The sequence below is a fragment of the Oratosquilla oratoria genome, chromosome 22 (genome assembly GCF_046742065.1).
Source record: "Oratosquilla oratoria isolate Oo_2021 chromosome 22, ASM4674206v1, whole genome shotgun sequence".
NCBI classification, from domain to species: Eukaryota; Metazoa; Arthropoda; class Malacostraca; order Stomatopoda; family Squillidae; genus Oratosquilla; species Oratosquilla oratoria.
In genome coordinates, this window is record NC_134798.1 from 13,916,707 (window position 1) to 13,988,795 (window position 72,089).

At 38.2% G+C, this 72,089-nt stretch overlaps 1 protein-coding gene across 1 annotated transcript; it reads left to right on the plus strand.

Moving 5' to 3' along the window:
• Window positions 1-22,437: 22,437 nt before the first annotated feature.
• Window positions 22,438-45,806, plus strand: ND-13B (NADH dehydrogenase (ubiquinone) subunit ND-13B). The gene is made up of 3 exons (XM_076205661.1): window positions 22,438-22,547; window positions 38,190-38,351; window positions 45,262-45,806. Exons 1-3 carry the CDS (start codon window positions 22,530-22,532, stop codon window positions 45,427-45,429), a joined length of 348 nt encoding a protein of 115 aa, XP_076061776.1. The 5' UTR covers window positions 22,438-22,529; the 3' UTR covers window positions 45,430-45,806.
• The last annotated feature ends 26,283 nt before the right edge of the window (window positions 45,807-72,089 follow it).

Here is a 72,089-nt window from a genome sequence, read left to right on the forward strand (position 1 = left end):
AAGCACCAGTTCTCTCCAGCAAGCCGCCTCGGGACCAGTTCTCTCCAGCAAGCCGCATCGGGACCAGTTCTCCCCATGCATGCCCGCGATGGTAGCATACGGAAATATATGACTCACTATCACAACAGAAATCCCACAAGACAAGACTTAGTTAACAATACCAAAATACTCAAACACTGTAACAATCACAAAAAACTACACATCCTGGAGAAAGTCTACATTTCACAACACACCAATCATCAGCATTCAAACAAACACATTAGGCACCTTACTCCTAAACAAAGAATCCATCACACCGGGACAAAATTCCCCTCGACAATATGACACATAAAGCCTCTTTCAGACGGCGCGGGCAATGTCCGCATCCGCGCTTTAGCGCGGACCCGCTTAAACTAATTACAGATGTTTTCAATGTAATCTTCCACACGGCGCGGGCGATTGTCCGCGCGCGGACGAAATGCAGCGCGGGCGCCCCTTGGGTCGCCCGCGGACCCGCCTCCGCGCGTTGTTGTTATGGGGTGTGTCTAATGCATGTCTTCACACGTCGCGGGCAGCTCCGCGACCTGCGCACTTCTCCGGAGGAAAGTCATTCAGTAGCCGATTGAATTTTCAGATGATTGGTTGTGCGTGACTGTCCCTTTGTATCTAATGGAAGCTCATATTGATACAGAGTAGTTGATATCCCTTGTGCAAGATAGACCAGCTCTATGGGACAAATCACTTGAAGATTATAAATCCAGAACACACACAACAGAATGCTGGAGGGAGGTGTGTATCAAGCTCAACCCAGACTTCGAGAGTTTATCAGAGGCAGATAAAAGCAAGTATGGGAAGTGCACAAATATATTTCTTCCATCCCTTTACTTCATGATATTTACATAATTTTAACAAGGAAACATAGGCCTGTAAGATTTGATACTGCTAACATAGGTGATTATAGGAAAAAAAGCAAAAGGAAAAATTAACAGAAATACACCTCTAAGTTCATACCCCAATATAGTATATTAGTCACTGTTGTTCCTTATCGCAAGCTATATTTTACTCATTTGCCATGGCAATAAACCCTGTTCACTCATGAAGTACTCTGCATACTTCTGACGGATGTTTGTTGCTTGCAAGCCTCCTCGTTGATTTTGGCGTTCTGCATCACAATCTTGAAAGCTTGCCACGGATAGAGTGTCCTCAAATGCGTAACCATCTCTGTCTCTGACAAAATTGTGAAGTACACACCATGCTTGAATGGTTTTTGTTGCAAAGTCCAAAGAAACATTCAATGGCCGATGGAAAATCCTCCATTTGTTTGTAAGAATACCAAAAGTGCACACCACAAACCTCCTTGCTCTGGTTAAACGGTAGTTGAAGACACGTTTTTGAACACTTAGCATTTTTCCTCCGAAAGGGCGCATAAGGTTAGGGTGCAGACCAAAAGCTTCGTCACCGATGAGCACATAAGGCACTGTAACTCCTCCATCATTTGGCAGATGTTTGGGTTCAGGGGGCTTCAGATCTCCATTGACGATTGCCTTCCAAAATTATGAATTAGAGAACACTGTTGGGTCACTGTCTTTGCCATAAGAGCCAATATCAACATAAACAAACTTGTAATGACTGTCAGCTACTGCCATCAAAACGACAAAAAAGTACTCTTTATAGTTAAAGCACAATGAGTCACTGTGCTGTGGTTTGATCACTCGAACAAGTTTCCCGTCAATACTCCCAAAGCAGTTAGGGAAATTTGCATTTTCTCCAAACTTCTCAACAATCTCTATCAGTCTTTCTGTCGTTGGTTGAGAAATGCTTTCATTCCTGAGGACAGTCCAAATGCTCGTGCAAACACTCTGGATTATATCAGATAATGTTGAGACTCCAATTCTGTAGGTGTAGAACAAGTCAGTAAAGGTGTTCCCACTGGTAAGATACCTGAGGAGAGAAAGAAAGACGTGCATAAATAAGTAAGTAGATAAATAAATGACGCAGTGCAGTTATATAGGCTTCCTCTAACATTTACTGTTTATTTGTTTCAGGTTAGCTGATAATAGATAGGTGGAAAAATGTTAAGGATCAGTACATCAAATCGGCCAAGAGGAGGAAAGGGAAGAGTGGCTCAGCAGCAAAGACTGTGAAGAATTACATCTTCCATGAACAGCTTTCTTTCTTAAAGGTAAATATGGACATGAGGGAAACAGGATCAAGCTTTGAAGTCGATTCTGAAAAATCTCCTGGAGGACCGGATGAAGAAAAGGAAGGCAGCGATGTTCTGAAGAAAGCCAGCGAGGCTGGTGAAGTTAGTGCAACAAAAATGTCTGGTAAGACTGCTCCAAAGAAAAAGAAACTTGACATTGAGACAGAAATCCTGGAACATTTAGCAGCAGGAGAAAACCGTCATATTTCCTTTTTTAAAGGGCTTCTTCCCTCTCTCGAAGGATTTACCGATGATGAGATTTTGCAGTTCCAGTCTGGTGTTATTGGTCTGATTCAGAACATTAAAAAGACCCGTTCACCTCAAGCTTATGATTTACCACAGAATCAAACCAACATTCCGCCACACTGGGCCCCCTACACTGCACACCCTCCAACCTTTTGGAAAAATCCATCATCAAGTGGACTACAAAGAACTGAACAAAGCTCACCATATACGCATAGGTCACATGTTCAACCGCCGCCTACATGTAGTACTTCCGTTTCACCAGTATCTTCTGAGGTGTCAGAGCTTGGTTCATCCTGTGATGCAAATTTTGCATATACCTACACTTTGACTTGAACTATTTTGTACCTTATGAGTAACACTTAAGAATGCATTCACTTAAGTGAGTAACTGTGCAAAATTGTTCATTACTTTCTGCAATCATTGTACTACTTTTTTAGAGGAGACATTACTTATCTAACTGTCACTGTGTTGTGATTATAATGAAGTATAATTCCTAAATATCAATTAATGTATTCACTTAAGTGAGTAACTGTGCCAAGTTGTTCATTACTTTCTTGAAATCGTTTGTATTATATTCTTAAAAGGAGACCTTACCTGTCACTGTGTTGTGATTATAATGCAGTATAATTCCTAAGTACCAAATAAAAAGGAAGTTAGAGATATTTGTGTTCATCCTATTGCTGCAAATGATGATAATAATGATGAAGGTAGAAGCAATGGTGGTGGTATTGTGAAAAAAATGAGGTCTTAATTATACTAATCATGTTTTACTGTAGATGTTTTCAAGCATTTTGAAAATGGAATTTATTATCTGGCTTATATTGTATATTATAAACTCATGCCTTACCTTAAGGTAACAGCGAGGCGTTCAGCAGGCTCAATAGAGTCCCTCATTTTAGAGTACTGGCGAAGGTGGTCATGCAGCTTGTGAAGCAATTCGTCAAAGCTTGTGAACATCCTGAAGTAGTTAAAAAACTTTACATTATCCTTTCTCAGTTCAAGGAAAAGCGTGTTAAATGCTCCAGCCATGCTCCTCTCAGCAAAGAAAAAGGATGTATCCATAATCTCCTCCTATGTCTCCTCTTCTTGCGCATATGTAATAGGTAGAGGAGACGAAGGCGATCACGGTCCATTATCAATGCGTGCAGAACACAAACTGGAGGTGCGCGGGAGGCGGGTGGTTTTGACCCGTGCTGTCTGAATACCAATGCGGAAGCGGGCGCATCCGCGCTTAAGCGCGGACGCGGGCATCGCCCGCGCCGTCTGAAAAAGGCTTAACATCAACGGACACCAACCTTGTCCAGCTTCCCCCCGCCCCCCCAGTCATTATGATCTGACTCGAACCTCTCCTAATTCCACGGAGGGCCTAAGCAACACCACTGGACCCAGCATCGACGCCACCTTGATAGGGAGACTATTGTAAAAAATACCGATGTTGTTGTTAAAAGTTATGGGTATTATATAAACGCTTAGAAAAGCACTTAACTGTTTAACTGCAGATTGATACTTAGTAGTATCAAAGAGATCTGATTCATCATAGTCTTTTAAAAGAACATTGCTTACATCACATGGAGTAGATACAGGCTTACAGTCACCAAAGCCAAACTTGTTAAGAACACTCTTAATAAATCCAGATTGATTGATGAAGATTTTACTATTATTTTGTGCAATTTTTACACCTAAAAAGTATTTCAATTCTCCTAAGTCCTTCATCAAGTAACGCTCATTCAACAAATCTTTAATCTCAGCAATAATATCAAAGGACTTACAAGCTAAAATGACATCATCAACATATATGGCAATTATACACAAATCATTATCATACATGCGAGTGTAAACACATGAATCACTAGGACTTTGTTCAAAATGCAAGTCTTTAATAAATTTATCTAAGTTATCATTCCAACATTTAGGACCTTGTTTGAGGCCATAGATGGCCTTTTTAGTTTACATACTAACTCTTATTTTCCAGGTTCATGAAAAGATTCGGGTTGAGTTAAGTAAATCTCTTCACGCAGTTCTCCATTGAGAAACGCAGAAGATACATCCATCTGATGGATCTTTAATCCTTCTCGAGCAGCTAATGATAAGATGGTACATATTGACTCAAACCTAACCACGGGACTGAAGGTCTCATCATAGTCAATACCAGGTCTTTGTGAAAAACCTTGAGCAACTAAGCGAGCTTTGTAAGAGGAAACTGAGCCATCAGGTCCAATTTTCTTTTTAAAAACACACTTTGATTTGACGGGAGTTCGTCCTTCCGGCAACTCTGTCAAATCCCAAACATCATTAGAAGAAAGAGCTGTTATTTCACTCTGTATAGCTGCCATCCAAAGAGATTTTTCAGGTCCATTCAAAGCATCCTCAACACTTTGTGGTTCACCAAGTGATGGCGCATCACAAATATTAACCCATTCACCAAGACGTTCTGGTGGACGTCTATCTCTGTTGGGCCGCCTAACATGCATTTCAGGAGTTTCATTTCCATTTTTCTCTTCTTTATCTACAGGAATGGAAATATCAACTTTTTCAACTGAAACAGAATCAACATTAGTACACTCCTTCTCAAGAAAATACATTTGAGATTAATTGAAAATTACATCCCTGCTGTAAATTATTTTCTTACTAGTTACATCATACAACCTGTAACCTTTAATAGTAGATCCATATCCTAACATAACACAATGCTTAGATTTAGAATCTAATTTAGATCTTTCATCTTTAGGTACATGAATACACATCCATTAAGAGCTTCATATGGTGTCATGTCTGTTAGAGCAGCTGTTGGACACCTATTTCTAATATAGACTGCTGTACTTAGAGCTTCAGCCCAAAATGACTTAGGTAAGTTTGAATCTGATAGCATTGCTCTTACGGTTTCAACCAGGGTACGATTTTTCCTTTCTGCAACACCATTCTGTTCAGGAGTTTTAGGTTCAATAGTTTCATGACGTATTCCCTCCTTCTTAAGATAATTTTGGAACTCATTGGAGGTATACTCTCCCCCGTTATCTGATCTCACAATTTTTATTTTAGCATCATATTGTTTCTCAACCAATGTCTTCCACTCTACAATTTTTTTGAAAACATCACTCTTATTTGTCAAAATGCACACCCATGTATACCTAGAAGCATCATCTATGAAGGTCAGAAAGTAATTACCATTACCCAAAGAAGGGTTAAGCTTCCCACATACATCAGTATGTATTAATTCAAACAATTTTCTATTTCCGTCCTTCAGTGATGATCGAAATGGTTGTCTATGATTCTTACCATCAACACAGCTTTCACAAAAAATAGAGTCACTTCTAAGAGAACTGTTGACACCATTTATCAAATCTTTCCTAACTAATTTACAAAGATTATCAATGCCAAGGTGGCCTAACCTGCGATGCTATAACATCTCTTTTGACTGTGCAACAAGTACAGAATTGGATACAGAGTCAAGTGTTGTTGCAGCTGCAATATCACTAACACATTCTAGAAAATACAAATTCCCTACTAAATTTGCAACAGCCAACAACTAATTTTCTTGGTTGAAAATTTCACATTTACCTTCATGGAAATTTACATTTATATGATTTTTGACCATTTTAGGTACAGACATCAAATTATAAGTTAAATCAGGAATGAAGAGAACATCTTTTACAGTACAATTAGTTATTTCATCATTAGGTAGTTTCAATTTAATGCAAACATCACCTACCCCATAAGCTTTCAATGCTCTACCATCTCCTACTTCAACAAACAAGGGCATTTCTAGTGTCTCATAACTAGAAAAAGTTCCTTTTTATGGGACATATGTTGCGTAGCACCTGAATCAATTACTCAACTACCTGCTTTGAAAACAGAATTTACAGATAAAGCAGTAGCAACCAATGCTATTTCTTTTTCATCCTTTTTATTTCCCACGGCACAATTCACTTTTTCGTTTTTACACTTCTTCAAATAAACCCAACAATTTTTCTTGACGTGCCCCATCTTTTTGGACTCAGAACACTGTGTCTTTATATATGACTTTGTTTTATTAATTAACAACAAGTGCACTGTTATTGTTTGTTGACTTCATAAGGCTACACTTACTTTCTTCGTGTAGAAGACGTTCCGTCACAGTTTCCCACTTTGGAACACTTTCCGAAGCCTCTAGTGCCGTTACAAGTACTGAATAGCTGTCAGGCAATGACGATAATAATATAATTACCTTGTCTTCCTCGTTAACAGCGTCGCCAACCACTGCGAGTTCACCAAATAATTCAACGAACTTCTTCAAATGTTCCTGCATACTGTCTTCCTGACGTAACTTCATGTTGTACAACCGTTTCTTGAGTCGTAGTTTATTTGACCAGGTTTTCTTTTGAAAAGTGTCCTCCAGTAGTTTCCACACAGCACCTGGATCAGTTGGATCCCCAACCAAATAAAGAAGGTTTTGGTCAATAGCCAATACAATATAAGCCAACGCCCTGGCCTTTTTCTTATTGTATTTTTCTAGTTCCCCTTCCTCTGTCGGTACTGTTTCTGAGCCAATTACTATACCGAACATATCCTCTTTAATCAAGTGCATCTTCATCTACAACTTCCACGTACGATAGTTATAGTTCTTATCATTCAACAGTGTGAGGTTGATTGTACTGCGATCCATTTTGTCAGTCTGTGTCACACAAATGAAATGCAACGTAATAAACACTTACGTTCACTCTTGTTCACGTACCTACACCACCATGCTCGATTCAATCACTATTCGCTGTGACGCAGTGTAATTTCTAAGCACACAAAATAACGTGTTCTGGGCCCATAACCTATGTTAAAAGTTATGGGTATTATATAAACGCTTAGAAAAGCACTTAACTGTTTATTATTCTTCAAAGGCACAATGCACATGACACAAATAAGTTTATGTTCAGACAAAAATATACACATCAACCTCTCTACACTGTGGCTTCACCATGACTAACTTGCAGAAGCGTAATGTCTCCCTTAGCGCGGGAAATCTCTCAGGCCTAGCAACTGAACTTTGTTATACATGCAAATTAAGTACAGATTATACAATAAATCAAATGACAAAATTCTTACTATACATTGCATTGTACATTCAATCAAAAACAACACAAGATGCAAAATAACAAATATTTATGTTTCAACAGTTGTCGCAAAAGAAGAGGATCCACAGCGCTTAACTATCTTGGAAGCCATCTGGATAAAGGAGCTGCAACCTGCCATTAATAGGCAAGTAAATGATTTCGCCCTCCTCCCTAGCATGAAACCTGTTCGGAGGAGCCAGATGGGCAATCCCAAGAATTCGGGGTCTCCTCCACAGAGACTTCCCCATTCCCCGCCAAAGAGAAGAACACCCTGCCAGTCGTCGTTCCCAAAGACTGAGAAGCAGATCGGCGCCGAACCCGGGTGTGGCCTCTTCGAGTACTGTTTCCGCCAACCTGTGATCTCTCCTAGTGTTCGTGCTCATACGTGTGACCTCCCCCAGTTTCAACACGGTGACTTCTCCCCGTGCTTTTCACTTCATTTAAAATATGCTCCCTTTTCCATTCTTATTCACATCAACTGAGAATGCAGTAAGATCTGCGAAACGTTTTGAAATTTAATTTGTTCTACTTGTACAAAGAAAAGAAAAGAGAAGTAAAGCAAAAGGTAAAGGAGGCAAAGAGGAGAGCAGATGTGAAATGGGGTAGGAGTATGACAGAAAATTTTGAAAGTAATAAAAAGATGTTTTGGAAAGAAATTAAGAGAGGAAGAGGAGGCGAATCAAGTAGGGAATAAAAGGTACAGATGGAGAGTTGATAATGGAAGAGATGGCAGTGAGGGGAAGATGGGCAGAATATTTTAGGGAGTTGCTAAATGTGAAGGAGGATAGGGAAGGAAAGATAGCTGCAGTGGGAAATACGAAGAAAATGAGAGTGATGAGTGAGGAGAACGGAGGAGAAATAAGGAAGGATGAGGTGAAGGCAGTTGTAAAGATGATGAAAGCAGGTAAGGCACCTGGTCTGGATGGATGTCATGCAGAATGTCTGAAAAAGGGAGGTTCAGTGATGGTGGACTGGTTGGTGAGATTATTTAATGTTTGCTGGAGAGAGGGTAAAGTACCGGAGGACTGGAGTAGTGCCTGTATAGTTCCTCTTTACAAGGGAAAAGGGGACAAGTGTGAATGTAGTAATTTCAGAGGGATTAGCCTGTTGAGTGTAGTAGGGAAGGCTTATGGGAGATTAGGAGAGGAACAGAAGGAGTAATTGGTGAGGAACAGTGTGGATTTAGGACGGGTAGAGGTTGTGTAGATCAGATCTTTGTGGTAAGACAGATATGTGAGAAAGCTATAGGAAAGGGGAAGGATGTTTTTTGGGCTTTTATGGATCTGGAAAAGGCTTATGATAGGGTAGACAGAAAGGCACTGTGGGAGGTTATGCAGATTTATGGGATAGGAGGAAAGCTTTTGGGAGCTGTCAAGAGTTTTTATGTGAGTAGTAGAGCATGTGTTAGGATTGGAAATGGAGAGAGTGAGTGGTTTGAAGTAAAGGTGGGATTTCGTCAAGGATGCGTTATGTCGCCCTGGCTGTTCAACTTATACATGGATGGGGTGGTGCGAGAGGTGAATGCTAGGGTAGTGAGTCAGGGATTGGAGATGGTTAAAGAAAATGGAGAAAAGTGGGAGGTGAGCCAGCTGTTGTTTGCGGACGACACTGCGCTTGTGGCAGGGTCAGAGGAGGGATTGAGGAAGCTGGTGGCAGAGTTTGGGAGAGTATGTGATAGAAGAAAGCTAAAGATAAATGTGGGTAAAAGTAAGGTGATGAGATGTACAAGGGGTGAAAGTGGCAGTAGACTGGAAGTGAACATTAAGGGAGAGCGACTGGAGGAAGTGGATAGTTTTAGATACTTGGGTGCAAGTGTAGCAGGAAAAGGTGGAGTGAAGGTGGAGGTAGAATGTAGATTGAGAGAAGCGAGTAAATGCCTTGGTGGTTTAAAGAGTGTAATGAGAAATAGACATTTGGGAATGGATGCGAAGAGGAGACTGTATGAAGGAGTGATTGTGCCAACAGCACTGTATGGGGCAGAAACGTGGAACATAAGAGAAGAAGAGAGAAGGAGTTTGAATGTGTTTGAGATGAGGTGTCTGAGAAGTATGGTGGGGGTTACTAGGCTAGATAGAGTGAGAAATGAGGAGGTGAGGAGGAGAACAGGGGTGAAAAAGGATTTGGGAGAGAGGGTTGATGAAAGAATATTAGGATGGTTTGGACACATGGAAAGAATGAGTGAAGAAAGACTAGTAAAAGAGGTATGGAAGGCAGATGTGGAGGGAGTGAACATGAGGGGACGTCCTAGGATGAGGTGGATGGATGGGGTGAAGGGGGCTTTGGGGAAGAGGGGAATGTCTGTTGAGGAAGGAAGGGAGAGGACGGAAGACAGAGGTGAGTGGAGAATGGTTGTATATGGATGATGTTGTGACTGCATGAGGAGGAATAGGCGGGGGGGTGGGGGGTGGGGTAGTATGTGTGAGTAAATTTTGACGCAGCCCGAAGGGATTTCTCCCCGTCCTCTCCTTATATGCAAAGGGGGACGGAGAGGGGGGGTCGCCGATTAAATGAAGCGGCCTTGCTGTGGATGTACTGTGTCTTGCGACACTGCTTCTGACCCAGGGCGGTGGGCAGGGTTCAGGGATGACCCGTCATCCAGGAGGTGCTCAGATGAGAGGAAGGGTGGGAGGGGTGTGGAGTGTATTTAGGGATGAAATGGGTGGGAGTGTTTTTATGCCTTTCCTTTTGTGGCTACCTCCCTTGGAAGGGGGAAAAAGCCTTGGTATATGTATGTATGTATGTACTTGTATTTTATTTTTTGCTGTATTCTTTGTACTCTTTTTCTTGTATTTTGTTTACTGTGTGCTGTATTTTTTTGTGTTCATTATAACTTTTGTTTCCTATGAGTTTTGGAAATTTGATTTACTCCCTTTCCCCCTACCAGAAATCTACTTTTCGCAAGCTTGAGAGCTCACGGAAAAAAAAAAATAATAATTCTTTTGCTGTCGTTTTTAACAGAATATGCATCAGAGAGAATCTCTTGCCACACGTCACCAATATACAGTATATATGCATATATATATATATATTCATGATAGTTAAAGGCATTATATATGTATATATATATATATATATATATATATATATATATATATATATATATATATATATATGAAGGTGGAAAAAGAAGTCACGGGTCTAGATACGCACCATTAATTGTAGTTTTTTAAAGAACACCAGAATAAATTTAGTAACATCAGCGGGGAAGAGAATTGGTGAGTTTACCAGAAATACAGAAATTTTGCAAGAAAATAAAAGTGTTGTTTACAGAATTCCTTGTACAGGTTGTGAGAAAGTTTATATCGGTGAGACATGACGCGGCATGGACAGAAGATTAGAAGAACACAAGAGGGATGTGAAACATCACAGAACATCAATTGCCCTAGCTGTTCATATCGATGAAGAAAATAATTTGCCAAACTGGAAGGAAGCCCATGTTCTACATAGGAAAATGGAAAAAAAGAAAAGGAAAGCTTTGGAGGCGGCACACATTGCCACCGAGAAAACAATAAATTCTCGTAAGGGGTTTATGTCCTGGGCTCAAACGTCCGCACAACTGGCGGTCGGCGAGTGTGGGGGGACAACGTGACCGGGGTGAGGTCACGCAGGGTCGTCAGATCACCATGTAAGCTGTTGACGGACTTTGATTCTTGTTCTGTATTCAGTCCACTGAGGAAGGCCCAAGAGGTCGAAACGTCTGGTTCTGAATAAAGCTCCATACTCTAGCCTTAACGTTTCATTTTGCCACCTCACCTCCATATATATATATATATATATATATATATATTGTCACAACTTTGGGTTGTGACACACGGCCCACTTTTTCTTCTCATTTTCTTACGTCTGCTCTCAAACAACAGTTACCAAATACTTTCGCTCAAGGGCCTAGCCGACGCAGGATCCACATTTTTTCGTCTCCTTTCAGCCCTTTTCGGCTATCAATTCCCTCTACTCTTTGGAATTGCCGGAACTCTTAAGGCCTCTAGCAACTACTTCTCGATATTTTCCCTTCTCCTTATCCTCATTAACTGTTGCGCCAATTTGGCAGTCAATTGTAGTGCATTAACGAATTTGAGAGAGACTTCTAATTGCTCAGGAAAACCCTCCCCCTCCCTTTAGTTCCAGGTGTCTACATATGCCTGCGAGCAAAGACACGAATGTTTAAAATTAAGTGTGGGATTCAACAACCTCTCAAGTTTACTGTTCCTTCTTGCAGTTGTAAGTTGCTACTTTATGATTAGAATTGGTATTACATCCAAGAGTTACCGTTCGAATTGGTTCTAACGGTTTCACCCCCCCCCTGCGCGCTTACCATTATTTGTTTAGGCTATTTTTAATTAGACTAGTTAGGATCATATCTTCCACTCTCGTGAGTAGTGACTACCCTCAAGGAACAATTAGAACTGATTCAACTTCCACATAAACGTGCACGGCGCTCCCTACGGAACTATTGATTTGACATTAAAAAAAACGGCAACGGTGTATGCCATACAGTGTATGGGCATAGGCAGTTGACCCGGCGGTGCCGGGCACTGGACAGTCATCCCTCTGGGCTCCCACAGGAAGGTTGGGCTACTCGTATTCTCGGAAGTTCAAATGCGCCTTACCCTCCCATACGATGGCTATCGAGGATTTTCTCCTTAAAGTGACCCGATTACGCACCGTCAGACCCTACACGAGTGATTCATGTGCCAAGCACCCCCCGGAGACTTATCGAATTGTGAACAGTGATGTGAGTGACGCCCGACCCTCGTGGGAACGGGTTTGAACGGTGTCGCGACGAGGTCAGCCTCCAGTGAACTCGACGAATTAGAGTGAACAGTTCTCCCCTTTTCGGGACATCCTGACCGGAAAGTAACTGGCATAATTACGGAGAGACGCCTGCGGAATCGATCTCACCTCCCGCCGTGAAGTGCCACCCCACGAGGACAGTCAGTTCCCGCCGAGCTCAACCACAAAGGCATCCTCACACTCCAGACGCATCCTGCCTGAACGAGGGACCCGCGCCTATTTGAAGACATCCCCGCAACCAGCAGGAGTCACGTAGAGAAGGGAAGAATATATCGACCTAGTGGTAAAGTATTAGTTAGATGTCATAGGCTTTGCGCAGGGGTAAGTTAGTCAGGATACATAAGTGAAATTGGGTTATCTATTAAGGAATCCTACTAAGGATTGGAGTAGCATGCCAATAACGTTTGATTGTAGAAATAATCTTGATCATTAAAACTCACAATAGGATGATCTGTTTGATTAGCCTAGGACGGTTTACTTAATAAGTTGTCCCACCCCCCTTTGAGTTATAAACAAGCGCGCCGAAAAGGGAGCGCGCGTGGTCCTGGTCGGTGACTCAAATCTCCTGGACTTCGGCTTCCCACTGTGGCTTTCCTTCCCCCTTCATCCCTCACTTAAGGTAGGTATTTCCCACGCCCCCACAACCACCACCTTCTCCTTCCACTGTCCAGGGATTTTGTGAAATGTGTATGTGTATATGTATATATACATGTATATATATATCTATATATACATATATATATATATACATGTATATATATATATATACATATATATATATTTCTAGGGCACAGGTTTTCACGTAGACAATTTTGATTAAAATCAACTGCGCTAATAGCTTTGGCTATCTTGAGGTTCAAATTCTTCAGTTTGAAGAATAATCTTTTGTCTTCACAATTCAAAGTATGAACATAATCATTCATGATCCAGGCCCCAAATCAGATCAACAATGAAATTACAATTTACCACCAGAATCACTTTCACAGCCATTATAAGGAAGAGTTTGATGCCATTAAAGGCATTATAAAAAGAGGAGCCTTCCCCACAGACGCAGACGCAACAATCAACATAAGAATTTACTGCAAGCCAAACTTGACTAGGTCCCTAGTCATGAAAAACAACACAACACCAAAAATTCCGAAGGAAGCCTCTACCAATGTAGTCTATAAGTTTTCTTGCCAGGAGGGCCGCTGTGACGGCTCCTTTTCCTACATTGGTAGAACCTCCACCACACTAAGAAGACGCCTCCAATACCACCGAAACCAAGGCTCTATCTTCCAACCCTTTGTTGACCACCACGACATGAAGCCACCACTTAACATTTTAATACACAATACAATTATACTCCACAACGAAACAAATTTCAAAAGACTGCAGATTGCTGAAGCTGTTGCGATTACTACTCAACGGCCCTCCATCAATGTACAGCAAGCTGCAGATTTCATCCTCCCTTCAGCCCGACCCCAGGAACATCATGCCCAACAAAAACAACAAAATCAAGGTGCATCTGAACCCCAACTAGACCAATACCTTCACCAAAACCCTCAGCAGCTTCAAAATTCCCAGCCCACAGGACCCATAACCAGAAGTCGAGCGAGACTTTCCTCCACAAGCTCCGGAACAAGACTAGTGTCCTTGCCTACCTATCCTAGTGACCTCACCCAGGGCCCCCTTCCGACTTCGCCCGCTTCTCCAAGTGTCCTCCCCCAGAGACTCCTGTCATCCTCGCCTTCCACTAGTGACCTCACCCAGAGATTTCACTTGACATCTCCTCCTTCTAGTGACCTCACCCAGAAACTTCTAACCTCCAGTGACCTCTCCCAAAAATTGGGATGACCTCTCCCAATACCCTTACCATCCTGCTTTTTAAGGACTGACAGTCGGCCAGAGACCATTCACATTTCCCTTCATCTTCGACGATAGCAGACCTAGTTAGCCTTGATATTATAGTTCTTCTCACCCTGAAGAAGCCTCCGTGAGAGGCGAAAAGACTTAAGTTTTCGGTGATTGTGTCAACAGCTTTTGTACTGTTACCTTGTGTTATTATAACCATTGGCATTCAGCAGCGCCTTTTACTGCACCCTCTTCTCCATGATTTTGAAATCATGAATGATTATGTTCATACTTTGAATTGTGAAGACGAAAGATTATTCTTCAAACTGAAGAATTTGAACCTCAAGATAGCCAAAGCTATTAGCGCAGTTGATTTTAATCAATATATATCAATATATATATATATATATATATATATACATATATATATATATGTATATATACATATATATGTATATATACACACACACATATAATTATGTATATATATATATGAATATATTTATACATATATATATATATATATACATACATTGAATGAGAATCAGACAAGAAACAATGGTCTCAAACTGTCCGGAAATAGATTCAATTTGGAAGTAGGTAGAAACAACTTTGCCAACCGTGTAGTTAATGAATGGAATAAACTTCCTGCACAGGTAGTGCAATGTAGTTCAGTTCGAAGCTTCAAGAATCATTTAGATAAATACCTAAGTAAGATGCTGTAATGATTATAATTTATCTTACATTATTTGTTTTTGTTTTGTTATCATTTGTCTGTCTGATTTCATTTATTATTAGTTATATGTCAATTTATTGTTATTTACTATTTACCTGTTTGTTTATTATTTAACTATACATATGCATTTATTTATGTATTTTATTTGTTATTTACATTATTATATTTTTTTAACTATTGTTTTATTATTATGATTTTTTTCGTATCCGACCTAGATATGGACCAAAAGGTCTCCTGTCGGCATGCTCCGCCTTTGTAATATACATATATATATATATATATTGCCGCTTTACTCCAATGTATATATATATATATATATATATATATATATATATATATATATATATATATATATATATATATATTCTGGTTGAAATCAACTGCACTAGTTGCTTTAACAATCTTCAAGACTGTATTCTTTAATTTGGAGAATACTTTCCTATTAGCAACTGAGAGGAACTGGAAGTAGTCATTCATGACTCTCAAAAGAATATACGCAGTGTATGCCAACTGGTATATTTTTGCACAGTAACAGTAATGAACAACTATTGACTCCACCGAAACTATAGTTTTTCGCCTCGTCGTGAGGCGTCTTCAGGGTGAGGACTGCTTTGAAGGATGCTCTGTTATGTTGACAGGTCTTCCAACGAATAATGACCGCTGGTTGGATGGGCTGGCTTATAAGGTTCAGCCTGCCTAGCTCGGACGGAATACTGGCCCCTCATTGGCCGAGAGGGGCAGCATGAGATTTTGTCCGGGAACCAAGGGGGTGGGATTTTGTCTGGGAGCCAAGGGGGTGGGATTTTGTCTGGGAGCCAAGGGGGTGGGATTTTGTGTGGGAGCCAAGAGGGTGGGATTTTGTGTGGGGGCCAAGAGGGTGGGATTATGTCTGGAAGCTCTGGCCTGAGTTGCTGCTGCTCTGGTTACTGGTCCTAGACGCTGATTAACTAGCTGGACATGTTTCACTTGTTCGTGGGGCTACTGCTGTCTAAGGTTTGTTGTTCCTGGAGGGGGTTATTCTTCAGAGGGCGCTCGGAAAGGAGAATAAAATCGGCAGCTTGCTGTATGATGATGGTAGGGCGCTGGCAAGTAATAGATACTGCTTCTGCAATCTGCAGCTTCCTGAACGCAGACTCCTTGTGAAGAATTTCCGTTTGATCTAGCAGTTTCTGTAGAGGAGGCTTCATGATGTGTATTTCAGTGATATCCTGGAAAATTGACCCCCGGTTTCTATGGGATTGTAAGCGACTTCGTAGTGTAGAGGAGGTCCTACCAATGTATGTGCTGGAGCCATCGCAGCGGCCCTTTTGACATGAAAATTTGTAAACAACATTGGTGGTAGCCTCACTCGTGGCCCTGGGCGCCGTGCTATTCCTCATTATCAGGGAACTAATGAGGTTAGGTTTGCAGAATATTTTCAAGTCTATGATGGTATTTCTGTTAGTTGGGGTGACTCCTCTCTTGATAATATTCCTAAGGGCATCATACTCCTCGCGGTACCGATCATGAAAAGAATTTTGGTGGTAAACGGTGATTTTCTCCTTGGGAGGGGTGGGCAACTGGGTCGGGTCTGCAAACTGTTTTCTGTATGACTTTCTCGATGAGATGGTCTGCATAGCCGTTGTTGATGGGGAGCTGGCGGATACGGTCGAGTTCTCTGTGGATCTCAGTCCAGCTACTACAGTGGGTAAGGGCCCTCCTCACATAGGAAGATATCACGGATATCTTGTATGAAACAGGACATTCTCCCCTGGCATTGAGGCAGCGGCCCACGTTGGTGGCTTTAGTGTATACCTTAGTCTTGAAGCCCTATTCTTGTTTAGAGATGTCCACATCTAGGAAGGGGAGGCATCCCTCTACACTGCGTTCACAGGTGAAGGTCAGGCTGGAATTATCTTCAAGAGCAGTAATCATGTGTGGAACCCCTTCGTCGGTAGTAGTGGTGGTGGTGAATCACGGTGACGTAGGGGGACAAAATGTACAAAATAGATCGGATGACCGTAATCGACCAGATGTCCGTGATGGGGGAAATGTTAATTTTGATAGGAGAAATGTTAATGAGGCATTGAATGTCAATGAAGGACCAAATAATAATAATGTAGAGCAAGGTTGGACTAGTAATTGGTTGAAAGGTCGAAAACAGAGAGTTGTTTTAAATGGAAAAACTTCTGGATGGAAAAATGTTGCAAGTGGAGTTCCTCAGGGTTCCGTTCTTGGGCCACTTCTATTCATAGTATATATAAATGATATAGACCATGGACTAAAATCTACTGTTTCCAAATTTGCTGATGATACAAAACTGTGCGGAGTGGCAAATGATCACTCAAACCAATTAGATATTCAAGAAGATTTAGATCAATTACAGAAATGGTCTGAAAAGTGGCTAATGAAATTTAACACAAGTAAATGCAAGGTAATGCACATAGGTAAAAATAACAGCAAGTACGATTACAAGTTATTTGGAAATTCGTTAACAAAAGTGGATAGTGAAAAAGATCTCGGCGTAATTATCAGTAACGACCTCAAATCATCCAAGCAGTGTATTTCAGCCTCTGAGAAAGCAAATAAGATTCTGGGATTGATTGCGCGATCTTTTGATTTCAAAAGTCCATCACTCATTAACAAGCTATATAAATCGTTAGTTCGTCCACATTTGGAATATGCTGTTTCCGTATGGTCACCGAATCTCATTAAAGACATTGACAGACTGGAAAAAGTACAACGGCGAGCCACAAAACTGATTCCAAATATCAAAAATAAATCATACGAAAATCGACTTAAGCACATGAATCTGTTTTCTCTAAAAAAAAGCGTAGACTCAGAGGTGACTTGATACAGGTCTTTAAGATTTTAAAGGGAATTGACAACATCAAAAGTGACCAAATTTTCACATTGAATGAGAATCCGACAAGAAACAATGGTCTCAAACTGTCCGGAAATAGATTCAATTTGGAAGTAGGTAGAAACAACTTTGCCAACCGTGTAGTTAATGAATGGAATAAACTTCCTGCACAGGTAGTGCAATGTAGTTCAGTTCGAAGCTTTAAGAATCATTTAGATAAATACCTAAGTAAGATGCTGTAATGATTGTAATTTATGTTATATTATTTGTTTTTGTTTTGTTATAATTTGTCAGTCTGATTTTCATTTATTATTAGTTATATGTCAATTTATAATCATTTACTATTTACCTGTTTGTTTGTTATTCAACTATACCTATGTATTCATTTATCTATTTTATTTTTTATTTTTACATTATTATAGTTTTAATTTATTATTAATATAATATTAATTATTATTATTATTATTATTATTATTATTTTTTTTTTTTTTTTTTGCATCCGACCTAGATATGGATCAAAAGGTCTCCTGTCGGCATGCTCCGCCTTTGTAATCCTTTGTAATCCTTTGATGTATTTTGTATATATTCCTGGAGGGGGGTTATTGTTGAAAGTCCTTTCTTCCACCTAGGCCATATACATATTTGCAAAAAGTACCCCAAGTGGGGATCCCATCGCCACTCCATCAACTTGTCTGAATAATTCCCCTTTATGGGAGAGGAAAGAGGCCTCCTTGGTGCACATCACTAGCATGGCTCGCAGGACGTCTTCTGAGATGTCAAGTACGGGTAGGTCACTTCTATAGACGCGGTCCATGATGATAGCAATAGTCTCATTTACAGGAACATTCGTAAACAGTGATTCTACGTCTAAAGAGGCGATGTCGTGGCACGGTGGAGCTGTGCGAAGCAGGTCTATGAATTCAGACGCTTAAGAAACTGAACGTCCCGTGGGCACGTATGGAGCGAGAAGAGAGTTTAGCTTCTTGGCAACTTGGTAGGTGGGAGTGGTGATTTGTGAAATTATGGGTCTCAGGGGGTTACCTGGTTTGTGGGTTTTTACAGTGCCGTAACTATAACCGGGACTATAGTCACCTATCACTGGATTAAAATACTTCGTCGAAGAATTAGCTCTCTGGATGAGATGGTTAATCCTCTTCTTTGCATTCTCAGTAGGATTCTTCTAGAGTCGCTGGAAATTTTCGGGATTACTAAGGATGGAGTCCATCTTGTTATTATAGTCAGCCTTATCCATGATGACGTAGACTGCTGACTTATCTCCTTTGCGGATAATGATGTCATCTCTCTCGCGTAACTCCTTGGCGGCTTCTTTCAAATCTCTGGTGAGGATCTGGCTTCTGTAATTCCCTCTGTCGCGTCCTGATTCTCCAATAAGGTCCTCTCTGATGGTAGGAGAAAAGGTTACCTTTCTCTCTTTCTGCAGGGTGAGGAGTCGATCTATCAGGCACTCAATTTCGATTCTCTTACTTTCAGGATGAGGCCGACGAATGAAATGGCAGTTAAGTCCTAAGTTTAGAAGTTTCTCTTGCTGACTGGATAGGGTGGTGGTAGAGAGGTTAATGAAACCTTGAGCAGGCCTCTCGTTTCTTACAGGTCCTCGGTGTAGTGTGGTGAGCTTCTTCTGGATTCTGGTGTTAGCAATCCATTGTTGGTGATGTTCGTATTCAAAAAGGTGCCCAGTGGCTGCTTGTCTTATATGCTCTTGGTCTGAGGCAAAAGTGGCTCACAAGGCGGCTTTTTCTTCATTGGCTTTTTGAAGGCGATCTTGGGCATCTTGCAGTCTCTTCTTAAGGGTAATGGTGGTACTATTGCGGTTACCTGTGTTTCGGCTTTTGATACTTCTGGGACACAGAAGGCAATTCTGGTTGAAATCAACTGCACTAGTTGCTTTAACAATCTTCAAGACTGTATTCTTTAATTTGGAGAATACTTTCCTATTAGCAACTGAGAGGGACTGGAAGTAGTCATTCATGACTCTCAAAAGAATATACGCAGTGTATGCCAACTGGTATATTTTTGCATAGTAACAGTATTGAACAACTATTGACTCCACCGAAACTATAGTTTTTCGCCTCGTCGTGAGGCGTCTTCAGGGTAAGGACTGCTTTGAAGGATGCTCTGTTATGTTGACAGGTCTTCCAACGAATAATGACCGCTGGTTGGATGGGCTGGCTTATAAGGCTCAGCCTGCCTAGCTCAGACGGAATACTGGCCCCTCATTGGCCGAGAGGGGCAGCATGAGATTTTGTCCGGGAGCCAAGGGGGTGGGATTTTGTCTAGGAGCCAAGGGGGTGGGATTTTGTCTGGGAGCCAAGGGGGTGGGATTTTGTGTGGGAGCCAAGAGGGTGGGATTTTGTGTGGGAGCCAAGAGGGTGGGATTATGTCTGGAAGCTCTGGCCTGAGTTGCTGCTGCTCTGGTTACTGGTCCTAGACGCTGATTAACTAGCTGGACATGTTTCACTTGTTCGTGGGGCTACTTCTGTCTAAGGTTTGTTGTTCCTGGAGGGGGTTATTCTTCAGAGGGCGCTCGGAAGGGAGAATAAAATCGGCAGCTTGCTGTATGATGATGGTAGGGCGCTGGCAAGTAATAGATACTGCTTTTGCAATCTGCAGCTTCCTGAACGCAGACTCCTTGTGAAGAATTTCCGTTTGATCTAACAGTTTCTGTAGAGGAGGCTTCATGTTGTGTATTTCAGTGATATCCTGGAAAATTTACCCCTGGTTTCTATGGGGTTGTAGGCGACGTCTGAGCTAGGCAGGCTGAGCCTTATAAGCCAGCCCATCCAACCAGCGGTCATTATTCGTTGGAAGACCTTTCAACATAACAGAGCATCCTTCAAAGCAGTCCTCACCCTGAAGACGCCTCACGACGAGGCGAAAAACTATAGTTTCGGTGGAGTCAATAGTTGTTCATTACTGTTACTATGCAATAATATACCAGTTGGCATACACTGCGTATATTCTTTTGAGAGTCATGAATGACTACTTCCAGTTCCTCTCAATTGCTAATAGGAAAGTATTCTCCAAATTAAAGAATACAGTCTTGAAGATTGTTAAAGCAACTAGTGCAGTTGATTTCAACTAGAATTGCCTTAGAGAAAACCTGTCCCAGATATATATATATATATATATATATATATATATATATATATATATATATATATATATATATATATATATATATATATATTCGTGAAGCGTGGCAGGAGATTCTCTTTTAAGCATATTCTGTTGAAAACGACAGCAAATTCATTAGAAATTAATTTCTTTCTTAAGCTTTCTAGTTTTCGGAAAGTAGATTTCTGGGGAAATGAGAGGGGAAGAAGCAAATTTCCAATTGACATTGGTAACTTGTATTAACACAGAAGTCTATGTTATATACAAAATAAATGAAAATAAACAAAACACAGTATAATAAACCCAAGAATTAGAAGTTGGTGGACTCTAGTTAATAATGGTTACTCCAACAACGAAGTACAATCTACACTCAGAAGAGTTATTGACACCTGGTACCAAGAACCTCATCACACTACCACAGAACATGAAGGAACCACACACCGCATATTCTATAAGTCCCAGATGTCCAATAAATATAAAGAGGATGAGAAAATATTAAAAGACATTATTAAAAGAAATGTGACCCCCACGAAAGAACGTGACAAATTATCACTCACCATTTATTACAGGAACAAGAAAACATCTTCCCTAACCAGAAATCACACCGCCCCAAAACCTCATGGTATACGTCAATCCCACGTAGTATATAAATTCACCTGCCCAGAGGAGGACTGTACGCCCCTATCTACCTACGTGGGAAGGACAACTACCACCCTGTCCAGAAGAATCACCCTTCACCTACAACAAGGAGAACCGAAACAACACCTTTGGACCCACCACAGACGCCATCTCGACAGGGAAACCATGGTACACAACACAAAAATCGTCGCAGAGGAGAAGGACCTCCAACGTTTGACCATTTTGGAGGCTGTAATCATAAAAGATTTACAACCCATCATTAATGTACAAACAAATGATTTCTCCCTCCTCCCCAGCATGAAACCTACACGTAGGAGACATTTGTTCACCAAAATACAACCACCAGATCAGAGAACACCCATAAAGGTCCAAAATATCCCCGCAGAAGATAAAATGTCATGCCAACAGAGGAGTCATTAAGTGACCTCTCCAAGTTTTTCCTTTATACATATTTATACTCGTCTTGGTCACACTCCCTTCATTCCAACTGAAGATGCAGAACGATCTGCGAAACGTCTTGGGTTTATTATACTGTGTTTTGTTTATTTGTATAATTTTGTATATATATATATATATATATATATATATATATGTTTATTTTCATAATTTTGTATATATATATATATATATATATATATATATATATATATCTATCTATCTATCTATCTATCTATCTATCTATCTATCTATCTATCTATATATATATATATATATATATATATATATATATATATATATATATATATATATATGCAGAAAAAACCACTGGGAAATAAGAAGCTTCTTACATATGTGTGTGTGTATATATATATATATATATAATATATATATATATATATGTATATATATATATATATATATATATATATATATATATATATATATATGTATATATATATGTATATATGTATAATATATATATATATATCATATATATATATATATATATATATATATATATATATATATACACACACACACACATATATATATAATTTCATTTCAACGTGTTCGATTTCGTGAATGTTGTGATTCTCGGCAAAGATGGCGGCTCGAAAAGTGGTTAGTAACCGGACTCAATATCGAAATTAGAATTATAGACGGTTTTACAGTGGTTGAAATAATTATGCAGTGTAGTATTCATCTTCATTCTATAATTCACCCTTTCCATTGTCTTATTCATAGTTGTAAAATAATATATTTTTATAGATAATAGTTGTCCCATCTGGCTTCAGATTGTTGTGTTGATTCTACAAAGATTGCATCATTTAGTTCTTTTGCTACCACATTAGCTGGCATCAGCAAGGCCAAATTAGAAGTCGATCTTTGTCACATTTACAAACATATGTTCTATTTGATACATCAGTTTTCCACAATTTGGGACGCAATCCACTTCAGATATTTCTCTGACTCTGGCCTACTGTAGATGAGAAAAATTGATATGATTTTGCTATACATATATGCAAGGTTTTGAATATTTGTTATTGATGACACAGTAATCATGTTAGTACTTTGTGCAAGCTTGATTCGCTCCCTACCCTTTCTATGAAAAAAAAAGTAGAATATCCTAACCTAATCATTTCCTAGAAAAAAAATGGTAAATTTTTAGAAGTGCACACTTATGCGATACAGTAATAGGAAATCACTTATTAATTTTGTAAATTATAATACATCAATGTAGTATGCAATTTTCTTGGCATAAATCAATAAAAAGAAAGTTGGTAAAACCAATTAGTAACGAACGAAGTCATGGCAGTTGAATGATACTCCATGTTTGTTTTGATAGATGCTGAGGTTGAAGAAATGTAAGGATAAATTTGTCTATTCTAACCTTACCTAACCTATCTAACCTAACCTATGTAACCTAACCTATATTTAGTAAATCGGTACCTCAAATTCTAAAGATCATCTGGGTTGTCATCATGGATGCTGGCGGCCTGATTATTATTGTACCTTGGGCAATTAACAGACGACGGCAGAACCTTGTGTTCTCTCAAAAAGTCCAAGGAAGCCCTATTGTCTGTAATAGTGCTTAACGTCACCTGGAGTCAGAGAACACCCGGTCCACAAAGTGAAAGCCATTGTCACTTTATGTGTAACTGACAGGGACTGGACTGGACAGACAACAACATGGCTTTATTCATTAGTAGATTTGCTTGTAGCAAGGTTTTTTTGTTATTTATTTCCACCAAGAAAATCTTATTACATTCATGTATTATAATTTACAATTAAAATAATACAAAAAAATTATCTTCGAAATGCAAAAACATAAATGGAAAACGTATTTGTGTGATACTGGAATAGTACCTGAAAGCTAGGTATATCTATTAACCACTTCAATATGAGTCAAATTCTCGTGTGTAGCATTGGCTGCCATATGGATATGAACAGTGCATCACATTACTTGCATTATAAAATTAAAAAGACACTGCTGTATTACTCATTCTCTTTTACTCTGAGTAATAATAAACACAGAAAACATGATCAAACCAGTTCACAGAATCCAGGGATAACTCATGTACAACTATAAAATATATATTATCAAGATGCCGACGCTAGCATCCTCGTGTACCCACTTGCCTCATGATGTTTACGTAGGTGTCATCATGCTGAAATGGTTAAAAATGGCTGAATTTTCACTTAGCATTTGATAAATTGAACTCTTCCAAGAAATGATATTCTGTAGAAAATTTTGTGACAATTTTTTTTTTTTTAGAAAAATATGAAGCATTTGATTTACAGGGCAGAATGGAGGGGCCAGTTGTAGGGCATTAGAGCATGTTACCTCCTAGAGATATTATTGGCTCAAAGAATCATTCTAGCCACTATCTGTGGGTCTGAGTGAGGGTTTTCAGTTGATGAGATTCGACGTAACAATGATTATAAATTTAACTAAAACCCTTTTATATTCTGATTTTGTTAAATCTAAAGAAGTGTTCGCCTAAACTATAAAGCAATGGAAAACTAAATATCAATTTTGTAAATTGTAATATATCAATGTAATGTATTTATTGGTTGAAACCAGTCACAAGAAAATGTTGCTAAAAGCAATACAATAATAATAACTCTGAGCTCTACACAAGATTTGAGATGTTATCTTTGTTTTGATAGATGCAGAGATTGAAGAAATTTAAGTAATAAATTGGTCAAACTAAGCGTAACCTAACCTCCTATGGGTTACTAGGGTCGTCATTGTCATGGATGTTGCAGCAGGTTTTGGTGTACCTTAATGTACATTTATTTTATTTTGTTTCTATTCCATTTTTGATGTATTTTAATCTACAAAATTAACCTTCATTGTATTATACTGGTATATCACTTAGGTGTGCATAAGGTAGCCATCACCATCATCAAACTGACATTGATGGGACTGGGCAGGTAACACAAACGTGGTATCTGAGAGCTTGTGTTGAGCTTTATTCAGTAGTGTATAGCTTTTAGCATGTTTTTTTGTTGTTGATGTTGCCAAGAAAAATATATAATGATAAGCTTTAATTTATCAAATTAATATTTAATTTTTGGAAAAAAAAGGAAAGGGAGGAGTAGGGGGTGGAGGTAGAATGTAGATTGAGAGAAGCGAGTAAATGCCTTGGTGGATTAAAAAGTGTAATGAGAAATAGGCATTTGGGAATGGATACTAAGAAGAGATTGTATGAAGGAGTGATTGTGCCAACAGCACTGTACGGAGCAGAAACATAGAACATAAGAGAGAAAGAGTTTGAATGTGTTTGAGATGAAATGCCTGATAGGGGTTACTAGGCTAGATAGAGTGAGAAATGAGGAGCAGAATAGGGGTGGTAAGGGAGTTGGGAGATAGGGTGGATGAAAAAGTATTAGGATGGTTTGGACACATGGAAAGAATGAGTGAAGAAAGACTAGTAAAAGAGGTGTGGAAGGAGTGAACATGAGGGGGTGACCTAGGATGAGATGGATGAATGGGGTAAAAGGGGCATTTCGAAAAAGGGGAATGTCTGTAGAGGAAGGATGGGAGAGGAAAGAAGATAGGGGTGAATGGAAAATGGTTGTATGTGGATGATGCTGTGATGCATGAGGGGGAGTGGGTGGGGGATGGGGGGTGTGATGAAGTATGTATGAGAAATAATTTGATGGAGCCCGAAGGGATTTCTCCCCGTCTTCTCCTTTTCTGCATGAGGGGACTGAGAGGGGGGGTCACCGAATCAATGAAGCAACCTTGCTGTGGATGTGTTGTGTCTTGTGACACTGCTGACCCAGGGCAGTGGGCAAGATGCAGGGATGACCTGTCATCCAGGAGGTGGCAAGATAGGGAGGGTAGAGGGGAGTGGAGTATGTAGGGGATGGAATGGGTGGGAGTGGTTTCTATGCCTTTGTCTTTTGGCTACCTCCTATGTAAGGGGGAAAAGAGCCTTTGGTATATGAATGTAATGATATCTCATGTTGGTATGCACTTCTTTAGTAATACCCCAAAGTTTCATGGGGTGCTTACTGTAGTGATGTCAAAGAGGCAAGGGAGCTAGAGCTCTTGTGAATAGCCTCTTCTCTGAATTTCTACAGTATACCAGTCATATATATTCTTGAACATGTTGATACTTGAACTACTAACTACATTTTCTGGTAGACTGTTCCATTTGTTTACTACTCTGGCATCAAAAAAGTTACTTCTCTTGGTTGGTCTGAACCTTGATTTCTTTAGTTTCCACTGGTGCCCTCTGGTCTCATACCTTTCTCTCAGTTCAATTTGAAGGAATTGACTGCAGTCAATATCCTCGTCTCCATTGAGCATCTTGTAAACTTCAATCATATCCCCGTGTATTCTTGCCTGTAGGGTGGTTAGTCCTAAGGCATCCAGTCTTTCACTGTAGGGTATTTCTCTTAGTTGGGGAACAAGTTTATTGGCTTTTCTTTGGACTTTTTCCAAAATCTTAATGCCTTTTTTCTTATACGGGGACCAGGCTTGTACAGCATACTCCATATGGGGCTTACCAATGTCGTGTATAGTGCTTGGAATATTTCTTTATCCATGCAAGTAAATGTTCTCTTGATCCTTCCTAACATAGAGTTGGCCTTGGCAGCAGCCTTGGATATGTGTACAGTAGGTGATGTGTCAGGTGTCTCATATACCCCCAAGTCTTTTTCTTCTGTTGTTGACTGCAGTGGGAACCCATCTATGTAGTAATTATAGTTAGCATTATTTTTGCCGACGTGCATCACTTTACATTTCTCCATATTAAATGTTAGGAGCCATTTCTCACTCCACTCCTGCAGGCGGCAAAGGTCTTCTTGACGAACTGTTTTATCATCTAGGCTGTTCACTCTCCTGTAAAGTTTTGTGTCATCAGCAAATAACTTCCTACTGGACTGTATATCATCAGATAGGTCATTTACAAAAATCAGAAACAAAACTGGACCCAGCACGCTCCCTTGAGGGACACCGCTCCATACATCTAGCCAACTTGAATAAACACCTCTGATTGCAACCCTCTGTCTTCTGTTCTCCAGGAAGGCCTGAATCCACCTCCATATGTCCCCTTCAATGCCCACAGCTTTTAATTTATTTAAGAGACGTTGGTGTGGAACAGTATCAAAAGCTTTCTTACAATCCAAGTAGATCACATCAACATCCTGCTGATGACTCGATAGTATTTGGTTTTTGTCTAAATGTTCCATTATGATTTTCTTAATAAGTTTGTCTAAAATCTTGCATGGAATTGACGTCAGACTCACTGGACGATAGTTTAAAGCCTTCATTTTGCTTTCTTTCTTAAATATTGGAGTAATATTGGCTTTTCCCCAATCTTCCAGGATTGTCCCTGATGTTAGTGATTTTTCAAAGATGCACAGAAGTGGACGGGAGAGAGTAGTAGCACATTCTTTCAGCATTTTGGAGTGAACCCCATCTGGGCCTGGTGCTGATGTCTCTTTAATTTGTTCCAATGCCTTTTGGATGTCCATTATGCTAAGATTAAAGTGGGTGAGAGCACTTCCATGGAACTCTCTCTCTGTAATTACTTCTGGATTTGATGCTTCCAGCACGAACACTTTCTGAAATTCTGTGTTCAGCAATTCATATGTCCGGTGGAGCTAGTTTGATAAGGAAAGAGTTGGCTTCCATGAATGGTATTTTTTTTTTAGAAGTGCACACATATGCGATATAGCATTAGTAAATTATGTATTGATTTTGTGAATTATGATACATCAATGTGATATATGTTTTTCTTGTTGGAAATCAATAACAGAAAATGTTGCTAAAAGTGGTACACAAACAAACGAAGTTGTTTTGACTCCTTGAGACGCCATCTTTGTTTTGATAGATTTGGAGGTCAAAGAAAATGACGATAACTGATTTCTCTAAAATTGTAGGTACCACATTACTAAATGCAGGTTAAGTTAGGTAGGCAAGTTAGGTTAGGTGGGGAGGTTAGGTTTGAATAGATGAATTCATCGTACTTTAATTTCTTTGACCTCTGCATCAACCAAAATAAAAATGGCATCTGAAGCAGTCACATCAGCTATGTTTGTTTGTGTATAGCTTTTAGCAACTTTTCTGTTGTTGATTTCCTCCTAGAAAACCATTATGTTGATGTATTATAATTTACAAAATTGATATGTAATTTTCTATTGCTTACAGAGGCTGCTCAGTGATTTCATGTGCCAGTTGATGCTCTGGCAGTAAAAAATAACTGGTAACTAGTTGGTTAGGGTAGGTGGACATCTTTTGGTGCACACCCCAGAATCTATCAAGCAGGCTAAGTAGTTTTAGCCTGGAGACTTGCTCAACAAGGTTCCTTGGTCAGAGTGCATCCCCCTGTTAGGGCCCAAGAGGTGGATTTGGTAAGGCCCGATATATATATATATATATATATATATATATATATATATATATATATATATATATATATATATATATATATATATATATATATATATATATATATACATACATACATACATACATACATACATACATACATACATACATACATACATACATACATACATACATACATACATACATACATAGGCACATTTCCTTGATGTTGATACCACACGCAGAGTTAACTCCTTAAAAGACAGTTTTTGATTTAAGAGATAATGGGGATGCCCTTAGAACTTGGCTGGGGGAATTTGAATCTACTAATACCATTTTAAGTTGAGGAGGTTGGCTGAATGAGAGCTTAGAGAAACCATAGAGAATGGCAACAATATGAGAAAAGCAGCGTGCCCTGCAACATATGTTTTCTATTGGTGATGGTGATACTAACTACAAGATAACCGGCAGAAGCATTCAGACTTACCTCAAAAAGCTAGAATTATGGTGGACACAAATTCAGCATCTCCTCAGGTCCTCACTGATGTTGCTTACCCCCTGACCACCTTAAATCAAAGAAGCATCCAGTGGTCAAATTAAATGGTCAACCTCCCTCAATAAACAAAAACCCTAAAATACTTGCCCTCACATTTGACACACGTGACTTTCGCTCCTGCTGGTGGTCCTGTAAGATGCCCATTTTCTAAACCTATCAACCTCTCCACCTCCATCCTGAGGTGCAGCTCTGAGGGGCTAACACTCAGTCTCCAGACTGGGCTGATTTCATTTAACTTTAACTGTATTTCTTACACATCTTCACACACAGGGAGCTGACAATCAATGACTGCTCAATGCTTCTAACCACTTTCAGCTAATGGCACAGAAACAGTCTCACTCTGATACAACACAGACAACAGTCCAAAATTACCTCCCAGAGAGATCTATGGGAGGGTCAAAGGACCATTGTCTGCCATTGTGGGTTGGGGTTTCCACTTGGTGAAACTCAAGACAACAATTGATTAATAGGTCTCCAATCCCCTGGACCTTGATCTTTGTTCAGTAAGCCTGGAGTCCCAATGGTCTTGCCTCCCTTTTAATGACTCTAAGGCTGAAACCAGGATCTCCATTGACTGCAAGAAATAAATCAACCTTGGCAAAGACAAGATCAATTACCTTAGTGTTGATATTGACATTGACCAATGATTGTCCAATATTCAGTTGATGTGGGTGTTGGAGAGTGATAGGGTAAGGATACACTTCTGCCTCATTCCTGAAATAATAGGAAGGAAACCAACTGAATGTGCCACTAGGAGTGTGCTGATTCCATTTTTATTTTATTTTTTTTGCCAATGCCAATTCCTATTTACCATTAGTTGCAGATGCCGATACCGATGCAGAGTCCTATTCGCTCCTAGTTGCCATTGCCAATTCCAGTTTAGCGATTTTTAAGCCTCTAAAGTCTACTTGCAAAAATTGTATTTTTGAATAACAGAAAAGAACTACAGGTACTCCTCGGTTAACGACAACTCGGAGTAACGACGGGCTTTATGACGTCGTTTAACGTAAATTTCCCGAAGTTACGACGTCGTGTACGATAATTAAGTTAGCTGAGGCAAATTTGTATGATGTTATAAATGAACTTGTACGGTGGATATTAGCTGTGAGGTAGTGTTCTGAAGCTTAGGTCTACATTACCATCCTGCAAGCTGCAAAAACTACCTGGGGTACAGTGTATACCGGTAGTGGTAAATTTTTAGTTTCGACCATGGGCGCAATATAACAATAGAAAATTAATTATTAATTTTGTGAATTGTAATGTGTCAACGTAATATGCAATTTTGTGAGTGGAAATAAAAAAAAATGCTAAAACAGATTTCGTAAGTAACGAAGTCATGTCGGACGAATGGTACACCATGTTTGTTATGATAGATGCCAATGTCATCGCCGTGAGAGACGTTGGCAGACAACAAGATGGCGTCCCGAGCCTATGCTACAGACTTCGTTCATTAGCATATTTTCTGGTAGCAAGGTATTTTTTACTTTCATTTCCGCCCACAAAATTGCATATTACGTTGATACATTTTAATTTACAAAATTAATAATTAATTTTCTATTGCTATATTGCGCCTATGGTCGAAACTAAAAAAATACCCCGGTTTTCAATATGGAATGTCAGCATACGCGTATTTGGTCATATACGGTAATTTTAGGAACCTAACCACCGTAAATAAACAGTAAAGCTTTAATGTACTGTATAAAAGAGGGAAAATACACGAAAATAAAGATGCATGTATTGCTGGACATTGTACATACAGTACATGTATGTATATGTATACACTTTCGCTTAACGACCAATTCGGTTAACGACGGCACGCTGGTCCCAATTGTCGTCGTTAAACGAGGAGTACCTGTATTAAGCCAAAAAGCATGAAGATGAATTGTTATGTATTTACTTGGCAAAATACATAAAAGAAATCTTTATAAACAATTTGTTTGGCTATAGATTGCTGTGGAGTTAGTGGGAGTAAATCCATCTGCCAATTTTTCGTATTTATAAGCAGGGCTGGGGAGTTGGAACACAAAACCTCCGACTCCTCTATTTTTGGCACCTCCAACTCCTCTTCATGTAATTAACTGATTATGGCCTACATATTTTATAAAGCCTATGCAACACACATACGCTCCAATCTTGAGTAGACTTATATAATTATAACTGGTTTGTATCAAAGAATGAATATATATGTTATAGTGTGGCTTTCCTATGTTTGACCTCTTCATCAATACTTTATATCTGAAGTAGAGACAACATTTTTGAAAGGATATTGAACAAAATTCAGTAAAAAATAATTCTATAATGTAAGACATTTGGCATAATATGTATCTTTGCAAATAAGTGGTAAGTACATTTAAAAAACAAAAATACTGTTCTTTTTAACAAAAGTTGAAATATAACCTTTGTAAATATATAATGTAAGATTTTTTTTACATAGTTTTGCAAATACAAAAAAAAAAAATGAAAATACTTTATAAAAGAAGTTTAGGCAAATTTCTTGAAAGGAAACATTAAATATAGAGAAAATAAACCTTATTGATATGATTATGGTACAAGGTCAAGTGTTACAGCTGAACATGTATGATACTGAAAGGTATATGTATCATACATACTTTTTGGGTATCTTTATACTTCATATGTTTTAATACCTTCTTTTGTCTTAATGTACTGAAATTACTGACACAAGTACCTCTTGGTTTAACTACATACTGGCACTGCTATGTGATTATTGCAATGGACATTACTCTGGTTCTTGGGCCGATCTTATCGATACGAGTACAAAACAAAATACAGCTGAACATGTTTGAAACTTGAAACTTTTTTTCAATTTTAAATATCTTTATTTCAATAATTCAATTTTAAAAAGTATAGAGGGGAAAAAGAAGGGGGAAGGAGTGAAGAGATAGTATTATTGCGTTAGTCTACAGTTGAAATCATAATTAGCCTACTGTTTGGCAACACAGCAGTGGGAGAAACTACCAAACTGATGGAGTGATGGAAACAATGCATATGGAACTTGACAGGAATATTACAGCTCCCGTGACTGTGTGTCAACAGAAGGTGTAAAATGGAGGTGTTTAATTTATTCAAGTAATACTTTTGATGTTTATCGGTCTATGTATAAATTTGAAAGCCAGCCTTGCACAAGGATGTTTTGGGGGTTTAGTGGAATGACCACGAAGATAAGACGATGAGATTTATTACATTTTATAAAATTATAATTTTTTATAATTACTTATAAGGAGTGTGCACTGCATAACTCTACAGACTTAACCCCTTCCATACGGTGCCGCACACGTAGGCGTCATGGACTTAGATCTCGGTGGCAGCAGCCAATGCCAGCCGTACGACGTGTCGTAATAATACTCGCATCATAAAATATAGTCACCGCTTATATCGATCGTTCTCTCTTCACCCGTGAATTTTGATAACCATAGAAAATGTGACTACAAAAGAATTAGAAAGAATGTCATTATGGAGGGGCGACTACAATAAATATAATCAAGACGCCGATATGGCAGCCTCGCGAATACACTCGCTCCCCATGACGCCTACGTGTGCGGCACCGTATGGAAGGGGTTAACGAAGGCCTTATAAAATGTAAATTTAACTGGAGTCGGAGTCTATATTTTTACCAACTCCGACTCCAGTGACACCGTAATTGCTTCTGACTCCGACTCCACAGCCCTGCTTCTAAGTGGGTAAAATCGACTCAGTCCACAGATGCCCAGATGATTTACTCCTATATTACTCTTGCTTAATTTCTGTTGTAGAAACTTTGCTGTTTAAAAAAAAAAAAAAATTTAGTTTAATTTTATATAAATACAAAAATAAAATTAAAAATTAATATAATTTGATCTAACATTTACTCTGACTTGTGCAGTTATTTTAAAAGTTTCCCTGGTTGTATGTCCTTGTGTCTGCAGATACCTCTGCATAATATTTTCGAAATGTGTTTTGGCACTAGATGGCAGTGTAGGCTTACCATTACCACAGCATATTTCTTGCCACCTCATTCCCTAGGTTGTGATGCTATGTGAAAATAAGATAAAGCCATGACTATTTGGTAGTGGTATCTCATATAACACATATGCTGCATGGTCCTATACAACCACCAGAACAATGAATAATTATAATAGGTGAATTACTGAATTGGCATCAGCATTGACAAAATATTGCCGATGCCGAATACCATTCTAAAAAAAAATGCTGATGTACCAAAAAAGTGCCAATTCTTGCTGATGCTGATTAATCAGCACACCCTTATGCTACACTCTGTCCCTGATTATCAGCAAAACAATAGTTCAGTATTCTTTTCAGGAATTTCTCAAATCTGCTGAAAATACCAGAACACCTTATGATTTAGTGAGTCAAACACCTTCTTAAGGTTGATATAGGTAGCAAGCAATCCCTGTTGAGACTCAAATCAATACTCCAGAAGAGTATCAAGGACCAAGATCTAGAAGATGGTATTTGAAAATGAAGAAAATACTGTCCAAAAACAATACAAAATACATATACCAAAGGCTTTTTTCCCCTTATAAGGGAGGTAGCCAAAAAGAAAAAGACATCAAAATATTTCCCAACAATTCCATCCCTAAATACATTCCATTCCCCTCGACCCTCTACCCTCCCTCTTACCTGGGCACCTTCTGGATGACAGGTCATCCCTGCATCTTGTTGCCCTGGGTCAGAAGCAGTGTTGCAAGACACAGCACATCCACAGCAAGGCCGCTTCATTAAATCGATGACCCCCCCCCCCCTCTCCGTCCCCTCATGCAGAAAAGGAGATGGGGAGAAATCCCTTCGGGCTCCGTCAAATTTTTCTCACGCATACTACCTCACCCCCTATCCCCTTGCCCATTCCACTTCATGCATCACATCATCCGTATACAACCATTCTTCATTCACCCGTCTTCTGTCCTCTCCTGTCCTTCCTCAACAGACATTCCCTTCTTCCCCAAAGCCCCTTTCACCCCACCCATCTATCTCATCCTAGGTCTCCCCCTCATGTTCACTCCTTCCACATCTGCCTTCCATACCTCTTTTACTAGTCTTTCTTCACTCATTCTTTCCATGTGTCCAAACCATCCCAATACTCTTTCATCCACCCTATCTCCCAACTCCCTTTCCACCCCAGTTCTCCTCCTCACCTCCTCATTTCTCACTCTATCCAGCCTAGTAACCCCCATCATACTTCTCAGATACCTCATCTCAAACACATTTAAACTCCTTTGCTCTTCCTCTCTTATGTTCCATGTTTCTGCCCCATATAGTGCTGTTGGCACAATCACTCCTTCATACAATCTCCTCTTAGCTTCCATTACCAAATGTCTATTCCTCATTACACTTTTTAATCCACCAAGGCATTTACTCGCTTCTCTCAATCTACATTCTACCTCCACCTCCACTCTGCCCTTTCCTGCCACATTCACACCCAAGTATCTAAAACTATCCACTTCCTCCAATCTCTCTCCCTTAATGCTCACTTCCAGTCTGCTGCCACTTCCACCCCTTGTACATCTTATCACCTTACTTTTACCCACATTTATCTTCAACTTCTTTCACACACTCTCCCAAACTCTGTCACCAGCTTCCTCAATCCCTCCTCTGATCCTGCTACAAGTGCAGTGTCATCCACAAACAACAGCTGGCTCTCTATCTCCATTTTCCTTAAACATCTCCAATCCCTGACCCACCATCCTTGCATTTACCTCTCGCACCACCCCATCCATGTATAAGTTGAACAGCAAGGGCGACATAACACATCCCTGACAAAGTCCCACCTCTACCTCAAACCACTTACTCTCTCCATTTCTAATCCTGACACATGCTCTACTACTCTCATAAAAAATTGACAGCTCCTCGAAGCTTTCCTCCTATCCCGTATAACTGCAAAACCTCCCACAGTGTCTTCCTGTCTACCCTGTCATAAGCCTTTTCCAGATCCATAAAAGCTCAAAAACATCCTTACCTTTTCCTATATTCCCTTTCTCACATATCTATCTTACCACAAAAATCTGATCTACGCAACCTCCACCTGTCCTAAATCCACACTGTTCCTTGCCAATTACTCCTTCTGTTCCTCTCCTAATCCTCTCAATCAAGATCCCACAAACCCTCCCAACTACACTTAAGCCAATCCCTCTGAAACCACCACACTCACACCTGTCCCCCCCTCCCCTGCAAAGTGGAACTATACAGGCACTCCTCCAGTCCTCTGGCACTCTACCCTCTCTCCAGCAATCATTAAATAACCTCACCAGCCAGTCCACCATAACTGTACCTTCTTTTTTTTTTAGACATTCTGCATGGCATCCATCCAGACCAGGTGCCTTACCTGCTCTCATCATCTTAACAGCTGCCTTCACTTCATCCTTCCTTATTTTGCCTCCATTTTCCTCACTCATCACGGTCATTTTCTTAGCACTTCCCACTGCAACTATCTTTCCCTCCCTATCCTCCTTCACATATAGCAACTCCCCAAAATACTTTGCCCATCTTCCCATAACTGCCTTCTTTTCCAATATCATCTCGCCATATGGACTTTTTACATTTTCTTCTCTACTTGATTTGCCTCCTCTTCCACTCTTAATTTCTTTTCAAAACATCTTTTTATTACTTTCAAAATTTTCTGTCATAATCTTACCTCACTTCACATCTGCTCTCCTCTTTGCCTCCTTTACCTTGTGCTTTACTTCTCTTTTTCTTTTCTTTGTACCTCTCATATGACTCCCTCATCCTATTTTGTAACCAATCTGTGAAAGCTTGCTTCTTCTCTTCTACAAGCTTCTTTGTCTCCTCATCCCATCATTCACCACCCCTCCTTCAAAACAAAACACACAAAATAACTAGCTGCAATAAAACAACACAAACAACACATGCATTCAGAAACCTAAATCCTTTCCATAGAAATACATAAAAATAATATGTACGTAATTCAGTAAAAGTCCTCAAATCTACTTATACCTCATATCACATCACAGACACAGTCCACCATATAAACAAGAAGCTTTAACAACATGCTACTGAAACATATGGAGCAAAGTACCCAAAGTACTCCACAACACCTCATATGAAAACCCATGGATCACAAAACAGATGTGCCCTAATATATTGCCAAATTCTGTATTTTACCATATCCTCAGAAATTAAACCAATAGAAAGAGGTACTCCCAAAACAAGCAAGAATTGCAGTGGCATACCTCTGTTCAGGTCACCACCCTGCACTTGGACAGTACCAACACAGAATTGGCTTAACAACAGACTGAATGATCTAGATGCTACCACCACACAGAAGACACAGAGCACTTGATATTACACTCTCCTTCACTTGCTTGCTCCAGAAAGTTCCACAAAATCTCTTCACTTGTGAATTATGGACTGAACTGGTGGTCATGGCTAGTTTTCATGTGGCTCCTGCAAGAGAACATGGAGCAACAGACTGATTGATTGTGCTGTTATATGAATACTTGAGCCTGTTTGGGTTGGGTTAGGTTAAACAAGTAATGTGAGTTGTGTACTGTTGTCATTAATACTCTTCACTGTAGATCTGATCCATTTCACTGCTGTGAACTACTATTATTTATTCTGACTCACCAAATAGTTTTGTTCAGTCAAGGTGTACCCTTTATATAGCAAAAGGGTGAAATCTGTCTTCAGTAATCATTTCACAGCTGCAGATACCTTTAGTATTTATTGAGGCTGCTGGTATAAGATTTAATTCAGCAGAGAGAGACACCTTTGCAACAAAAGGGTTAATTACATTACTTAGGCATGTTATGGATGTTAGTTTTAGGAGTTTGTTCAAAGGCCATTCATGGGACACTGAGGTGTCACCTAAATTGGAATATTTTTCATGGGTGTCTCCTTAACCAGATGATGTATATATTGGTCCCAGGTAATCAAAGAACTATTTTATCGTATATTTTTCCTGGTTTTTGTGGGTTATGATACCACTTTACCAATGCATTAGATTAGGTAAGGTTAGGTTAGGTACTTGTGGGTAGGTAAACTAACCTAATGCATTGGTTATCTGTTGCCACCTTTTACCAATGTATTAGATTAGGTATGGTATGGTACCCACAAGTACCTAATCAAACCTAATGCATGAGTAAAAAAATTTAATGGATTGCCTATAAGTACCTCTGTCCCTCTTTGTTGAAGAATAGAGGTTAAGATACCTGAGCTTATCCCAAAAGTCCAACTGTTGGATCACAGGTGATATGTGTACTACAGCTCCTAGAAAATAAAGGTCTTCGAGATGAGTAGTAGGTACTCTGGTCCTGAGATGCAGAATGTCCTTAGGATTCATCCATTCATTATATTATCTCCCCAGAACTTAAAAAAAAAAAAAAAAAAATACTCCTAAACTATAAATACCCTCAACCAACTAGACCAACACATGAAATACAAGGTAATGTATGACAGGGGTGCAAGGATAGAACCAGTAAACTACAAAAACAACTAATTTATTGGCCCATCTGAAGATGGTGTCATTAAAATGGCATAGTTCACAAGCCTTATGTCAGTGGGGAACATTCATGGGTGCATGTTATGTCGCTCATATGGTAGTACTGTTCTCCACAATTTCTGCAAGCAAGCCTCCATACGGTCTCCTTTCCCTTTCTAAACCTTTCTCAGTAAGCTTGATTGACTTGGTGCAGCCATAATTTCTGTGGGTGTTCCTGTTGTTGCCTCCACTGAGACTGTTCACACTAGCAGTTTCAACCGTGGCAATTCAGTTGCAGTGTAGGTCAATGGAGGCATTCACACACAACCATGCATTTTTTCCTTGACTATGCGATACCATTGTAGTCTCCATGCGATTCAAACCACCAGTGTGAATAGGGCCTGAGGGTTGTCTCATGTGGACATAATCCAATTAGGGTGGTCAACATCAGGGAAGCATGCTACATATCTGTTTAGCTAAAGTTGACACTCTTAAATTGTGCAGGTAACAGGCCTTGATAGTCTTATAGAGTAGTTGCTTATTTGAGACAGTCTCATACCAGTTACACCCCACAATTCTCTGAAGGCACTTTGGACCAAAACTGAGATGCCATTGAGTCAGTATTTAGTGTCTATGTGCTTATGTAATTGATTTATATGATAAAGTAGATCATCTTTAACAACAGATTGTTAGAATGTAGTATGATGCTGTAAGAAGATATTTTGGAAGTGATATTATTGATGAGGTATTCAGTTTATTATCCAACTATTTCTTTTTTAAAGTAAATTTAGGAGAGAATAAGGACGACAAATTATTGATTGAAGTGATTAGCTTACCACAGTGTTCCCATTCTTAATTTAATATTTGATCAATTTAGTTGTAATATTACCTTTTTTCTCTTTTGGAATACAGACAACTGGAGTTTGTGGTCTTGCAGTTGCCAAGAATCCTCACCATACATTAGGCGTACTGTACAATAAAATCCTGGGTTGTTTACAAAAGATGCCAACAGATGCAGCCTACAGGCAATATACAGAGAACATCATCAAGGAAAGGGATGCAGTAGTCAAAACTGTAAGTATTGGTAATTACTAACCCTAGTTAATGGCCAGCTTTGGGAAGGGAGTGTGTTTTATGTATGTACTTACCTAGTTGTAGTATACAAAAAAGGAGCAATGCTGGTTGTGTCTTGTCTCCTACTCTCAAATTTATCATGCCTAGCCTCAAATTCATATACAATTCCAACTTAATCTATCCTTGATTTCTAATTATCATATATAGGTTTGAATTCATGTATTATTTCAGCTTGGGGTTATATCACCAAAGTGTATTTACCTAGTTGTATCTTACGGGAAGAGGCTCATGTTGTCTTGTCTTTGTATCTTTCAGTGTCTAGTTTGTTCTTAAATTCGTGTATAGTTTTTGCACACACTATTGTTTTATTCAGTTTGTTCCAGATATCCACATATGTGTGGAAAACTTTTTTCAGGTCTCTTCTGTAACTATCCTTCTTGAGTTTCTTTTCATGTCCCCATGTATTACTCTTATCCCAATTTAGTAAGTCCTCTCTATCAAGGATTTCTGTGCCTTTTGTGATTCTATAAATGGTCAGCAGGTTGCCTCTTTCTCTACTTTGTTCCAAAGTCAGTCATTTCAATTTAACCAGTCTCTCATAATATGACAGGTTTGAAAGTGTTGGAGCCATTTTTGTGGCTGCTGTCTGGATTTGTTCAATTTTCTTTATATTCTTTTTGGTACAAGGCAACCATAGTGTTGCAGCATACTCTAGTCTAGGCCTTATTAGTGTGACTTGTATTTTTTTAACCATTTCTTTGTCTAAATAGGTAAAAGCTACATTTATTGATCTTAGCAAGTTGTAAGATTCTCCAACGATTTTGTTTATCCGTTTATCAGAAGACTTGTCATTTGAGATAATTACTCCCAGGTTATCAGGGGACATGTCATTTGAGATGATTACTCCCAGGTCTTTTTCACCTTCATCACATTTAAGTTTTTCTTAGCCAAAAATGAAATTCCTCCGCCCTGTTTCTCATTTCTGTTTTTAATCTAATAATTATATAGCCATGTCCAACACTATTTGCTGGTAGTGGTATGTGTGTGTGTGTGTATTTACTTGGTTGTATTATATGGGAAGGGAGCTAGCTATGCTCGTAGTGACCTGCCTTTGTATCTTTCAGCATCTAGTTTGTTCTTAACCCCTTCCATACGGTGCCGCACACATAGGCGTCATGGGGAGCGAGTGTATTCGCGAGGCTGCCATATCGGCGTCTTGATTATATTTATTGTAGTTGCCCCTCCATAATGACATTCTTTCTAATTCTTTTGTAATCGCATTTTCTATGGTTATCAAAATTCACGGGTGAAGAGAGAACGATCGATATAAGCGGTGACTATATTTTATGATGCGAGTATTATTACGACACGTCGTACGGCTGGCATTGGCTGCTGCCACCGAGATCTAAGTCCATGACGCCTACGTGTGCGGCACCGTATGGAAGGGGTTAAATTCTTGTATAGTTTTTGCACACACTGTTGCCTCATTCAATTTGTTCCAGATATCTACCACTCTGTGTGGGAAACTATTCTTTTTCAGATCTCTTCTATAACTATCCTTTTTGAGTTTCTTTTCATGTCCTCTTGTTTTTCTCTTATCCCACTTTAATAAATCATCTCTGTCGAGGACTTCCATCCCTTTCATAATTCTGTAAATGGCCAGTAGATCTCCTCTTTCTCTTCTTTGTTCCGGGTTTGGTAGTTCTAGTTTGGACAATCTTGGTTCATATGTCAATATAGAGAGTGTTGGTGCCATCTTTGTCATTGCTCTTTGAATTCTTTCTAATTTCTTTATATTCTTTTTAGTATTGGATGTCCATAGTGTCGCAGCGTACTCCAAGCTTGATCTTATCATTGTGACTAATATTTTCTTTACCATTTCCTCATCTAAGTAGTCAAAGGCCACTTTTACCTTAGTAAATTGAAGGTTTCTCCAACTATTTTGTTGATATGCTTGTCTGGTGACATGTCTTTCATGATAATTACTCCTAGGTCCCTTTCTGAGCTAACTTTTGTACTCTGTACAAATTTCATATTGCCCTGATATTCTATTTTTACTTTTTCCAAACTCAATTTTACTAAATTTTTTTATGTTGAAGATTACTTCCCATTTTTGACTCCATTCTCAGACTTTATCCAGGTCTTTCTGTAGTGATTCACAGTCTTCCTCTGTACTTTTTGTAGTAGTTTTGCACCATCTGCAAAAAAGTTCATATAACATTCCACATTTTCATCCATGTCATTTATATATGTGGCAAACCTAATCGGAGCCTATACAGAACCGTGTGGGACTCCACTTCTCATTTCTTCCCAGGTTTTTGTGTCTTAAGTACCACCCTCATTTTTCTCCCATTCATGAAATCTTCCATCCATTTCAATAACTTTCCTTGTACACCACCTATTGTTTCAAATTTTCTTAGTAGCTTTTTGTGTGGTACTTTATCAGATACTTTTTGTAGATCTTGGAAAGCACAATCCGCCCATCCCTTTCTTGCATTATTTCAGTTAGCCTCGAGTAAAAGCAAATCAAGTTAGTGGCACATGATCTTCTGTGTCTAAAGCCAGATTATTTTGGATTCAGTATATTATTTTCTTCCAGATGTTTAATCCATCTGCTTTTGATAACTTTCTCACATATTTTTGCCATTGTGCTTGTAAGGGAGACTAGTCTACAGTTAGTTGTATTTTCCTTGTCCCCCCATTTATATATTGGTAGAATATTTGCATTTTTCTAATCTTGTGGTACCTTTCCTTCTTTGAGTGAGTAATCAATTATCTTATATATTTTGTCTGTTACTTCATCTATACATTCTTTTGATATCCAATTTGCAATTCCATCGTGACAATGTGATTTTCTGATGGCCAGGGATTTTTATTCGGTCCCTTATTTCCTTCTTGATGGATGCCATGCAGAATGTCTGAAAAAGGGAGGTTCATTGATGGTGGACTGGTTGGTGAGGTTATTTAATGTTTGCTGGAGAGAGGGTAGAGTACCTGAGGACTGGAGAAGTGCCTGTATAGTTCCTCTTTACAAGGGAAAAGGGGACAAGTGTGAATGTAGTAGTTTCAGAGGGATTAGCCTGTTAAGTGTAGTAGGGAAGGCTAATGGGAGGATCTTAATTGAGAGGATTAGGAGAGGAACAGAAGGAGTAATTGGTGAGGAACAGTGTGGATTTAGGACAGGTAGAGGTTGTGTAGATCAGATCTTTGTGGTAAGACAGATATGTGAGAAAGCTATAGGAAAGGGGAAGGATGTTTTTTTGGCTTTTATGGATCTGGAAAAGGCTTATGATAGGGTAGACAGAAAGGCACTGTGGGAGGTTATGCAGATTTATGGGATAGGAGGAAAGCTTTTGGGAGCTGTCAAGAGTTTTTATGAGAGTAGTAGAGCTTGTGTCAGGATTAGAAATGGAGAGAGTGAGTGGTTTGAGGTAAAGGTGGGACTTCGTCAAGGATGCGTTATGTCGCCCTGGCTGTTCAACTTATACATGGATGGGGTGGTGCGAGAGGTGAATGCTAGGGTAGTGGGTCAGGGATTGGAGATGGTTAAAGAAAATGGAGAAAAGTGGGAGGTGAGCCAGCTGTTGTTTGCGGACGACACTGCGCTTGTGGCAGGGTCAGAGGAGGGATTGAGGAAGTTGGTGGCAGAGTTAGGGAGAGTATGTGATAGAAGAAAGCTAAAGATAAATGTGGGTAAAAGTAAGGTGATGAGATGTACAAGGGGTGAAAGTGGCAGTAGACTGGAAGTGAACATTAAGGGAGAGCGACTGGAGGAAGTGGATAGTTTTAGATACTTGGGTGCAAGTGTAGCAGGAAAAGGTGGAGTGAAGGTGGAGGTAGAATGTAGATTGAGAGAAGCGAGTAAATGCCTTGGTGGATTAAAGAGTGTAATGAGGAATAGACATTTGGGAATGGATGCGAAGAGGAGACTGTATGAAGGAGTGATTGTGCCAACAGCACTGTATGGGGCAGAAACGTGGAACATAAGAGAAGAAGAGAGAAGGAGTTTGAATGTGTTTGAGATGAGGTGTCTGAGAAGTATGGTGGGGGTTACTAGGCTAGATAGAGTGAGAAATGAGGAGGTGAGGAGGAGAACAGGGTTGAAAAAGGATTTGGGAGATAGGGTTGATGAAAGAATATTAGGATGGTTTGGACACATGGAAAGAATGAGTGAAGAAAGATTAGTAAAAGAGGTATGGAAGGCAGATGTGGAGGGAGTGAACATGAGGGGACGTCCTAGGATGAGATGGATGGATGGGGTGAAGGGGGCTTTGGGGAAGAGGGGAATGTCTGTTGAGGAAGGAAGGGAGAGGACGGAAGACAGAGGTGAGTGGAGAATGGTTGTATATGGATGATGTTGTGATTGCATGAGGAGGAATGGGCGGGGGGGTGGGGGGTGGGGTAGTATGTGTAAGTAAATTTTGACGCAGCCCGAAGGGATTTCTCCCCGTCCTCTCCTTATATGCAAGGGGGGACGGAGAGGGGGGGTCGCCGATTAAATGAAGCGGCCTTGCTGTGGATGTGCTGTGTCTTGCGGCACTGCTTCTGACCCAGGGCGGTGGGCAGGGTGCAGGGATGACCCGTCATCCAGGAGGTGCTCAGATGAGAGGGAGGGTGGAAGGGGTGTGGAGTGTATTTAGGGATGAAATGGGTGGGAGTGTTTTTATGCCTTTCCCTTTTTGGCTACCTCCCTTGGAAGGGGGAAAAAGCCTTGGTATATGTATGTATATTCTTTTTTGTACTGGGTGTCCATAGTGTTGCTGCATACTCCAGTCTTGGTTATATTAGTGTGACTAGTATTTTCTTTACCATTTCCTCATCCTAGTAATTAAGAGCCACCTTTATTGATCTTAGTAAATTGTAGGTTTCTCCGACTATTTTATTTATCTGCTTATCTGGGGACATGTCTTTGGTGATGATTACTCCAAGGTCCTTTTCGGAACCAACTTTCTTTACTTCCTTTGCTCCAATTTTTAAATAGTCCTTTTTTTTTTTTTTTTTTTTTTTTTTTTTTTTTCCCCAAATTCTATTATACAGCATTTCTTAATGTTGAAGTCCACTTCCCACTCCCGACTCCATTCCTAGACCTTGTTCAGACCTCTCTGTAGCGATTCACAATCTTTTTCCATACTTTAGTAGTTCTGCGTCATCTGCAAAGAAGTTCATGTAACATTCTACACCATCATCCATGTCATTTACATATATGGCAAACATTGGAGCCAGGACTGAACCCTGTGGAATTCCATTTATTATTTCATCCCAAGTAGAATTTAATTTCTGAGCACCACTCATTTTTCTTTTATGCAAGAAATCTTCCATTAATTTCAATAGTTTTCCTTATACACCTCCTGTTGTTTCTAATTTTCTTAATTTTTTGTGTGGTACTTTATGAAACACCTTTTGTAAGTCCAGGAAAGCACAGTCTGCCCATCCATCCCTTGCTTGTATTAATGTGCTGAATGGCCTACTGGCTCTGGCGCTTGGCCTTCAAGCCAAAAATTCCATAAATCAATCAACCTTTCTTGTATTATATCTATTAACCTTGAATAGAAACAGATTAAATTTGTGGCTCATGACCTTCCCTGTCAATCGAAATTGTCTCAGATTTAGTATATTGTTCTCTTCCAGATGTTTAGTCCATCTAGTGATAACTTTCTCACAAATTTGGCTATTGTACTTGTAAGGGAGACTGTTCTATAGTTTGTTGGATCTTCCTTGTTTCCCCCTTTATATATTGATACAATATTGACATTTTTCCAGTCTTCCAGTACCTTTGCTTCTTTGAGTGAGCAATCTATCCTATGTATTTTGTCCGTTAGTTCATCTATACATTATTTTAGTATCCACTTTGCAATTCCGTTCAGGCTGTGATTTTCTGACATCAAGGTTCATTATTCTCTAGTGAACACAGATTTGAAATGTTTGTTAATAATTTCAGCCATTTCTTTATCCTCTGTGTGTTCCATATTCCCTTGACATAGTTTTACAGGTGTTAGGTTGTGATAAATGCTTGAGAAGTATGCTGCTGGTGTAGTATTTTGTTACACTGGTAGTGGTGATTGTGAAATGTTGGGTGATGGATGTGTGCTAAGGGTCCTGGTGTAGAATTGTGTGCTTCTCATTTTCAAGTGCTATTCTATTTGGAGGATTTTGGTTTCTCTATGCATGATTAATAAAGGTAGGTTTAAATCTTTTTCTGAACAGAAGGGGTACCACAGAGATGAATTAGCTCAGCAGCAGCCAGAATAAGAAAAAGTATCCACTGACACAGAAGTTAATGAAGAACATAGTGTGATATAGCTTACAACCTTTGTATATGTATTATTTTATGCCGACTTTTCATAGACTTTGTAAATCACCTTTTATTGGTATGTTTCATTTCAGTTCCTTGCAAGGTTTGCATTAGATTTGCTTGTATTGTGATATTCATCTAAAGTTAAGAGGGAAGAGAAAAGACATGAATCAATTGAATTTTGAAAAGATGGTGTTGGAAAGACCTAACATAGGGATTTCACATGAAAAGAGAAACAGCACTGCAGGTGTGAATGATATGTAAGCAAGAGTAGTCAAGTTATTGATATTCATATTGTATACCCAGAATAAAAGTGATGGATTTATGGTTGCTTATGTGAAGGTTGTCCATTTGTTTTAATTTTGTCTCAAACACCCCCCCTGCTCAGAGAGGTAGGGCAGTGTCTCTTTTTAGATGGCTCTTTGAAGCAGGGAATTTAATGTAGGATGTCCTTACCACAAACTCATGTACTATCCAATGGTGATTGTGGTATATGCTACAGTTGCCAAGTTACATGAATTGAATGGATTAATATTTTTTAACTTTAATGTTTCAAGATAATTTTATTGCTTTTGATAACTGGATTTAATTCTTGTTTTCTTTTATCCCATGATTCAGGAACCTGATGTTGCTAAACTTGAGGAGCTTATCAATGGAGGTCAGGTAGAAGAGTTGATTGTACAGGCAGAACGGGAATTGAACTTGGCTCGTAAGATGCTTGAGTGGAAGGCTTGGGAACCACTTGCTCAAGAACCCCATAAGAATCAGTGGAAGTGGCCAATTTAAGTTCATCAATTGAAGTGGCATAGGTGAACAAAACTGTATATTCTGTTGAAAAATCCAGGTAATTCAGCATATTAGGTAAAAGACTCTGAAGCCAATAGTATGTTTCAAAGAGTTCTAGGAAAGGCCTGTAAATATACAAAATTTATCAGATGTATACTCCAAAAGATCTTTGAATGTTATGTTATGGGTCAGTGTAGGTGATGTGAATTTATGTTCTTTTTTTTTTAGATACATTTATACCTCTTTTTTTCTGTTATGTGATTTTTTTTTTTTTTTATACAAGGCCTATACATTTATATTGACAGCATGTTTCAGATTTATTTATGTACAAGATGTAGATATGTATATTGAAATACATTAAGGTTACTAAGAAATGATGTGGGCTTTTAATTTATTCCAGAAAATTATACCTTTGAGGTAACAATTATGCTATTGTATTCGCTGTAATGCACAGCATGACTAAATCAGATTTGACTGAAAAAATACCATATAGTGATTTAATTAAGGTTTATTTTATACATACTCAATTACTTCTATCAGTGGAATGGTGGAGGGTGTTCGCAGTCATATACAACACATTTACAATACTGTAATTGTCACTAACCATCACCAATCACACACATGATCCACATACAAGTGCAACATGGTACTCATCTTTGGCAAGACCTCTAATCTTGCAGACTCAATGATTTCCAAATCTCAAAACACTTGACTAAACGCTATGTTGGATCATAACAAGACACCCCCACAGTGTCACAACATGAAATGCCTAATGTCACCAGACAGACACATTGAACCCTTTCTCATACCTCCCCCAATCACAGTACTGCAAGTTAACATATATACACCATATCTAGCCACATCCACCAACCAAAAAAATTAACCCCTATATAATGGAACTAACACCCATAACTATAATGAGTAACACCTCACATATGGCAACCCACAGAACCTACCCGTCCCCTTTTATTACCAAATGGCTGTGCAGGAGGAGTGAAAAAGGTGAAGGCCTGGCACTAGGAGTACCTAGGTCATGTACCTAGCACTAGGGGTGCCTACGTCATTGTATAATCTTCATACCTGAGAATAGAGAATAAATCCAAGAAAGTCCCACTGAGGCTTTACATCACCCGCTAAATCACTGTTACATGTAGCAAAACACATTTGTTTTGTTACAATATGTTGTCAACGTACACAACATTTCTCATGCATTTAAAGGAGTTAATCTGGAGAAAACAGCATGGGGAATGTTGTATATGAAATGTGTATGTTTGCAGTCTCCTCCAGTTTCATTGCCTTGAGTTGCCACATTACATATTTTAGAATGTGAAGTCAACTACTACAGTCCAGGAAAAAAAAGTTATCACAAGATGTCTTAATAGGATGACATGAAGGTAATATTGATATAAGAAGCTCTTTTAAATACTTATTTTTATTTATATTGGTTTCAGTTATTTTTTGCTCATTGCATAGTGTACCAACAAAGAAGTGAACAATTATAGTAATGAACAAGATGGTGTGAGTTTTCCCCTAGGCAAAGGTATGCTAACATTATTTTGAAAAAGGCCTATACTAACAGGTGTGCACATTTGGTGAATAGATTCAAATCACTATTGCTGATAACATAGTTGTAAGATTACTTGTATGAATTATAATTTGGGTATTGGTTGCATGTTACTGTGGGATTAAAAGCTGCTAAGTAGTATGCAGCTGATACTTAAGGGTCTATATGGGGTGCCCCTATGGACCAGAGCCACTTATCATTTTGTCTGTGATAGAGGAAATCTTTATTCATAGAGAACTTAAAATGCTGCAACTGTCTCTTTGTTATGCTGTCCCCCACTTAAGAACATCAGAATAAAGGAGACTGCAAGAGACCATAAGGCCTACACTAGGCAGCTCCATATTCATCACCACCTGTCATCCCCTTCCATAAAGTTGTCTAATAATTTTTTAAAACAATTGATAGTTTCAGCGCTCACTACATGGTTATTAAGTTTATTCCATTCATCGACCACCCTATTAGTAAACCAATTCTTGCCTATTTACTTCTTAAATCTAAATTTGTCCAGTTTATGCCCATTACTGCGAGTCCTGCCCTGTTGTTTTATTATGATGACCTTGTTTGCATCACCCTTGTTATAACCTTTGATCCACTTGAACACTTGTATTAGATCATCCCGCACTCTGCGTCTTTCCAGAGAGTGTAAGTTTAGGTGCCTAAGCCTCTCTTCGTAAGGCAAATGTCTGAGTCCATGTATCATTTTGGTCATTCTTCTCTGTACTGATTCTAGTGAATTTATGTCTATTCTGTAGGACGGAGACCAAAACTGTACCGCATACTCAAGGATGGGTCTAACTATTGCTAGATAGAGTTTAATAATTACCTCTGCACTTCTATTTGTTACCATCCTAGCAATGAAACCTTATGCTCTGTTGGCTTTATTTCTGGCGCTAATGCACTGCTTCCTGGTTTTAAGGTCTGAACTCACCAGAACTCCCAAGTCCCTCTTGCACTCAGATTTTTCTAAAAACGTGTTATCTAAGCTGTATCTATTTTTGGGGTTGTGTAGCCCTATGTTTAACATGCTAAACTTAGAGATATTGAAGTTCATTTGCCATTTCACCAACCATGTTAACAATTTATTAAGATCATCCTGCAGAATCTCTGCGTCGTCTCCTGAACTAAATAGGTGTCCTATTTTAGTGTCGTCTGCAAACTTACTAATATCACTATTTATCCCATCGTCTAAGTCGTTTATGTACATAATGAACAACAAGGGAGCCAAAACCAAGCCCTGGGGGACCCCGCTAGTAACATTGCTCCACCTAGATTTCATTCCATTTATGGTGACCCACTGTTTTCTGTTACTAATCCAAGCTCTAATCCATTCTAACACTTTTCCTCCTATGCCATGGGCTTTGATTTTATTTAGTAGCCTCTGGTGTGGCACCTTGTCGAACGCTTTGCTAAAGTCAAGGTAAATAACATTGTAATTATCATTGTTATCTGACACCTTATATACTTTAGTGTAAAAGAATAGAAGATTAGTCGTACATGACTTACCCTTGGAGAAACCATGTTGTGAATCACAAATTAAATTATATCCTTCGATGTGTTCTCTGAGTCTGTTTACTATTATTAATTCAGGCATTTTTCCTATAACCGATGTCAAACTGATTGGCCTGTAGTTGCATATAGATGATCTATCTCCCTTCTTAAAAACAGGAACAATGTTTGCCTGCCTCCAAGCAAATGGCACAAAACCAGTGTCTATCGATTTGTGGAATATTTCAGTTACTGGTCGCAGATTTCAAATTTACACTCCTTAAGCATTCTTGGAAAATTTTTGTCTGGACCCAGAGATTTTGTAGCTATAAGTCTTTCAATCTGCTTGACTCCTTTGTTACTAATGCTGATATTAGACAGACTACTTTCTTCATCCCCTCTGAAAATCGGATTGCAGTCAGGTACCTTATCCAACCTCTCATTAGTAAACACCAATAGAAAATAATTGTTAAACTCCTCACTCATTTTTTCCCCTGATTCTGTCATGACATTTTCATAGTTTTTAATTGGTCCTATTCTTTCTTTATTTTTTTGTTTTATAGAGGTGAAAGTAACACTTTGGGTTGGATTTTGCTTGACTGGCAACCTTAATTTCATAATTGCGTTTCACTGTGCGTGTGTTCCTTTTAACCAGCTTTGCCATTTCGTTATATCTTGATCTAAGATGTGATTCCCCGTTTTTTATTTTTACGTAAAGTCCTCTTTTCATTCCGATCTCATGTTTCAATCTGTCTGTCATCCATTTGGGAGTATTACTATGTTTCTGTATTGACTTAAGGGGGAAAAATGTGTTATGTGCATTAATGATTAGATCAGTTAGATTGCTATACATTTCATCCAAATTGCTGACCTGACTGTTGAGCCCTCGCCCCCAAATGACCTGACCCAAGGTATGCATATTACCCTCCGTGACCCGACCCCTAGTCCTGACCTGACCCCCAGTCACGCACCAAGACCTGACAATGTTCGAAATGTCCGCATGACATTTCGTATTCGATTTCAAGTAGGTTTTTATATTGTCAAAGTTTGCTTTCCTGAAGTCTGGTACTTGGATGTTATTCGTAATTTTTAATTTTTCCCAAATAACATTAAATCTTATTTCTTGATGATTGCTAGAGCCTAGACTATCTCCCATTATTACGCTGCTAATTTGGTGCTCATTATTAGTTGAAATTAAGTCCAGGGTATTTTGTCCCCTCATAGGATCAGTAATCACTTGTTTTAGGAAATTATCCTGCACCACATCTAGGAATTTCTTTGCTTCATGATCTATTAAAGTTTCCCAGTCAATATTTCTATAAAATCTCCCATGATCACAATGTTTTTGTACTGGGACGTTCCGTGAATTTCATGAATCGGGATCAGTCTGCTCAATGCTGAGGTTAGGAGGTCTATACAAGATGCCAATAATAACTTTCTTATTCTTGCCTATAATCTCTACCCAAATAGATTATGTACAGTACTCTTCCTTAATCGAAGTGTTGATTATACAGTTTAATGTATTTTTAATGAAAAGTGCTACACCTCCCCCATTCCTGCCAACCCTATCCTTGTGAAAAAAAACTTATATCCTATTTCAATTTCCAGAAGGAAATGTTTATCAGCCATGTTGATCCAGGATTCAGTAAAAGCTATAATATCGAAATTCTCTACACATGCTTTACCTCGCAGCAAATCAATTTTGTTAATTATGCTCCTGCTATTTGTATAGTAAACTTTAAGTTTATGTTCTCTTCACCTGCTTTGGTGATTCTTTTCACAGTCCCTCTCTAAGTTGCTTCTATTGCCTAAACTATATTCCGATACCTCCCCCCCTACTCCCACGTAATCTACCCGAAAAAACCCTGTAGGATGCCTACTTCTCGCTCAAGGGATTCAGCAAGGAGCCGAAATCCTCTGGGCGACAATTGCACCCCGTCTCTTGTGTATAGGTGATTCTTTCCATAAAAGTGGTCCCAGTTGTCGACAAATGCCCGTCCATTCGCCTTACAATGTTTTGCCAGCCTGCAATTCATTGCAATAGCCCTGGAATGCCACATTCCTCCAACTCTATGCCTCGGAAGGATTCCACATACAATAGGAACCCCTCCCTTATTTCTAATCTTGTCTAGTGCATCCCTGAACCGCGCAAACAATTCCTCACTCCCTAACTTACCTATATTAGTTCCCCCGGCACTTAAGCAAACTATTGGGTCCTTACCTTCCCCTACTAAACACACTTCAATCCTATCTCTAACATCTCCTATCCCTGTGCCGGGGAAACACACCTGCGTCCTATGTTTCCTATCTTTATCACAGAAAGCCCTGTCTAAGTACAGTAGAAGCCCGATTTAACGAACTAATTCAGCCAAGGTCCAGTCCGCTAAATTGAATTTTCCGTTAAATTGAACGAGTGAGCGTTGGTGTAACAGTGTTGCCAGAGCGGATTATGAAAATGATACGTACCTAAAAATTCCCTAGTGTACACACACACACATACAGTATATTATTTTAAGTGAATAATAGGCAGCACAATCGTGAATTGCAAACGAACAGCAACGTGCAGTAATTTGTTGCAACGTGTGTGTGTGTGTGTGTGTATTTACCTAGTTGTATTTTACGGGAAGGGGAGCTATGCTCGTGGTGTCCCGTCTTCATATCTCATTTTATCTAAACTATTTTTAAATTCATGTATTGTTTTTGCACACACCACTTTCTCATCTAACTTGTTCCAACTGCCTATTACTCTGTGAGGAAAACTGTTCTTTTTCAGATCTCTTCTATAACTGTCTTGATTTTCTTTCCGTGCCCTCTTGTATTTCTATCATCCCATTTTATCAAATTCTCTCTATCAATAATTTCTATGCCTTTCATGATTCTGTAAATAGCTATCAAATCTCCTCTCTTCTTTGCTCTAGTGTCTGTAGTTCAAGTTTTGCTAGTCTCTCTTCATATGATAGTGTGTGTGTGTGTGTGTGTGTGTGTGTGTGTGTGTGTGTCATGTAACAATGATATGAGCTGTGTGAATTTCGCGGAATATTAGTCATAGCTTCGTGTTTGGTTCGATGCACATAATTCTAGCGATTAATAGGACTGGGCAATTGGTTTTTGGATAGTGAGCGTTATTGTTGTGTTGTTGCAGAAAACGTAGTTCGTTGTTATAGAAGTGTTTTTCGTGGTGATTACTCTCGCATACTGATTTTGAATTTTCCCATCAACTTACTGTTTCATTATTTTGTTTTCCTATTATACCATCTATTTCTACTTGAATATATTTCTGCTACAATTATACTTTATACATATAGTGAATTATGAATTATTGTATATATATATATATATATATATATATATATATATATATATATATATATATATATATATATACCTCCAAAGTACTAAATTATAAATTTTTCCTTGACTCCACCACCACAATCTGGAAACATCTGGTAACATTGGACTCTGAGACACGCATGTGGCCAGTTGACGGAAAATGCTCAACATAGCTTACCGTTCCCGCTAAATTGAGCTCTTCTGTAGATGCGCGTCTGGCCAGCTAGCGGAAAATGGTCAACTTAGTGAGCTTCCGCTAAGTTGAGATTTGTTAAATCGGGCTTCTACTGTACCTCACTTGACTGTCTCCTACAACCAAAATCTTACCCGTAGGTAGGGATCCAGCATCTGCCCTTCCCTTCTCTTGAATTTCATTAGTTTCTTCTTCCTGCAGCTTCACTAGTATTTGAAACGAGTTCTTGCAATCCAGCGAGGCTGGTGAGGACTTTTTTCCACTATTCCGCATCTTATTTTTCACCATTTTCCATCAATGCTCATATATAATTTTGTGTTCCGTATTTTGGGCCTTCGAGTGGAGAACTCGATTCTCCTCTTTAAGGCACTTAGCATCCTCCTCCAAGGCTTCAATTCTACTAAGTAGAGATTGTACCTCATCGGTGCTGAACACAGTAACACAATCACTCGCCATATCACTAACTGAAGCAGCCACCCGGTTGACCTGACCTGAGTGACGACTACTGCTCAGCTTTTAATACTGTCCTGTACCACTTCTCTGAATGTTTAGTTTCCTTTTTTTTTTTTTTTTTTGATGAACACTGTGGTGGGGGAGAAGAATACTGCTGCTGAATGTTCCCACTTGAGTCGTAAAAGGCAACAAAAATGGGATGGGGATAGGATTGAGCATCAAACTCTCTGTAGTCCCAAAGGGACTAAAAAAGAGCAAAGGCATAATAGGGTATGGGAGGAGTTTTCCAAACATAACCCTTAGGTTTGGGTCTTTAATGTGCATGGATGTGGTACAGATGCATGTTGGCATTGAGTGAAACAAAGTTGAAATGGAGGGGCAAGTTTGAATTTGGGAGTGTAGTTGGGAGGGTGTCAGGGGTGAAGAGAGTATTAGGGAGAGAAGGGGTGGCTATACTAGTAAGTGAAGAGATAGGTAAACTTGTGGATTGGAAGCAGGTTTCTTCAAGGTTAATGTGGTTGAAGGTGAAACTGGGAAGGTAGATGTGGGATTTTGTAAGTGCATATGGGCCTGGTAATGAGAAGATTGTAGAGGAAAGGGAGACTTTTTGGATAGATTTATGTAGATTTCTTTGTGACCTATGTAGAGTTTGGTGGGGCAAACAAGGTGATGGTTCATTAGCTTTAATATCTTTGCCTTGACTACTATACAATCTTGGAACAACCCTGAGCAGAACTTGGGGTTGCCAAATTATATTTACAGGCTCAAAGTGGTTGTTGCTACTACACTTAACTATAATAATTTATTTTCTCCCAATTTCTACAATGTACCATACATGGACTGAGTATAGACACTTGGTATTCATGCATGGGATTATATATACGAAAAGGGAACATAAAAGAAAAATATATGACAAATGCTGATAAGGAAATTAAATTTTGACATGCTGGTCTTGTAGTTTGGCAATGTTGGATGCAGATGTCTCAGTTGCTTGGCCAGATGTCCAGGTGAGGTCAGAAGGACCTGACCCCTCTGACCACTGTGAGGTCGGACAACAATGGTGGATCCCTTGGGAGTTGTCTGAAGATGTCGAACATTCCATCTCGTACCAAATGGGTGCGTGTGCAAGAGTGCATGCTAGACATCTAAAGGATTGAGTATTCCCTTGCAACATTTAAATGAATGCATAGGGTTTAGGGAGAAATGTCAATGTAGTGGTATTGGGAGATCTTATTGCTAGGGTAGGAAATGAACCAATAGATAGAGTGGTTGGCAAGTGTGGAGTTCCAGGAAAGAATCATAGTGGAGAGTTGATGGTGGAGATGTGTCTAGAAAGTTGATAGCAGAGTGTTTATTAAGAAAGTCAAGCATAAGTACACATGGGAGAGGGTGGTAGATAGAAGAATGGTAGATAGGGCTTTAATGGACTACATAGTGGTAACCAGAAGAGTAGGAAGAGTTCTGGATGTATGTTCTAAGGGGAGAAAGTAGGGGAATATCAGATAATTTTTTGGTGGAAGGTAAGTTAAGAATGGAGGATAGATGGAGAAAGAAAAAGGACAGAAGGTAGGTGCTTAAAGTAAACTGCTTAAATGAGAAAGAAAAGGAGGAGTACAAGGAGTGGGAGTGAAGGATAGAGTAGAACTAGGAGTGGGGATGTTAGGAGTCGCAAGGTGTGCAAAGTTGGTGTTTGGAACAAGAAGGATGGGAGGAAATAGAAGGAAGGGTAGTGAGTGTTGGGATGATGCAAAGAAGGTTGTAGAAGAGAAGCTAGCATTCACAGACTGATTACAAAATAGGACAAAAGAATCATATGAGAGATACAAAAAAAAAAAAAAAGTAAAGAATAAGATAAAGGAGGCAAACAGGAGAGCAGATGTGAAATGGGGTAAGAGTATGACAAAAAAGATTGAAAGTAATAAAAAGATGTTTTGGAAGGAAATTAAGAGAGGAAGAGGTGAATCAGAGAAGAAAAGGTTTTTAAAAGGTGCAGATGGAGAGATGATAATTGAAGAGATGGCAGTAAGAGGAAGATGGGCAGAGTATTTTAGGGAGCTGTTAAATGTGAAAGAGGATAGGGAGGGAAAGGTAGTTGCAGTGGAAAGTGCTACGAAAATAACAGTGATGAATGAGGGAAATGGAGGAGAAATAGGGAAAGATGAGGTGAAAGCAGTTATTAAAATGATGAGAGCAGGTAAGGCACCTGGGTTGGCTGGGTGTCATGAGGAGTGTCTAAAGGGAGGTACAGTGATGGTGGACTGGCTGGTGAGGTTTAATGTTTGTCTAAAAAAAGGTTAGAGTATTGGAGGAGTGCCTGTATAGTTCCATTTTACAAGGGAAAAGGGGTGGTATTTAGGCATGTAAGGGCTGGCTCTGACCTTATGCACACAGATGGTGACACAGAAAGAAATAAGGGACCAAATAAAGAACCTTGATGTCAGAAAGTCATATGGGCCTGATGGAATAGCGAACTGGATATTGAAAGAATGTATAGATGAACTTACAGATAAGATACACAAGATAATTGACTTCTCACTCAAAGAAGGAAAAAGTACAAGTTTGGAAAAATGCAAACATTGTACCAATATACAAAGGAGATAAAGAAAGTCCAACAAACTACAGACCAGTATCCCTTACAAGCACAATTGCAAAAATATGTGAAAGAGTTATTAAAAATAAATCGATTAAACACTTGGAAGAGAACAATATACTGAACAACAAACAATTTGGATTTAGAAGTGGAAGATCATGTACTACAAACTTAATATGCTTTTACTCAAGATTAATAGAAATAATACAAGAAAGAGACGGTTGGACAGACTGTGCCTTCTTGGACTTACAAAAGGCTTTTGACAAAGTACCACAGAAAAAGCTACTAAGAAAAATTGAAACAATAGGTGGAATACAAGGAAAATTATTGGAATGGATGAAAGATTTCTTGAACAGAAGAAAAATGTGAGTGGTACTTAGAGGAAAGAGCTCAAATTGGGTAAATATGATAAGCGGAATTCCCCAAGGCTGTGATAATGTTTGCTGTTTATATAAATGACATGATGAAGGCGTGGAATGTTATATGAACTTCTTTGAAGATGATGCAAAACTATTAAAGAGAGTAAGTACAGAAGAAGATTACAAATCTTTTCAAGAAGACCTGGACAAAGTCTGGAAATGGAGTTTAGAGAATGAAGTAAATTTCAACATCAAGAAATGTAGTATATTGGAATTTGGAAAAAGCAAAAATATAATATTGGATCAATATAAAATTGGTACAAAGGAAGTTACAAAAGTAAACTCGGAAAGGGACCTAGGAGTAATTATCTCAAGTGATATGACACCAGACAAACATGTTAACAAAATAGTTGGAGAAACTTATAACTTAAGATCAATGAAAGTGACTCAAAACTAAGAACCGAACTCAAGGTAATGAAAAATGATATAATAGAGGTTAAGTGTGAAAATGAAAAGATGAAAATTAATGACACTACCAATAGTGAAAACTTAAAGAGATAAATAACAAAATACAAGAAATGACTGAAAGAATTGAAGAAAACTTAGGTGAGGAAAGTATGCAAAAGATTAAGAAATGGAAGGAAAACAGAGAAAATGAAGAAATTGCCTTTAAAGAAATAGTCCAACAACAGATGCAGGAAAATGCAAAAGATACAATCAACATTCAATTAAAGAAAAGGTAAATTGGGTTAGAAATACATTAGATAGAAAAAAATGTGTTATGGTATATGGACTAAGGGAAAAACATGGACTGGCAAGGTACATGAGAGAAAAAGCAGAAAAAGAAACAGCAATATAAATTTTAAAATAAATAAAAGATGGTAATTGGGAAGTAGAGAAAGATATAGATGAAGTGTATAGAATAGAATAATTATTCTAAAGAAAGAAATTGACCCCTAAAGATAAAAATAAGATCACAAATGGTAGTAGAATACATATTAGAAAAAACAAGCAAGTTGGCAAGGAGCGAACACTACAGCAAGATATAGATAAAAAGAGAAACTTCTAGATGGAAAAATGTTACAAATGGAGTTCCTCAGGGTTCCGGTCTTGGACCACTTCTATTCATAGTATATATAAATGATATAGACCATGGACTAAAACCTACTGTTTCCAATTTTGCTGATGATACAAAACTGTGCGGAATGGCAAATGATCACTTAAATCAATTAGATATTTAAGAAAATTTAGATAAATTACAACAATGGTCAGAAATATGGCTAATGAAATTTTACACAAGTAAATGCAAGGTAATGCACATAGGTAAAAATAACAGTAAGTACGATTACAAGTTATTTGGAAATTCATGAACAAAAGTGAATTGTGAAAAAGATCTCAGTGTAATTATCAGTAACGATCTCAAATCATCCAAGCAGTGTATTTCAGGCTCTGAGAAAGCAAATAAGATTCTAGGACTGATTGCGCGATCTTTTGACTTGAAAAGTCCATCAGTCATTAACAAGCTATATAAATCGTTAGTTCGTCCACATTTGGAATATGCTGTTTCCGTATGGTCACCGAATCTCATTAAAGACATTGGCAGACTGGAAAAAGTACAATGGTGAGCCACAAAACTGATTCAAAATATCAAAAATAAATCATACGAAAACCAACTAAAACATATGAATCTGTTTTCCCTAAAAAAGCGTAGACTCAGAGTTAACTTGATACAGGTCTTTAAAATTCTAAAGGGAATTGACAACATAAAAAATGACAAAATTTTCACATTGAATGAAAATCAGGCAAGAAACAATGGTCTCAAACTGTCCGTAAATAGATTCAATTTGGAATTGGGTAGAAACAACTTTGCCAACCGTGTAGTTAATGAATGGAATAAACTTCCTGCAAAGGTAGTGCAATGTAGTTCATTTCGAAGCTTTAAGAATCATTTAGATAAACATCTAATCAAGATGCTGTAATGATAATTTATTTTATGTTTTTGTTTTGTTATCATTTGTCAATTTGATTCTCATTTATTATTAGTTATATGTCAATTTATTATTATTAACTGTTTACCTATTTGTTTATTATTTAACTATACCTATGCATTTGTTTATGTATTTTATTTATTTACATTATTATAGTTTTTATTTATTAATTTATTATTATTATGATTTTTTCACATCTGACCTAGATATGGACCAAAAGGTCTCCTGTCGGCATGCTCCGCTTTTGTAATCCTTTGGAAAACCGATAAATAAAATTGTCGGAGAGAAACCTACAACTTTCTGAGATAAAAAAAGTGGCATTTACTTGGATGAAGAAATGGTGAAGAAAATTCTAGTCACACTAATAAGACCAAGACTGGAGTATGCAGCAATACTATGGTCACCCAGTACTAAAAAGAATATAAGGAAAATTGAAAGGATCCAAAGAGCAACTACGAAGATGACCCTTACACTTTCAGAACTGTCATACGAAGAGAGATTGTCAAAACTAGAGTTACTGACCCTGGAGCAAAGAAGAGAAAGAGGTGACTTGTTGACCATCTATAGAATCATGAGAGGCATGGAAGTCCTAGATAGAGAAGACTTACTAAATTGGGATACGAGAAATACTAGAGGACATGGAAGGAAATTCAAAAAGGACAATTATAGAAGAGACCTGAAAAATAACAGCTTTCCCCACAGAGTGGTGGATGTATGGAACAAACTGGATGAAATGATAGTATTTGCAAAAACATACATGAATTTAAGAACAATTTAGGTGCTGCATAAACACAGCAAAGGAAACATGGACTGGAAGTGAAGCATTTATTCCTGACATTTCGTCTATTGACTTTCTCAAAGGAATGAGCATACTGGATACGTGCAGAGTTTATATACATGCTTTGCGGCTCAAGGGGGTATATGAGCGTAGAACACTGTGTTCTGATTGGCCCGATGAGACAGCCAATCATGAACCGCCTTGTATTTGTAAACAATGCTGATATAGCAAAAATTGTAAGCGTATAAGCCATTTCCGTTGCGACATAATGCTTACGTAAATAATATCGTTGAAACAGTATAACAGCCTCTCTGATTGGAGAAAGAGGTGGAGGAAGAGAAAAATTATTGGCGCAGGGAGGTAAAGTCACGCCCTTAAGGAGTGGCACTTGTTTGAGAAGTAAAAGGATATTGGATGAATGAAATAGTGACGTCAGAATGAAGGTGGCTTGACGTATTGTATAGGGATCTTGAGCGGGACTCCCTTGGTGTAGCTCACAAAACCAAGTAGAAGAATGAAGATAAGAAAAATCAATCTCATTTAATTCACCCCTCAAGCTTTGGGGCCTAAAGAAGAATGAAAATTATTAATTGTTAGAGCCAGAGAAGCGAACAGTGGTGAATGAAGAATTTTACCATACAGAAGAATAAGATTAGTGCAACCGGCGCTAACAGGGACGAGTAGTGATGTAAGCAGTTTCTATGGATTTCCTGGTCTTATCCATGCCTTTGTGTAATACCTCGGCTCAGTTCCATTGTGGGAGGTGCCCAGATTCGTCTACATGCACCACCATTGCGTTGGTGAGCCTATGGTGACGGAGGTCGGCCTTATGTTCCTTGATCCTTGTGTTAAGCCCCCTCTTCGTCTTTCCATAATATGCTTTATCGCATGATGTGCATAGGATCTTATACACAACGCTGTCCTCACTCCCCCTCATCTTGATTCGCTTTTTAGTATATCACCTATCTTCATTCCCGATGTTATCGCTGCTTTTACTTCTGTGCTCCTGAGCATTCTAGTAATGCCTCCTATCTTCTCAGAGCTAGGAAGCGCCATGTACGATGTTCTGTTGGTGGCGTTGCCTTCTCTTTCTTTTAACCTGCTTATGTGGATGATTTCAGCGGGCCAATCAGAACACAGCGTTCTACGCCCGCATACCCCCTTGAGCCGCAAAGCATGTAAATAAACTCTGCACGTATCCAGTATGCTCATTCCTTTGAGAAAGTCAATAGACGAAACATCAGGAAAAAACGCTTCACTTCCAGTCCATGTTTCCTTTGCCGTGTTTATGCAATTTGTTCACATGGATTTTCAATTTTGGTGCTGTGAAATACAGAAACAGGACAATGAGCATAGCTCCCCTTCCCGTAAGATGCAACTAGGTAAACACACACACACACATGAGCTCCGACTTAACACTTTTATTGTTTGGATCAAGGAAACGCCTTGTTGTATTTTTGGAATGAGAGCTATGTAATTGAGTGACCGGTAAGGCGTAAAATCCAGTTTTTGGAAAAGTATGGTATAGTACGAAATGGAGGAAGAGAAGACAAAAGAATTAACCAACAAAGAGGATTGGACATGAGTAGAGTGGAATTGCCACTGGGTGTGATAACGAAGAAGACGTGTCTAAGGGACACCCCGAAGTCAACTCAGAGATGGGAAAACATTTTTTTTTTTTCGGGTTTTTAGAAAGGGGAGCAATAGGAAAAGTTATGGATACAGAAAGAGGAACTAGGTATAGCAGTGTACTAAGGAATTGAGACATCATTGACTTGATGGAGGAATTAATAGATCTAAGAATTGATTATAGAGCCATGCACAGAGAGATTACAAATTTACATAGAACTAATGAGGAAATAATTAGAGTTAAATGACCAAAAAATTTAACTAAATATGATTACAAGAGAAACAAAAGAAAAGCGAGGATAGAAATAAAAACGAACAACTGAAGAAAGAAGTCAAAGAACAAATACAAGCAGTGACCGAAAAAATGGGAGAATCAATCAGAGACAGATCTCCTTGAAATAAAAAATCAGTGGAAACAGGAAGATGAAAATCAGAAAATAATTTTCAAAGAAATAGTACAACAGGAGGTAGAGAAAAATGCAAAAAAAAACTAATTAAAGTAATAAAAGAAAAGGAAAACTGGGTGAGAGACACAGTGGATAAAAAAAAAAGGCATTGTGATTTATAGTATCAAAGAAAAACACAATGTATACAAGTACCAAAGAGAAAAGGAAGAGAAATTGCGAAGGAAATTCTTAAAGCGGTTCAGGACGAAGGCCAAGAATTAGATAAAGAAATCAACGAGGTGCATAGAATGGGCAAATACTATAGAGAAAAACACTAGGCCATTGAAAATCAAACTAGGGACTCAAATGATAGCTGAAGAGATACTATCAAAAGCGACAAAACTAGCTAACAGTGAAAATTACAAAAAGGTATGGATAAAAAAGGAAATGAGTGATGAGGAAATAGAGAAAAATAAAGCACTAAGAAATGAAGCAAATGGAAAAAAAAAAACGAAAGGATTTTTTTTTTTTTTTTTTTTTTTGTGAGAGTACTGGATCTGAGGATGAGAAAATGGTACATCAGAAAAAAAAAGGAAACATAAACCGAAAAGAAGATAAGAATATATCAAAAATGGCATACACAAACATGGAGGGTATTATTTCTAGAATAAATGAATTAAACGACTAGCTATTAATAGAGAAACCAGACATAATGGGAATTGTGGAGACAAAATTGAAAGGTCCTCTATTATCAAGTATGGTAGGACAAGGTCTATACAACCATTGAGTGAAAAATAGAATGGATAAACAGGGGGGAAGGAGTCATATTATTGACTAGAAAGGGTTATGTGACAAAGATAACAAAAGGAAAATATAATGTGGAAATTATTATGATTAAAGTTGTGAATAGTAATATGAAAAGTAGAAAATTTATAGTAGTATATGTGCACCCCAAAACACAGGCTTGATCTGATAGTGATAATTGCAAATTACTGGAAGATACAAAGAATGCATTATTTGAGTTACTGATAGACAGAGGAAACATTATAATTATGGGTGACTTTAATGCAAAGGAAATAAAATGGGAAGAAATGACAGTAAAAGGTGGAAAGGAACCCTGGGGCAACATTCTACTGGATATGACCATTGATTATACATTGACTCAATGGGTCAAGGGAAATACCAGATATAAAAACAAAGAAGAACAGTTGAGACTAGACTTGATATTCACATCTGAGCTGGAAATTGTGGACAAAATGAGTTTGAAGTAAAAGAACAAAATGATGTGAGAAAAAATGAGAAACGTAGAGAAGGAAGATTGTACAACAAAACGGACTTTGCAAAGATTAGAAAGAAAGAAAAAATTAAAAATGTTAACTGGGAAAAAATTTCAAATGAAGAAACTAATATGGAAAAAAAAATGGAACATATTAAAAGAAAAATACAAGGAGAGAACAGATGAATATGTACCAAAGAATAAACAAAAAAGGGTTTACATAGTGTTGGTATAATAAAAAGTGTAGTGAGGCTAAAGAGAAGAGACAAAGCCTGGAAAAGATGGAAAAAAGGCAAACATACATCAAACTGAGAAACAAATATGTTGACATATGCAGTGAGGAAAAAATTAAGTATGCTGCGGCACTATGGACACCTAGTTTAAAAAAAAAAAAAAAAAAAAAAAAAAAAAAAAAAAAAAAAAAAAAAAATCAAGGAGCTATGACAGATGGCACCAACACTCCAATTTGACATATGAACATAGATTGTATAAACTAAATCTACCAACCCTGGAACAAAGAAGAGAAAGAGGGGATTTGCTAACCATCTGCAGAATTATGAAAGGGATGGAAATTCTTGATAGAGATGACTCACTAAAGTGTGACAGAAGAAAAACAAGGGGACACAAGAAGAAACTAAAGAACGACAGTTGCAGAAGAGATCTGAAAAAGAATAGCTTCCCTCACAGAGTAATAGATACATGGAACAAATTGAAAGAGGAAACAGAGAGTGCTAAAACTATGCAAGAATTTAAGAACAAACAGGATGCGGAAAGATACAAATGCAGGTCACTACGAGCATAGCTCTCTTCCCGTAAAATACAACTAGGTAAACACACGCTCACAAACATGCACAAACCCAATTCCTTGCCCTGCAGTGTGGGGTACCAGCTTGTGGTGTGATTCTTTTCAGCCCTTGTCAGGGACTGAACTCGTACGTCTCGTACTCTCCTTCACCTTTTCACATGAGAGTTGACAAGTGACTGTTCCCTCCTTCCTACCAGTAAGTGACATAAAGATAGATACACTTTGATACAACATAGACAACAGTCCATCTTATTTTCTCATATAGAGTCCAAGAACCATTGATTGCTACTGAGAGGCTGTCAGTTTTCAGTTGGTGGAATTTGAGGTAACTTTTATCATACACTACTTAATATTTTGGTCGTATTTCTCCAGTCTCCTTGAATACATGTATATGATTCTTTATATGTATTTCATGATAAAGTGTATTTGGTCCTGATTCTTGATTTTATTCATTTATTTTTTTATTCGTTTATTTTTCAGAATTATGAAGTTATATGGGTAGACTATTATCATAAAGCTATTCAAATTCATAGGTATATTCATAGCTAAAATCAAACTCATCATCATCATATGGATGATCAGACATAGTTCTTTTATGGTGACACATAGCTGCAATCATGCTGGCAATGAAGAAGATGATAGTAGCACCAAGCTGAAAGTATAGATAACATTCTGCACATTTTCCTGTAGTTGTTGAGGGACCGACAGAACCTGTGGAAGAGAAATTGTCAATTAGTTATTTATCTCAGAGTGTATTAGATCACCAACCCATAACCCCATGGCTTCTGGCTACAGTCCTTGGCCCCTCCCATGGATCTCTCCAGGAAGCAAGTTGACTGTTCTCTGTGTTGTGTAATTGTAGAGCTATTTCTGTGCCAACAACTAGGAGGAGGGGGAAACAGTCACAAGAAACCTAAATTCCCAGAACAGCTGATAGTGCCCTAAAGTCTTTCCAAAAGATCTCTGGAAAGAAATGTTGGACTGTTATATGTGCTTTACTAACCTTAAGTTTTGCAGGAATGAGATGACTCATTGCATCCCATCTGTTATTTTGTTCAATCAGAAATTGACCATTGCTTGCTTATATATCAGGTTAGCAATTCATAAAATGCAAAAATAATGAAGGGCTTAAACAAGAAAGGACCACAACAGAAATTATGGTAATTGGTAAAATTAGACTTAGTTGTTATCCCTAAACATATCTTGTCAAGTGATAATAATTATTGCATTAAGTCATTTACAATATACAGACCCACAAGACTGGCAACACTCCCTGGGCATAGATCTCTCTGGGAAGAAATGCAAGACTATTGTCTGTGTTGGGGAATTGTTTCTGTTGTGCAGGCTTATAATGAGAATCAGAAAAGAAACAATGGTCTCAAACTGTCTGGAAATAGATTCAATTTGGAAGTGGGTAGAAACAACTTTGCCAACCGTGTAGTTAATGAATGGAATAAACTTCCAACACAGGTAGTGCAATGTAGTTCAGTTCGAAGCTTTAAGAATCATTTAGATAAATACCTAAGTAAGATGCTGTAATGATTATAATTCATCTTATATTATTTGTTTTTGTTTTGTTATCTTTTGTCTGTGATTTTCATTTATTACTAGTTATATGTCAATTTATTATTATTTACTATTTACCTGTTTGTTTATTATTTAACTATACCTATGCATTTATTTCTGTATGTTATTTGTTATTTACATTGTTATAGTTTTCATTTATTATTTTATTATTAATATGATTTTTTTTTGCATCCGACCTAGATATGGATCAAAAGGTCTCCTGTCGGTATGCTCCGCCTTTGTAATCCTTTGTAGTGGTAGAGGGAAGCAGTTACCAGACATCAGCTCTCTTTATATGAGATTGGGATTAAGCCAACAGTACAGCATGGTAGCTGCCTGTACATCTAAGCAGCCATTTTTAGAATCCACTCTACTTCACATAGGGAAGATGCTAGAAAAGGTACTCTAGATATAGCCTGTCCTTCCTTTACCTGAGAGGAGAGGTATCATCAGAGTTGTCCAAATTGTGGCCACAGCACTAAAACAACACAAATAACAGAAAAAGGGGGAACATCAACACTCCCAAATTCTCAATATAGCCCTGTTCTCCTGTTACCTTGTCCCAGCCTTATGCAACACACACACACACACACACACACACACACACACACACACACACACACACACACACACATACAACTAGGTAAATACAACTAGGTAAATACACACACGCACACACACACACACACACACACACACACTTCAACGAATGGACGGCTTAGAAGACGTTCTGAAGAGAATTGAAGTTTGTGGATCCCAACGCAAAGAGAAGTGCCTATTGTATTTACAGGGTGGGGGGGAAATTGCTCGTGGAGTAGTAGGAAAGTAGGGAAAGAGGAAAGGGGGAGGGATTACTGAGGGAAATGGAAGGAAATGAGGAAGGAGTAGACTTGGCCCAGGCAGACAGGCGAAAGGTAAACAAAAGGCCTCCCAACGACGATGAAATGTCTAATAAAAATGTAAAGATTAGAAGTATAGATAAGAGCAATACAGTAGAAAGTGATGAGAATATTTTCCAAGGATTTAAAGAGGGTGGGGGGGGACACAAACCCCCCCCCGACTGACAAGACTAGAAGAGAAGGTCGATAAGATGATCGAGGACTTGGAGCGTAGGTTCGGTCATGTTGACAATATTATACGAAGAGTTGAAAAATTGGAAGCACTAGAGAAGGCGAACAAAAACTTAACTAAGGAAATTGAAGAATTAAAAAAAGAGTTAAAAGAAGTAAAAGATGAGAATAAAGTCTTAAAGGAGAATAATAAGGAGAACAAGGAGGGTTGGAAAAAAATTCAAGAAAATAGCAAAGTTGCATTCACTGACATAATCAGACAACAAATGAATGAACAAACAGAAAACTCAGTTATTAAAGTGATGAGACAGAAGGAGAATATAGTAAGAGACTTAGCAGACAAAAAGAAATGTATAATTATATTAGGAATGGAAGAGAAACATAACCCAGATAGAACCACAAGAATCAAAGAGGAAAATGAAAAAGTAAGAAATTTACTAGAATTAGTTCAGGAAGATGAACCAGAAATAATGAAACAAATCGAAGAGAAATTCAGGCTAGGGAAATATAGTACAGACAAGACCAGACCAATTAAGATTAAATTCAAGTCACAAACTACGGCTGAGAATATCTTATCCAAAACAGGGAAACTAGCAACAAGTGAACAATATAAAAAGGTATGGATAAAAAGGGAAATGAATAAAGAGGAAAGAGAGGAAGAAAAACAGAAAAGACGAAGCAAAGGAAAAAAAACGAGATAAGAACAGAGTCAGAAAAAGAGAGATTCTATTGGAGAGTAGTGAATATGAAACTAAAGAAAGTCGACATACAAGAGAAAAACAAAAGGGAAACAGAGAACACAATGGAAGTGGCAGAAAACTAAGAGTGTCTTACACAAATATAGATGGATTAATAACAGGATTGAATGAACTGAATGGTTATTTGAAAGAAAAAGAACCAGACATAATGGGAATTGTAGAAACAAAATTAAAAGGTCCACTACCACCCAACAGTGTAGGACATGATGCATATAATTATTGGATTAGAAACAGAGTGAAAAAGGAAGGGGGTGGAGTTATGTTCCTGACTAAGAAGGATATAAACGTGAAGGGTGTCACATATGGAAAGAATACAGTAGAGATGATAATGATGGAAGTAGAAGACAGAGATAAGAAGAACAGAAAGTTTGTGATAAATTATGTGCCCCCAAAAACAGCCTCATGGGAAGAGAGTGAACATAAAAGTATGTTAGAGGACACAAAGATAACATTAAACAAGATAATGGAAGAGGGAGGAAAAATAGTTATGATGGGCGACTTTAATTGCAAAGAAATCTGCTGGGAAGAAATTACAGTAAAGGGTGGAGACGACTCATGGGGAAACGCTCTACTCGAGATGGTTACTGACCATACAATGACACAATGGATACAGGAGAACACTAGGTATAGAAATGAAGAAGAGCCATCGAAACTAGACCTAGTAATTACATCCGAACTTAGAATATTGGACAAAATTGAATATAAAACACCAATAAGTAAAAGTGACCACATATTGATTGAACTGGAACTTAATGAAGAAAAATATATGAAAAGAAATGAACAATACAGAAAAGGAAGAATGATGTATGAAAAAACAAACTTTGATAAAATAAGAGAATTCTTTCAAAAGAAAAACTGGGAAGAAATATACAAAGAAGAAACAACAGTGGAAGAGAAATGGAATATTTTGACAAAAATTTACAAAAAAGGAGTGGAAAAGTATGTCCCAAGACAAAACCAAGAAAAAGAATATGTAAAATGCTGGTACAACAAAAGCTGTAGGGAGTTAAAAGACAAAAGAGACAAAGCCTGGACCAGATGAAAAAAAAAAAAAAACAGAAGACCTGAAAAATGGAAAATATATACCTGTTATAGAAATGAATATGTACAAATGTGCAGAGAGGAAAAGAGAAAATATGAAAAAGATATCATAGAAAAGTGTAAAGATCAACCGAAACTATTCTACAGATTTGTAAACAATAAACTGAAAAACAAACAAGACTTGGAGAAATTAAGACAGGAGGGAGTTGAATACACTGAGGAAATGGAAATGGCGGAAATTATGAACAAACATTTTAAATCAGTGTTTACAAGGGAGAACATACAACCTGAAGAGAACGAATGGAAAGAGAAAGTCCCCCCTATGGAAGAAATAGAAGTAACAAAGAATGAAATATTAACACACTTGAGTAATCTTGATGTCAGAAAATCGCATGGACCAGATGAAATAGCAAACTGGATACTGAAAGAATGCAGGAATGAACTGGCAGACAAAATACATAGCATACTACATAGTTCCTTGAAAGAAGGAAAAGTTCCAGAAGATTGAAAAAAAAGCAAATATAGTACCTATATACAAAGGAGGAAATAAAGAAGAACCTACCAACTATAGACCAGTCTCTCAAACAAGTACAATAGCAAAAATTTGTGAAAGAATGATCAAAAATAGATGGGTAAAATATTTAGAAAAAAAAGAAGTGTTAAATCCAAGGCAATTTGGATTCAGACAAGGACGATCATGCGTCACCAATTTAATATGTTTCTATTCAAGGCTAATAGATATAATACAAGAAAGAGATGGTTGGGCGGACTGTGCATTTTTAGATCTAAAGAAAGCTTTTGACAAAGTACCACATAAGAAGTTGCTTAAGAAATTAGAAACTGAAGGAGGAATACAGGGCAAACTACTAAATTGGATGGAAGACTTTTTGCAAGAAAGAAAAATGAGAGTAGTGATAAGAAACCAGCACTCAAAATGGGATGAAGTAATAAGTGGTGTTCCGCAGGGAACAGTTCTGGCCCCAATAATGTTTGCTATATATATTAATGATATGGATGAAGGAATAGAAAGCTATATGAGCTTCTTTGCAGATGATGCAAAACTACTGAAAAGAGTGAAAACTGAAGAAGATTGTGAATCACTACAGAGAGATCTAAATAAAGTACAAGAATGGAGTAGGAAGTGGGAGATGGAGTTCAATACAAAAAAGTGTAGTATAATGGAATTTGGAAAAAGCAAAAACAGAATAACAGGAGCATATAAATTGGGAGAAGAAGGAATAAAAAAAGTAGAAAATGAGAAGGACCTGGGAGTCATTGTTATGAATAATATGTCACCTGAGAAACATATAAATAAGATTTTTGGAGAGACTTATAATAATAAGAACAATCAAAGTTGCATTTACATACCTGGATGAAGAAATGGTGAAGAAAATCCTAATCACCCTGATAAGACCAAGATTGGAATATGCAGCAACGATATGGTCACCAAGTACAAAAAAATGTATAAAAAAAACTTGAAAGAATACAAAGAGCAATTACAAAATTGGCACCAACACTCAAAACTATCATATGAAGAGAGACTAGAAAAACTTGAACTACAGACACTAGAGCAAAGAAGAGAGAGAGGAGATTTGATAGCTATTTACAGAATCATGAAAGGCATAGAAATTACTGACAGAGAGAATCTGATAAAATGGGATGACAGAAATACTAGAGGACACGGAAAGAAAATAAAAAAAAGACAGCTATAGAAGAGATTTGAAAAAGAACAGCTTTCCTCACAGAGTAATAGACAGTTGGAACAAGTTAGATGAGAAAGTGGTGTGTGCAAAAACAATACATGAATTTAAAAATAGTTTAGATAAAATGAGATATGAAGACGGGACCCCACGAGCATAGCTCCCCTTCCCGTAAAATACAACTAGGTAAATACACACACACACACACACACACACACACACACACACACACGCACACGCACACACACAAGAAAAAGGATACAAAGACAGAAAAGGACGAGAAAGGAAAAAGTTAAAGATAGCCTGTACCAACATAGACGGAATGATTTCAGGACTGAATGATTTAAATGACTATCTGGTATTAGAAAAACCAGACATAATGGGAATTGTAGAAACGAAATTAAAAAGTCCTCTACCACCAAATACTGTGGGACAAGGTCTATACAACTATTGGACGAAAAATAGAAAGGAAAAACAGGGTGGGGGAGTATTATTTTTGACTAGGAAAGACTTAAATGTGACAAAGATAACAGAAGGAAAAAAAAATGTAGAATCAATTATGATAAAAGTTGAAAGCAGTTACATGAAAAGTAGAAAATTTGTAGTAGTGTACGTGGCCCCCAAAACACAGTCCTGGACAGAAAGCGATCATTCCAAACTGATGGAAGATACAAAATATGAACTAACTAATATACTGAAAGAAAGAGGAAATATAGTAATTATGGGCGATTTTATCTCGAAAGAAATATTTTGGGAAGAAATGACAGTGAAGAGTGGAGAAGACCTCTGGTGAAACATACTACTTGATATGACTATTGAATACACAGTGACTCAGTGGATAAAAGAAAATACCAGATACAGAAACAATGAGGAACCATTGGGACTAGATTTAATACTTATGTCAGAATCTGAAATTGTGGTCACAATTTATTACAAAACTCCAATAGGGAAGAGTGACCATGTACTAATAGAATTCAAACTAAAAGAGCAAATGGACTTAAGAAGAAATGAAAAACATAGGAAAGGAAGACTTATGTACAACAAAACGAATTTTGAAAAACTCCGAAAATTCTTTCGCAACACAAACTAGGATAACTTTCTAAATGAAGAAACAAAGATGTACCACAACAAAAGCAAGAAAGAGTACACATAAAAAGCTGGTACAACAAAAGATGTAGTGAGGCTAAGGATAGAAGAAATAAAGCTTGGAAAAGATGGGAAAAAATGAGTAAATGGCAAAGAAATTATTATGTAAAAATACGTAGAGATGAAAAGAGAAACTATGAAAGAGATATAATAGAAAAATGCAAGGAAGAACCTAAACTATTTTACAGGTATGTAAATGGTAAGCTAAAAAATAAACAAGAAATGGAAAAACTGTGCCAGGGAAATTATGAATATACAGAAGTAGAAATGGCTGAAATTATGAACAATCATTTCAAATTGGTATTCACAATTGAAAGTTCACAGAACTGTGAGGGAATAGAGAGAGATCCCCCCAATGAAGGAAATAACTGTAACACAGAAGGAAATCAGAGACCAAATAAAAAACTTTGATGTCAGAAAATCACACAGTCCAGATGGAATTGCAAATTGGATATTAAAAGAATGCATAGAGGAATTGACGGACAAAATATACAATATAATTAAATACGCACTCAAAGAAGGAAAGGTACCACAGGACTGGAAATATGCAAATATTGTACCAATATATAAAGGAAGGAACAAGGAAAATCCAACCAACTAGCCTACAGACCAGTCTCCCTAACAAGCACAATAGCAAAAATATGTGAAAAAAGTTATCAGAAGTAGATGATTTAAACATATGGAAGAAAAAATATACTAAATCCAAATCAATTTGGATTTAGACAAGGAAGATCATGTACAACAAACCTGATCTGCTTCTATTTGAGACTAATAGAAATGATACAAGAGGGGGATGGATGGGCGGACTGTGCTTTTCTAGACCTACGAAAAGCATTTGATAAGGTACCACACAAGAAACTAATAAGAAAAATAGAATCAATAGATGTCATCAAAGGAAAATTATTGGAATGGTTGGAAGACTTCCTGACTGGGAGAAAAACGAGGGCAGTAATTAGAGACAAATACTCGAATTGGGAAGAAATGATAAGTAGTCTCCCGTAAGGTTCGGTATTGGCTCCAATTATGTTTACCATATATATAAATGACATGGATGAAGGGGTGGAGTGTTATAAGAATTTCCTCGCAGATGACACAAAAATACTAAAGAAAGTAAGAGCGGAGGAGGATTGTGAATCATTACATTTAGACCTAGAAAAAATCTGGAAAGGGACTCAAAAGTGGGAAGTAAACTTCAATATCAAGAAGTGTAGTATAATGGAGTTTGGAAAAAGTAAAAGTAGAATATCAAGAAATTATGAAATTGGTGAAGAAGTCAAAAAAGTGAACTCGGAAAGAGACCTTGGAGTAACAGTCAGCAAAGACAAACATATCACCGGACAAACATATCAATAAAATAGTTGGAGGAACCTTCAACCTATTAAGGTCAATGAAAATGGCATTTGACTATTTGGATGATGAAATTATTAAGAAAATATTAGTTACACTAATAAGACCAAAACTGGAGTACACAGCAACACTATGGACCTCCAGTACTAAAAAAAATATAAAGAAATTAGAAAGAATACAAAGAGCAACGACAAAGATGGCACCAACTCTCTCCAAATTAAAATACGAACAAAGATTGTCCAAATTGGAAATACCAACTCTGGAACAAAGAAGAGAAAGAGGAGATCCACTGACTATAGAATCACGAAAGGAATGGAAATCCTAAATAGAGATGATTTGTTACAATGGGACAATGGAAAAACAAGTGGACATGAAAAGAAACTCAAAAAGGATAACTATAGAAGATATCTGAAAAAAAAGACCTCCCACATAGAGTGGTGGATACCTGGAATAAATTAGATAAGGAAACAGTGTGTGTAAACACTATTCAAGATTTTAAGAATAAACTTGATGCTGAAAGATAAAAAGATGGGTCACCACGAGCACAGCTCCGTTCCCGTATAATACAATTAGGTAAATACACACACACACACACACACACACACACACACACACACACACACACACACACACACACATGCTGCTCGCAGTACCCAGTTCGAATCCTGCCCAGGGCCGAAATTATTTCGGTATCGCTGTGCTTCAGGTCGTTACTCTGACTCTCGTGGGAGGGGAGTTGGGTGTGTGTGTGTGTATGTGAAAGGTCATAGCATTACCCATAGATCGGTCATACGAGCTCTGAGCTCTCTTCCGGGAGGGAAATAGCTGTCGATCACGAGGCCAACACGTGATCTAAAGACCAAGGTGAATGCACACACACACACACACACACACACACACACACACACACACACACACACACACACACACACACACACACACACACAAAGTATGTGCCTAGACAAAAACAGGAAGGGGTATACATAAAATCCTGGTACAATAAAAAGTGCAGTGAGGCAAAAGACAAGAAATAAAGCCTGGAAAATATTTAAAAAATCTGAGAAATGGAAAATATACACCAAACTGAGAAATGAATGTGTAAAAATATGTAGGGAAGAAAAAAGAAATTATGAAAAGGACATAATAGACAAATGTAAAGACCAACCTAGATTATTTTATAGATATGTGAACGGCAA

Coding starts and splice junctions, on each gene's coding strand:
- ND-13B (XM_076205661.1), top strand. Junction 38,352..45,261: donor GGGATGCAGTAGTCAAAACT/GTAAGTATTGGT, acceptor CCCATGATTCAG/GAACCTGATGTTGCTAAACT.